This window comes from Carcharodon carcharias, chromosome 3 (genome assembly GCF_017639515.1).
Source record: "Carcharodon carcharias isolate sCarCar2 chromosome 3, sCarCar2.pri, whole genome shotgun sequence".
Classification (NCBI taxonomy): Eukaryota; Metazoa; Chordata; class Chondrichthyes; order Lamniformes; family Lamnidae; genus Carcharodon; species Carcharodon carcharias.
Genome location: NC_054469.1, coordinates 86,023,587 through 86,095,675, shown reverse-complemented (window position 1 = coordinate 86,095,675; position 72,089 = coordinate 86,023,587).

Here is a 72,089-nt window from a genome sequence, read left to right as displayed (position 1 = left end):
GGGCAGGCTTAGGGGAGTCAGGAGGTGATTTATTCACCACAGAATTCCCAGCCTCTGACCTGCTCTTGTGACCACTGTATTTATATGGCTGATCAATGGTAATGCCCAGGATGTTGGCAGTGGGGGATTCAGCAATGGTAATGCAATTGAATGTCATGGGACAATGATTATATTCTCTTTTGTTGGAGATGGTCAATGTTTGGCTCTTGTGTGACATGAATGTTACTTGCCACTTATCTGCCCAAGTTTGAATGTTATCCAGGTCTTGCTGCATGTGGGCATGGACTGCTTCAGTGTCCGAGGAATTGTGAATGTCACTGAACCTTGTGCAATCAAAAATATGTGTCTTTTTTCAGCAATAGTTAAGTAATGGCCGTGTTTGTGGTGTCATATTAATCACAGCTTATTAATGTAAGCAAACATTCTGACCCACAGAAGTTATATCTGCCAGTTTAGTATTTAATTTTTAAATTAAAAATGAAAGGATTATTAGATGGATTTTAAAATGCAATTGTTATGCTCACCCAAGCAGCTCTCATGGTAAAGAAATAGGCTCCTATTTACAATGTATGGGTTTGTTTAACATCTTTGATTCCTATTAGGCTGTGATGCTTTACTGGTTTTTAGCTGAACTCCTTGATGGAATGCCTTGTGGTAATAATTTTCTTCCATGTTGATGGATGAGCAATGCATATGAAGGAAGTGGAAAAACCCTCAAGAAGATCTTTGCCTGGTAAACTGAGCAAATTCTTGTTAAGTTCCATGGATCACAATCTCCAGCATCCACAGAGAAATGTGCCACAAAATAGTGTTTTTTTAAATGTATCCTTTCTTGTGGGTGCCATTGGCCAGTTCAGCATTTGTCATCCATCCCTAAATTGCCCTTGAACTGAGTGGCTTGCTCAGCCATTTCAAAGGGCACCTAAGAGTCAATCACATTGCTGCAGGTCTGGAGTGACATGTAGGCCAGACCAGGTAAGGGTGGTAGATTTCCTTCCCTGAAGGACATTAGTGAACTAGATGGGTTTTTACAACAATCAATGATAGTTTCATGGTCACCATTACAGAAGCCAGTTTTCAATTCCAGATTTATTTATGAAATTTAAATTCCACCAGGGGAGATGGTGGTGTAGTGGTAATGTCACTGGGTCAATAATCCAGAGGCCCAAGATAATGCTCTGGGGGCACAGCTGTTGGTGGAGTTTAAATTCAATTAATAAATCTGTAATATAAACTAACCTCAGTAATTGTAGCCATCAATTGTTGTAAAGATCCCATGTGGTTCACTAATGTCCTTTAGGGAAGGAAATCTGCTATCACCTGGTCTCGTCTACATGTCACTCCAGACCCACAGCAATGTGGTTGACTCTCAACTGCTCTTGAAATGGCCAAGGGCAATTTGGTATGAAAACAAATTCTGGCCTTCCCAGTGGCACCCCCATCCTGTGAAATAATTTTTAAAAAATTGCTGTGGTGGGATTTGAGCATTAAACTGGTCTTCTGCATCACCAGTCTGCTGACATTTGTGCTATTGTCTTCCCCTAATGGAAATTTGGCTGATGATGTGCAGCAGGAGCCTTGGCGAACTGAACTTCCTTGCTTTTGCTTGTGAGCAGTTTCCATTTTAAGAGTAAAGCAAGGAAATGAAAGCACTCAGTGTGAATCAAGCCCAGGTTTCAGAAAGTATTAGACTTCAAGGGGCTGAGAATGGATGTTGGCAATAAATTGCTTCTTGTCTGTGACTATTTCCACTACTTCCTGACATATTCAGCTGTGAGAAAAAGAGCACTTACAGAATAAAGAAGTGTTTGTGATGGGTTTTGTTGGACCTCCTGCATCTAGGCAGTATATTACTGATGTTATTTTTCTTTGTAAGGGCAGGGTGGCTGCAAATGGAACACTTACAACAGCATACTGCTGTAAGATATGACTGCCTCCTATTACCTCGGCTGGCCTGGACAGCCAAACCAGATTGCTAGAGTTATCATTTGCTTCCTCCTCTCACAAGTCTAGATTAGTATTTGTGGGCCTCCTTCCCTCAGGGCTGAAAGTTGGGTTCTCCTCAGCCAGGTTAGCAACAGTCATGCCAGCAGATGGGAGAACCAGCAGCAGGTGCAGCAGCAGGGGGCCCTCAGGAACAGTCTTGGCATTTGGGAGGCTAGAGAGGCCTACGATCAGAAGAGGAAAGCGAGAATATGTTAGATGGGGGAATGTTTCCAATGGGGGTAGGGTCATGGGTGTGGAAAGAGCATATGATCAGGATGCTGGGGGGAGAGGCTTAGAATTGGAGGGTTGCTGAAGGCACATTGGCCATTGGGCCTAGCCAAAGATCAAATGCTTACTTGAGAATCTGGGGTTTGTTGGGGAGGGGCGGGGGTGGGGGCTGGAGAGGGAGGGGGGTGCACGCTGGGAGGGTGGGCTGCACTCTTGCTCCTCCTGGCCCATAAGAAATGCTGAAGCAGGCACTGATCTTGTGGATCCGACAGCTTCCACCATCCTTTCATGATTTCCCAACTTCAGGGAAGCCTGCACAACAAGAGCAAATTTTAAATCAGACTCCCAATTGCACTGGGGGAGCACAATTTAAATATGTTAATTAAGTGCCCTTCCTCAACATGGCTGACACTTGATCGCCCTGATATTCACCACCGTTAAAAACGACAGGGTGCATATATATCATGTTAGTGTTGTGTCCCTCATATTTAACTGTTAAAACGTTCCCTATGACTCTGGTCAACTGTTTGTGTGGGGGAAGATACGGGTAGGGAGGCCAACATCTACTTTCGCCCTTTCAGTTTCTACCACTGTATGGGAGCTTCTCCCTTTAGCTGTCACCTGTGACTCAGGGGGTACCACTCTTGCCTCTGAGTCAGAGTGTTGCGGATCCCATTACAGAACTTGAGCACAAAATCCAGGTTGACACTCCAGTGGGGTACTGAGGGAGTGCTGCACTATCAGAGTGCAATCTTTCAAAGATAACACTTACCCAAGGCAGCATCTGCCCTCTCAGGTGAACGTAAAAGATCCCATGGCACTGTTTTGAAGAACAGCTTGGGAATTATCCCTCAGGTTTTAGTTAATATTTATCCCTCAATCAACATCACAAAAACAATTTATCTGGTTATTATTGCACTACTATTTGTGAGAATTTGCTATGTGCAAATTGACTGCAATAGTTCCTATCATACAGTAGTGTCAACACTTCAAAAAGTACTTTGTTGGCCATAAAGCACTTTGGGATGTCTGGTGGCTGTGAAAGATGTCATATAAATGGAAGTTTTTTTCTTATCCCTCCTTCCAGAGGCTGAGACCCTATAAAGGGAGGAAACTGTATTACGTATATATAGTGAAATTGTACTGAGGAAGTTTGGGCTGTATCATGGCACAGTTACTCTTACAGGTGCAGTTTTGGGATACTACTTTTCTGCAAAACCACAGAGGAACTTTAGCTCTCAATAGGTTAATGAAGTTTTTGCTTCTTTCATCTTAATTGTTAATTTTTCTTACAGAAGAATCACACCACAATCTGCTAATTTTCCCTAATGTTAAAAGGTACACAGTGCTCTAACTTGCACAGCCATAGTTTCCAGCCATTTGTGTTTTGATTGTGCATCCAATATTTCTATTCTCGGTTCTTACTACTTGCTTGGTGTGCCAAACATTTGTACATTTCTCATAACTTAAAGCTGCCCCACAATACGTATTATGTCTTCTGTGCATGCATGATATTTCTGCATATTTGTGGATGAGATAACATGAAGTGCATAGTGGAGCACAGTCATCATTCCCCAGGCCATTGGCAGGTATGCAATCCTAATTATTAGAGTATCACACAGTTTGGCCTTTCACTTAGTAGTTGTGAGCATTTATATGCATCTGAGGTGGTCATATGCACATGATTAGGTATTTTATGAATCAACTGTAAAATGGTAAAGCAGACAGCTGAAATATATCATAATTCGGAAGAATTGAACAATAAGGGTATATGTGACCTTTATCGTGGACTTTAGTGCAGAAAGTAATTAACTGCTGGCATTTAAATTAATTCTTGTCAGTTAATTGCATATTTGGCTTTAGTCTGATTGCAAAGAAGAAAAGACAGAAGGTGGTAAACTGGCTGTTTTGTAGATTCTGATAGTCTTGTTCACTGCAGAAGATTGGCCAGCAAATATCTGTACACCTGGGATAGAATGAGGTCTATTAGATTGTCACAAATTGAATATTCTCTATTCAACTAGGATTGTAGAAATGAGAGACATGCTTTGGATACGAGCCATTCAAGCACAGTATTTCTGCTGTGTTGCATTTTTCACATTAGACCAGTTTTGCTGAAATCTGCATCACAAGTATGGTCTGTACTTACTGGACATCTTTCTCATTGTTGCCTGAGTATTGGAGAAGGGGTATATGTGAGAACATTATTTTGGACTTCATTGATAAAAGTAATTAATTGGTGACATTTAAATTCATTGGAATGAATCTTCTGTTCAGTGAGCGGGGGTGGGGCTGACATGTAAAATGACACAGGGTGACACCGGGCGTGTGTCCCGACATCACCTCGTGTCATTTACATGACTCGGCTGTGCGCACGTTGGCCTGTCAATGGCCTGTTAAGGCCATTAAAAAACTAATTGAAATCATTAATGGACCTGCCCGTCCAACTTTATGTTGGCGGGCTTGCCGGGAGCCCTGGCGGGTTTCAGAAAAAGCATGAAACCTCATCCACAGGGGGGATGAGGTTTCATAAGTGATTTAAAAATCTCGGAGCATTTCAAAATAAAAGTTATGGACATGTCCCAACTCATGTGACAGAGTCACATGAGGGGACATGGCAGCAACATTTTTTTCTCATGTATATTTGAAGTTTCAAATCTGAGCCGATCTCCCTGAGGCAGCACTTTGGCCTTAATTGTGCCCCCCCCCCACCCATGTAAAATGACGCCGCAACTCCAATGGGGGCGCCGATCGGGAACCTGCCTGCCCGCACCCATTCCCGCACTCCCACCACCCCCCCCCCCACCCCTCCCCCCAAACGGGGGGAAAATGTTACCATTATTTCCAGTCAATTTTGGATCTTGTGATTTCAGGACCCTTGTATGTAAGGTAGACATTTTTACATCAATTTTCTCCACTCCATGGTGCCAGGCTTGGAGGTGGGTGGAGAGCCAGAAAAATAATGAGGATGTCTTCCTAATACATTACCATTGCCAGGGAAGTTCCTGGATGAGCAGGGATCCATATTGGCCCCCAACTCTGATTTAATAATTTAATTTTACCTCTATAATGGCACTTCCAATTTGAGGCATCCTCAAGGTGAACTATCTGCCTCAGCAGCACCCCAGCTATCTTGATGGGGATGCCAAGGCTCTTGACATGCTGGCCATCTAATTGAGCAGTATTGGCAGCCTGCCAATAGGGAAGATGAGGAACTAGAAAAACCATGTTCCAGCCTAATTCTGGCTTTTGCACTACACTGCCAATCAATTTACCATGGGAGACTTCCCTACCAATTTTCATGAGGCTTGTTTGAAAGAAGAATCTCCACCTTTCTGAATTTTTTTAAGAAGTGACTCATTGGATAAATGAAGGGACTGCAGTGCATTTCATGTATATTTCTTAGAAGGTGTACTTGAATGATTGTGAATTCAGCCCTAGCATGTTCATGATTTTTCCAGAAATACCAATCAAATAAAATCCTCTTAATTGGATTTATGATGCCATTAAACATAGTAACTAAAACAATTCATCTCCATTGATGTCAACAGCCTGCGGGAATCTTTAACATGACCTAGAAGTCCTTATTTTTTGTTTTGGGTACAAAATTTAGAAAGGTGTTTTATTTACCAGCATTGAAGGGCTGGGTTTTTATGGAGTCAGGATGATTCTGTGGATGTGCAAAAATGGCGGTCAGGACCCGAATCTAGGATCCCTGATCCCATTCCTGGTGCCCCCAATTTTCACTAATGCAGGTTAAGGATGTGGGCTCTTTCTGGTCAAGAGCCTCCACTCTGCACTCCTGACCATGCCGGCTCCAAAGTGGGGGCTAGGCAAGGGCTCGTCCTCCACAATTTTCACGGGATCAGGCTAGCCTTTAAAGGACTTCTGGTTCGTGGCACCTCAGAGGTGTAGTGAAACATAGTCTGGATCAAGGGACCTTTTGAAAGGTCGAAATTTTGAAATGTTTTTCTTGGGATGCAGCTGTTTCAACAGAGTAATGATTTCTGGGCTCTCAGCCAAGAATACATAATGAAGAGAACATAACTTGACTGACAGCTCTTGCTTTCTGATCAACTCTGTTAATTACAAAGTCCTACCTGTGCAAGATAAAGAGGTTTCAAGTGCTTGTATTTTCCACTATTGATGCTTCAAAGGGTCTGGATGATTGACAGTTTATTGGGCTGTATTAAAAGGTTTTTTTAAGTAAGTGGAAAGTTATGAATGAACGACTTTTTTAAAGCTACTTCAACATAATCTATTGTCACTATAGGGTTCATACATTTCCTACAGAGTGTATAGTGGATGAATGGGCATGGAGGTGCTATAGCTTGGCATGGAGGATATAAGGGCAATGAAGAGTGAATGGTGACATGAGGTTGCATGGATGGGGCATGGAGATTGTGTGAGGGGGTGTGGTTGTGAGGGGTTTTGAGGGGTGAGCGCTAGGGGGCCTTATGGTTTTTATTATAACTGGGACAAAGTCCCAGAGCACCAAGGTAGGCCTTTTAAACAGCAGCCCTTGTGGTTGCCTCTGAACTCTTTCCGGGGCCCGTCTCCTTGCCCATCTTTCTGGCACTTTCTGCCAAGGTGGGTGCGCTGAGCCAGGAAAATTCCTGACTCCCATCTCTAGGATGAAAATCCAGCCTAAGATCCCCAGCCCTGTCAAGCCAAAAGAAATCAGCAAAGAAACAAATAAATTAATTACATTTGAAAACAAAAAAAAGGGAATGCCGTAAAAAAAAAGTTTTCAGAAGTATAATTTTGTGCCCAATTTAAACAGATATGAAAAAAAAATAGCATCACAACTCTTTAACCAATTCTTTAACCCTAATCAATCCATCAGGGCATGAAATGTTTACTTATTGTAGCAGCCTTTAATCTGTGTACTGAACTTCATGCAGCTCAGTATTGTATTCATCATATTCAAGGTACGTACACGCTGGGAACAAATATTCTGTTTGAATAATTTGCCATAGAGTGGGCATTATGTGCTATGACTAACATTTTTATTGTATTTAGATGAATGTGATGATTTCAATCTTGTTTTAAAGGAGAAATTTGGTGCTAAACTATTCTAGGGATAGTGTAATATTAGGTTTTGTTTGCAGTCACATTTTTTCACAATCATTCTTCATTGCTTTGGTGTCTCACCAATTTTGGATCCTTATCAAAGTTCAAGATTGAAAACTATGCTTTCTGAATACTTGTGCTGGCACTCATTCAGCGCTAAAAGTGTCTCTTTCTGTTTAAGTGTAAAATTTGCATTTTATACTTAATGTTTTGCTCGCTAAAATATTTAAATACATTGCAACTTCTGACACAGTGTGGTACTAAAGCCAATATTTGAGGTGAGGAAGAATGATTTCTAACAATGCTATTTATTCTAAAGCCACGCTTGGTGATCCCTTACATTAATGGGTTGCCTTGTCTTTCTTCTTCACATGAACTAGGAAAACAGACCTGAGGAAAAATGTTTTGAAAAAATAGCTTGGTGCTGAAACACTACAATCACAACAGTACTTCTACTTCACATATTTCACTTCTGCCATCTGTGTGAATACTACTTTTCATGGTGGCAGAAAAATTTACTTTTTTTTGGCTCTGTTGCAGAATTATTTGGCTGAATTTTCCTGGCTCTATTATTGTGAGGTTGGGGTCGGGGGGTCGGGGGGTGGGGGTGGGGTGGGGCGGTGGTGCTGGGAATATGGTGGGGGACGGGTTCGAGAAGGGAGTCCAGCGTCTTACTGCTGCCATGGCATATTACCAGTGTCAGGAACATATCTGGTGCAGCGCCCTAGCTGGTCCCCTAGCTGGCACTCTATTGAACCACGTTATGCCCATTTAAGGGCCACTTCCCACCCCTATAACATTTTGCTCACAATGCTGCTGCAGGGGAAGAACACAAGGTAAACCCTGGTGGCCTCCCTGTGAGCTTCTGGTGTAATTGAGGCCCTCCTTTGTGGCCATTCCATACATATGGAGGTGAACATCAGCAGCAATAGATGTCCCTGCAGGTATGGTACTGCCTCTGCAATGCAACAACTAGTCTGGCCCTTTAATTGGGTTGGTAACACTGGCAGAGGGGTGGGTACCATTCTCAATTGGGCCTATTAATTGGCTGTTGTCAGCAAAATGACACCTAAGCAGCCCACCACCCACTGGTGTGGATTTCAGATCCCACTTTCAGTCCCAGCAGTGGGCCTTCTCATTCTTCAAAAAAATCAGCTTGTTCAACACATGGATCAGATGACACCATACATTGATTCCAACTGCAGGTTGGCTAATTTCACTTACAAAATGTAATTGGAGATTAATTTGAATAATTTGAAATCCATGGATAGTAATTAAAGAGGTTTTAAAAATACAGCAGTGAGAGCATAGCATAGTGAAGTGAATCAAACTGCACAAATAGCTCATATTAACAAGCGACAACTATGGCAATTGCAGGATGCCAGAGTTATTTAAATACAATAATAAAGCTTCAGCCATTGAACTACTTCAATTTTAATTTAAGTAGGCAAACAAGCAGTGCAAGACAAAAATTGTAAAATGTTAAATGGGCTTTATACACTGGGCTAATCTATCCGAGATAAAGAACATGGCTTATCACAACTCGGGCTGGTAGCTCTTGAGTATGAAGAGTTCAGCACTTAAGTAAAGCTTAATACTCAGCCAGTATTAGGTCTTTTAGGTTGGATAATTTGTAACTGGTATTTAAGGATAAGGAAGGATACAGAGTGGGGTGCCTTTGGATGTTTAGAGATGACTTTACAGCTGATGTGCCTGTCAACTAAATTGAGACCCAAAACTGTGCAGACAATTTTCCTCAGATACTATAGACACTAGACACTGGGGCGGCTAAAATGGATCTTGAGGTGCCTAGTTAGTCTACCTTGAGTGCAAGATGCCATCTTAATAAAAGAGTTGAACAACACACTAGGAATGGCTGTCCCAAGGATCAGTAAAGCTCTAATGACTAATTAAAGTGGCTTCTAACATTCATTAAAGACATTGTGGACCATTTTTCTGGTCAGTGCATAAATTTAACCTCCTCTTCTGGGCCTGGATTTTTGAAGAGTCATGGAGACTCAGTGGTGTCTCCAAAATGGCGGGCGAACACTGAGTCCAGAAGTCCCACCTTATATCCAGCAGAAACTATTTTTGCCAGGGGTTGGTGGGACTGGGGGCGGTGGAAGTAACTTCCACAGGTAGGAAGCCTGAACTCAGCAGGGTCATTTGAACCCCATATTGAGTTCAAACAGACCCCATTTTCACTACTGCAATGGTCTTATTCTGCAGTGTGGGAGGTATGAACTTTTTTGGTTGTAAATTAGCCTGAAGGGTGGGTGAGGTGTGTAGAACTGTTCAGCTATCAAAAATGCCCTTTAAAAATTTGAAAATAAAACTGCCTGCCTGTGTTTGTGACAGTGAAAAAATTCAAGCTGTCAAGTTATTTAAATGCCAGCCCTTTAAAAACTGGGGGAAAAAACAGCTACCTATGGTCTGTTACACATGAACATAAGAACATACATACAACATACAAACTAGAAGCAGAACTAGGCCATTTGGCCCCTGGAGCCTACTCCGCCATTCAATAAGTTCATGGCTGATCCATTTATGTTTCGAGTTCTACATTCCCATCTGCCCCCGATAACCTTTGATTCCCTCTCATAACAAGAATCTTTCTTTCTCTGCCTTAAAGCTATTCAGTAACCCTGCTTCCACTGCCTTCTGAGTCAGAGAGTTCCAAAGTCGAACAACCATCTGAGAGAAAAACTTTCTCCTCATCTCTGTCCTATAAGGATGAACCCTAATTTTAAAACAGTGCTCCCTAGTTCTGGACTCACCCACAAGAGGAAACATCCTTTCCAGATTCACCTTGTCAACACCATTCAGGATCTTAATATATTTCAATTAATAGTTCTAACAGTTTCAATAGCTGCTTGTTGAAATAACCCTAAGTACTATCTTATAACATTATTAATACTGCTTTCCAACAATCTATCATTATCACAGTGGCGGTGGGGGGGTGGGGGGGTTTGGGAAGCGAGTGGGTAATTGTAGATTCATAATTTGATTGGCAACTCAAAGAGATTATTAAAGGGTTAGGTGACTTTGATGCGGGGTTATGAATACAAGGCTGGTTGTTTTGAATGACCTTTCATGAATAGGAGTGTTTTTTACATAGTGAACTTTGTAATAGATATTTAAAACTTTATTTTATTTAATCTCAACATGGCTCCTGAGATCTGCCCATATGGATACCAGGGGAGTTGGCATGGTAGATGCAAGGGCAAAAGGTGATGGATGGGAAAGTCATGACTTGGCATAGAGTTGACATAGGTGCTATAAAGGGTCATGAAGTGGGTGGGGAGGTGGGATGAGCTGGAAGGAGGGTACGAAAGGCCATTGGTGTAGGTAGGGGACTTGTGTTGGCATGGAGCATTTGAGGGGTCATTGGGGGTGGGTGGGGGACATAGATTGGCATGGAGAGTGTGAGGGGTCATTTGGAATGTGCGGGGGCAATTGTTAGCATGAGTTGACACATATGGACATGGGGAATGGGTGGGTGTGAGGGCGTGTGAGGAGTGAGGGCTAGAGCACTTAACATTTAAGAAAACAATTGGGAAGAAGGGCAAAAGAACTGAGGCAGGCTTTTAATCAGCGCCCCTTGGCACTTGGCAGCCCCTTTGGCCATCTCTGATCTGCAACATTGGCTGTCAGCCCGACTTCACCTCACGCCCATTCTCGCCATATCCCCCACCACCCCACCCCCTGGAATGAACTTACCTCCATTCAGGGCACTTTTTCCCAATGATGGATGCATTGACCTAGGAAGCTTCCAAACTCTAGCTACCTGACTTGGGAATGAAAATCCAGGCCGACCAGCTGAATAGGAATTAAGAAGTTGTTGGTGAGAATTGCAAGAGTTACATAAAGCTAGGCTCAGCTTTCACTCCACTTACTGCTGGAGATTAACTAATCCCCTGTGCTTGAAGGGGATTTCTGATACACATCAGGAGGCTTTCTGGAGCACTTTGCCTTGACCCCACCAACAGCCTATCAACATTTATTCCAGAAATTCTCCATAGACTTCACCTAAAAGAGAATAAATATTGTGTGTCTCTACGTTATTGGAGACCTTAAGCCAGGTCATCAGGAGAAAGGGAGATCTTGCCAGCCTAGAGGTGGAATAAGAGGAGATAAAGCTAGGCAGGGCAACACCAACTACTGGTGGAGAGAGGAAGAGGAGAGCCCCAGATTCATGGTGACTTGCTATGTAAAATGTTAACATCAGGACACCTGATACTGATGTAACTATGATGCAATGTCTCATGACTAAGGAACAAAGTTGTTCCAGCACAGCTACAATACTGGCATCTACCTGGCAATGCGGAAAATTGCCCAGGCATGTCCTGTACACAAAATGCAGGACAAATCCAACCTCGCCAATTACCATCCCAACAGCCTACTCTCAATCATCAGTAAAGTAACGGAAGGGGTCATCAACTGTACTATCAAGAGGCACTTGCTTAGCAGTATCCTGCTTATTGACACTCAGTTTTGGTTCTGTCAGGACTGCTCAGTTCCTGACCTCATTAAAGTCTTGGTTCAAACATGAATAAAAGAGCTGAATTTCAGAGGTGAGGTGAGAGTGACTGCCCCTGACATCAAGGCAGAATTTGACAGAGTGTGGCATCAAGGAGCCCTAGCAAAACTGGAGTCAATGGAAATCAGGGGGAAAACTCTCCACTGGTTGCAGTCATACCCAGCACAAAGGAAGATGGTTGTGGTTGTTGGAGGTCAATCACCTCAATTCCAGGACATCATAGCAGGGGTTCCTCAGGCTTATGTCCTAGGCCCAACCATCTTCAGCTGCTTCATCAATGACCTTCCTTCCATCATAAAGTCAGAAGTGGGGATGTTCGCTGATGATTGCACAATGTTCAGCACCATTTGCAACTCCTCAGGTACTGAAGCAGTACATGTCCAGACTTATCAAGACCTGGACAATATCCAAGCTTGGCCTGACAAGTGGCAAACAACATAGGTGCCACACAAGTGTCAGGCAATGACCATCTTCAACAAGAGAGAATCTAACCCTCACCCTTTGATATTCAGTGGCATTACCAACTGAATCCCCCACTATCAACATCCTGCAGGATACCATTGACCAGAAACTGAGTTGGACTAGCCATATAAATACTGTAGCTACAAGAGCAGGTCAGAGGCAAGGAATCCTGCAGTGTGTAATTCACTTCCTGATTCCCCAAAACTTGTCCACAATCCACAAGGCACAAGTCAGGAGTGTAATGGAATACTTCTCCACTTGTCTGGATGGGTGCTGCTCCAACAACATTCAAGCAGCTTGACACTATTTAGGACAAAACAACCTGCTTGATTGGCACCCCATCCACAAATACTCACCCCCTTCACCTCTGGGAGCAGTGTGTATCATCTTCCTTAGGCATCATCTTCTAAACCCATGACCACTACCATTTAAAAGGACAAGGGAAGCAAATGCATGGGAACACCATCACTTGGAAATCCCCCTCCAAGCCACACACCATGCTGACTTGGAAATATTTTACTGTTCCTTTGCTGATGCTGGGTAAAAACGCTGGAACTCCTTCCCTAACATCACTGTGGGTGTAGCTACACCACATGGACTTCAGGGGATCAAGAAGGCAGCTCACCATCACCTCCTCGAGGGCAATAAATGCTGGCCTAGCTAGCAATGCCCACATCCCATGAGTGAATAAAACAAAATCTGGAGGGATGCAAAAATATAATCTTGTGTAGAGTACTGAAATGTACATAGACCTGTAAACAAATAAGATTTTTTTTTACAAATAATAGTCAATGTAGCATTCTTAGGGAAACAGGCAAACCCTAAAAAAAAAATTCTAGATCTTGAACTCAAGACTAAACATGGTGGCAGCAGACATAACATAAAACCCACAAAAGTTCCAAGTGAAGACTGCAGACGTGAAAGATCTACAAATCCTTGGAAAAAGGATAAGAAGAAAAAGAGATTGAAGACTCACCTGAGAACAGAGAATTGTGGGTTCAGCAGATGCAATCTGACACACAAATCCAGAATCTAGACATCAGAGAGTACAAATCACAATATACAATCTGTTGAAGCAGCAACAGATCCAGAGCTTAGAACAAGCAAAGAGTCTACATTCCCACTCTCAGAACCCTTCTGAAGCACTGAAGGCTTGCAACAGGGTCAACATTGGGACAACTTGGGGAAGAGATTCTCCAGTTACAGAACAGCTACAGGTTTGCATAAGAAGAAACAAAAGGATCAGGTCAGTATTTACTCTATGCAGTACGGGCTATTGCAGATGATGTAATAGCAAGATGGGGAATCAATAAGGCTTCAAGCTCAAATCCTCCAGGCATTTGATGAGTACTTCAGTGTTTGAAAAAAATTGATCATTGAAAAAGAGAAATTGAATAAGAGGTAACAAAAAACAACTGAATACATGGATTTATTCATAAATAACCTGGGCCAGCTCACAAAGAGTTGTGACTACAGGGTCCTCAGAGATGAATTAATATGCCATATAGTAGTTGGGGTTTTAGATGAAACCCAATCAGGTCTATAAATGAGAGAAGATTTAATTCTCACAAAGGCAAAAAAAATAGCATGACAGACCAAGCATGGGAAGCTGAACAAAGTGGTTGTTTGTGGGGTAACTGATGTCCCTTGGGAAAAAAAATGAGCAAAGCCATTCATTATGTCAGAAAGAAAGAACGCAATGAAGCAAAAGCCTGTGAAATTGGGAAAAAGCATGCCAGCCGCCATCTTCAGATGCTCCCAGTGTGGCAGAAAAACCCTGCACAAGAGGGAAGAATGCCCAGCATGGGGAACAGTGTGCCATAACTGCGCAAAGTTGAGACACTTTAAAAATGTCTGCTGAGCTAAAATACAAGTATCTCATAGGAAGAAAGAGGAAATAACAAGGCTAAATCAAATTCAAGAAGCAGAAGAACCACCTGGCTGCAAGGTCCAGGAAGAGCTACACTGAAAGTAATAGGCAAACACTTGGCAAGATTAAGATACAAGAATAAATAAATTATTGAACCCCTTATTGAATGTTAAACAGAACCAAGAGTCAGCATTATTGAACATAAAAGCATACTTGCAGTTGAGGCTGATTTACAAGGTTGATAAAATTGCCGATGAGAGGTAGAGTAATGTATTCAGAAAGGAATTTCCAACCCTATTTTCAGGCTTAGGAAAGCTGAAGACAGAATATCATGTAACCCTTAGGGTGGATGCTCAGCCTGTAAGTCCCCTCACAGCAAGGTAGGTCACCCAGCCACTCTTGGACAAGGTTAAGAGTGAGATTGAATACATTACAAAAAAGGGGCTATCTCTCCAGTAACTATACTGACAGTGGTGTTCTGGGATGGTCACAGTCCCAAAGTCTAATGGTTCAATTAGAATCTGTGTGGAGTTGACTCAATTAAACAAGTGAATAGAGACAAAATCCACCTGATGGCATCAACTGATGAAAGTCTCACAAAATTAGCAAAAAGCACCCTTTTCACAAAATTTGATGCTAACAGCAGCTTTTGGCAGTTGCCTCTGGGCAAAGAATTCAGGTTGATAACTACTTTTATCACCTATTTTAGTCATTTTTGTTTTAACAGGTTACCATTTGGAATTGTTTCTGCATCTGAGATTTTCCAAAGATTGATGTCTCAGACCCTGGAAGGCCTGGGAGGAGTAATAAGCCATATGGATGATATTCTCGCACATGGTTTATCAAGTGAAGAACATGACCGTTGAGTGAGAGCAATCCTCAAAGTCCTACAAGAAGAAGGTTTGACATTAAACAACAGATGTGTATTTGCAAAGCCTATGTTAAAATTCTTAGGCCCCATAGTGCAAACTTCAGGAATTTTGGCTGACTCACAGAAAACCAAGGTCACTAGAGAGTTCCAACAGCCTAAAACATCACAGAATTACAAAGTTTCCTTGCGAAGGTCAATCAAGGAGGTAAGTTCCTACTAAACCTGGTGGAAATCAACGAACCATTATGACAACTGTTGAGACAAGGTCAACCATGGTACTGGAATGTGAACCAATAAAATGCTTTTGACAAGATCAAGAATCTCCTAATTTCATCAGGAATTATAGCACACTACATTCCAGAGTTGCCAATGATTGTAGCAGTGGATGCATCATCTAGAGGCTTGGGCACAGTGTTGTTTCAAGTTCATAAAGATGGACAGTTTATTATGCCTCAAGACCCTTCACGGAAAGAGAGAAAAGGTATGCAACCATTGAGAAAGAAGCATTAGCAGCCACATGGGTATGCGAAAAGTTCTCTGATTATGTTAGGTGGTTAAGGTTCAAAATTGAAACTGATCACTAGCCTTTGGTTATTTTCCTTAACCTAATGTTGATTGCAAAAATGCCACTTGAAATTAAACATTTTAGACTGAGACTCATGAGATACAATTCAGTTACCGAATATGTTCACAGGAAGTACCAGATGGCAGCACATGCATTATCAACAATATCAGTCGAAGGAGTCAAACTGGAAGATTTAAATTTTATTGAGGAAGTGGAAGCATATACTGTGCTCATTATTAAACACTTAACAGCCATAGAAAAAAGATTATAAGAGACTAAGCAAGCACAACAGCAGGATGACGAATGCATCCAAATAAAACTGTAAAAGAGCTAGAACAGATGGCCAGATTAGACTCTTAACTTCCCAGTACTTTGCCAATATTTTGGACAGTGAAAACTTCTCACAATCATTGACAATAACAGAAAATGCTGGAAAAACTCAGCAGGTCTAGCAGCATCTGTGGAGAGAGAAACAGAGTTAACATTTCGAGTCCGATTGACCCTTCTTCAGGGCTACAGAACAGTAGAAATGTGATGAAATTTATTCTGTTTAAGTGGGGGGGGGGGGGGGGGGGGGGGGGGGGGGGGAGGTGGGGGGGGGGGTGGGGGGGGTGGGGGGGGGGTGGATGATGGTGGTGGTGGTGGTGGTGGTGGTGGTGGAGCAGGTGAAGCTCGATAGAAGGCCAGATGGGGACAAAAGAGAGATTGACAAAGATGTCATGAACTAAAGGACAAAGAGAGTGCTAATGGTAGTGGTAAGGGCTAAAAAGGTTGCTGATAATGGTGCAAAGGTAAGTAAGCAGAATGTCGTAATAGCAGAACAAGGGCAAGCATTGTACGAAAGAACAACATGAAACAAGTAACAGATGGCTCTTTTGGGGATCAGGTGGAGGGATGGTGCAGTGGTAGGGAAAAAAGGATAGAAAATGGGATAAAAGGAGGGATTAAAAAGGATATAAAACAATGAATAAATGAATAAAAATAAAAATGAATGTAGAGAAAGGGATTAAAAAAGGGGTGAGGATAAAGGAGAGACCTCATGGTCTGAAGTTGTTGAAATCAATGTTAAGTCCAGAAGGCTGCAAAGTGCCTCATCAGAAGATGAGGTGCTGTTCCTCCAGTTTGTGTTGAGCTTCCCTGGAGCGTTGCAAAAATCCAAGGATAGACATGTGGGCATGAGAGCAGGATGGTGTGTTGAAATGGCACAAGACATGACAGCTTTGCTTGCGGACAGACCAAAGTTGTTCCGCCGAATGGTCACCCAGTCTGCGTTTGGTCTCCCCAGTATAGAGGAGACCGCACTGGGAGCAGCGAATGCTGTAGACCAAATTGAAGGAGGTGCAAGTGAAATGTTGCTTCACCTAAAAGGAGTGTGTGGGCCCTTGGACGATAAGGAGGGTGTAGTTAAAGGGACAGGTGTTGCACCACCTGCGATCGCATGGGACGGTGCAGTGGAGAAGGGATGAGGTGTTGGGGGTGATGGAGGCGGGGACCAGAGTGCCCCAGAGCAAACAGTCCTTATGGAATGCTGACAGTGGGGTGAGGGGAAGATGGTGGCACCCCCAATACTTCATCCCCTTCCGATAGCACCTTCCCTTGCAATCTCATAAGATGCAACACCTGTCTCTTTACCTTCTCCCTCCCCACCATCCAAGGGCGACCAAACACACCTTTAAGGTGAAACAGCGCTTCACTTCCACCTCCTTCAATTTGGTCTACTGCATTCACTGCTCCCAATACGGTCTCCTCTAAACTGAATGCCCAAACACAGATGGGTGACCACTTTGAGGAACACCTTCGGTCTGTTCGCAAACATGACCTAGACCTCCCTGTCGCTTGCCATTTCAACACATCATCCTGCTCTCATGTCCACATGTCCATCCTTGGCCTGCTGCAATGTTCCAGTGAAGCTCAACGCAAACTGGAGGAACAGCACCTCATCTACCAATTAGGCACTTTACAGCCTTCCAGACTTAACATTGAGTTCAACAACTTCAGGCCATGAACTCTCTCCTCTATTCTCATTCTTTTTTAATCTCTTTGTTCTACAACCATTTTTACTTTTTATCCACTTATTTTTATTTTTTTTAATTTATTCATTGTTTTGTCCCATTTTTTATCCCCCCTTTTGTCCCATTTTCTATCCTATTTTTCCCCACCAACGCACCCTCCCCCCACCCCATCCCCAGCAGAGTTTCCATGTTGTTCTTTCACACAATGCTTACTCTGTTCCGCTATTATCACCTTCCTTGCCTTTATGCCACTATCAGCACCTTTTGATTTAGCCCTTACCAGTACCATTAATACTCCGGGTGTGGGCACAGATCTGCCTCAGGGAGATGAAAATTTAAAAAATAAAAAAAAAGTTACCACTGTAAAAAACATGTCCCCACACGTGACTCTGTCACATAAGCAGGGACAAGTTATGAATGAAATTTAAAAAGTTTTATTTAATTTTTAATTGCTCTTGGAAACCTTATCCCGCCCATGGATGCGGTTTCCTAAAAAACCGAAAGGCCACTTAGTCTTATCGCCTGCCTGTCAACCATAAGGTTGGATGGGCAGTGAAAAATTTCATTCAATTGTTGCTTTAATGGCCTTAATTGGCTTGTTAATTGTCAGGAGGCGCACTGCCAACTCCTGCATGCGCCCACCAACCAAAATATTGCATGCATGTGCAATGCCATCAGAAAGCTCATGTGTCATTTTATGCTCAAGTGGGTTTGGTGCGTGCCCACCCGCTCAGTGCAAATTTCAGCCCGTAGTCTGCACTCACCCACCAGAGGAAACATCCTTTCCATATCCGCCTTGTCAAGACCATTCAGGATCTAATATACTTCAATCAAGTCATCCCTCACTCTTCTAAAACTCCAGTGGAAACAAGTCCAGACTGCCCAACCTATCCTCATAAGATAACCCACTCATTCCAGGTATCAATCTATTAAACCTCCTCTGAACTACGTCCAACACATTTACATCCTTTCTTAAATAAGGAGACCAAAACTACACACAGTATTTGAGATGCAGTCTCACCAATGCCCTATATAACTTAAACATAACTTCCTTACTTTTATGTTCAATTCCTCTCATAATAAAGGATAGCTTTCCATTAGCCTTCTTGACTACATGCTGCACCTGCATACTAACTTTTTGTGATTCATGCACCAGAACATCTAGGTCCCTCAGCACCTTGAAATTATGTGGTTGTTCTCCATTTAAATAATACTCTGCTTTTTAATTCTTCCTGCCAAAGTGAATAACTTTACATTTTCCCAAATTATACTCTATAGGCCAGGTTTTTGCCAAGTCACTCAATTTATATATATCTGTCTGCAAACTCCTTATGTCCTCTTCACAACATACCTTCCTACCTATCTTTATGTCATCTGCAAATTTAGTTACCATGCCTTCACTCCCCTCATCTCAGTCACATCCACTCATCACATCCTGCCAATCAGGCAAAGAGCCACTCAAGCATACTCTCTGTTTTCTGCCAGCCAGCTGATCCTCTATTCAGGTTAATATGTTACCCCCACACCATGAGCTGTTATTTTCCACAATAACCTTTGATGTGGTACCTTATCAAAGGTTATTGTGGAAAATAAAAGCTCATGGTGTAGGGGGCAACATATTAACCTGAATAGAGGATCAGCTGGCTGGCAGAAAACAGAGAGTATGCTTATCAAATGCCTTCTGAAAATCCAAGGACAATAGGTCTACAGGCTCCCCTTTATCCACAGTACACGTTACTCCTTCAAAGAACACAAATAAATTGATTAAACATGATTTCCCTTTCAAAAAACATGCTGACCCTTGCTGATTATCTTGTGCTTTTCTAAGTGCCCAGTTATAACCTCTTTAATGAACAGACAAGCTAACTGCCCTATAGTTTTTTGTTTTATGTCTCCCTCCCTTATTGAATAGAGGGGTTAAATTTGCTACTTTCCAGTCTGATGGAACTTTTCCAGAATATAGGAAAATTTGGAAAATTAACACCAATGCATCTACTGCCTCTTTTAAGACCCTAGGATGAAGTCCATCAGGACCCAGAGACTTGTCAGCCCACAGTTCCATCAGTTTGCTCAGTACTGTTTCCTTAATGATTGTAACTTCACCAAGTTCCTCTCTCTTTTCCGCCTCCTGATTTACAGTTATTACTGGAATGCTTTTTGCACTCTATAGTGAACACAGAATCAAAATATGTGTTCATTTCATCTGCCATTTCCTTATTATCTACTATTAATTCCTCACTGCCACTCTCTAGATGACCAACGCTCACTTTACCTACTCTTTTCCTGTTTAAATACCTGTAGAAACTCATGCTATCTGTTTTCACATTTCTAGTTAGCTCCCTCTTATACTCTAATTTCTTTCCTCGATTATTTTTTTAGCCATTCTCTGCTGTTCTTATATTCTGAGCAATCATCTGATCTGCCACTCATTTTTACAGTTAAATGCTTTTTCCTTAAGTTTGATTCTTTCTTTAATTTCTTTAGTTAGCTATGGATGGTGAGTTCTCCCTTTGGAATTTTTCTTTATTGTAGGAATATCCTTATTCTGAGTTTTCTGAAATATCCCCTTAAATGTCTGTCACTGCTTCTCTGTTGATCTATCCCCTAGCCTAGGATCGCAGTTCACTTCAGCTAGCTCAGCTTTCATGCCTCCATAGATGCTTTTATTTAAATTGAAAATACTAGTCTTAGACCCACTCTTCTTCCTTTCAAACTGGATGCAAAATTCAATCATATTGTGGTTGCTGCTCCCTAGGGGTACCTTTACTCTGAGGTCAATAATTAATCCTGTCACATTACACAATAACAAGTCTAATATAACGTGCTCTCTGGTTTGTTCCAGAACATCTGATCTAAGACACTATCTCGAAAAAATTCTATGAACTCCTCACCTGGGCTACTACTGCCAATCTGATTTTTCCAGTTTATACGTAGATTAAAGTCACTCATGATTATTGCCTTTCCTTTATCACAAGCACACAATATTTCCTCTTGTACACCTTGTCCTAAATTGTGGTCATTGTCAAGGGGCCTGTAGACCATTTCCACTAGTGACTTCTTTCCCCTACTTTTTCTCATCTCCAACCAAACCAATTCTACATCCTGATCTCCTGAACCAATGTCATTTCTAAGTATTGCACAAATGCCATCCTTGATCAACAGTGCTACCCTTCCATCTTTACCTAGTTTCTTAATCTTCTTGAATGTCATATACTCCTCAATATTCAGGATCAAATCCTTTTTATCCTGCAGCCAAGTCTCTGTTATGGCAATCAGATCATATTTATTTACTTCAATGTGCGCTATGAATTCATTTACTTTGTTATGAATGCTATGCGCATTCAGATAGAGACATTAGTTTCATCTTTTTGTTATCTTTATAACATCTAGTATTGACTATTGGTGTATTCTTAGGTTTTATCTCTCTGCCCCTTCCTGCTATTCTATGACCCTCATTTCCCATATTACTATTGTGAAGAAGCTGGTGGTGAGCTGCCTTCTTGAAACACTACAGTCCATGTGGTGTAGATACATCCACAGATCTGCTAAAAGTGAGTGCCAGGATTTTCATCCAGCAACAGTGAAGGAACGGCAATATATTTCCAAGTCAGGGTGGTAACTGTCTTGGGGGGGGATCTTCCGAGTGGTGGTGTTCCCAAGCATCTGCTGCCCTTGTCCTTCTAGAGGGTAGTGGTCATGGGTTTGGAAAGTATGGTCCAAGGACCTTGGTGAGTTCCTGCTGTGCATCTTGCAGATGGTACACACTGCTGCCACTTTGTGTCGGTAGTGGAGGGAGTGAATATATGTGGATGGGGGCTACTTAGCCCTGGATGATGTCAAGCTTCTTGAGTGCTGTTGGAGCTGCGCTCATCCAGGCAAATGTACAGTGTTCCATCACACTGCTTACATGTGCCTTGTAGATGGTGGACAGGTTTTGCAGAGTCAGGGGGTAAGCTTGAGACATTGAGGATTATCTTCATCATGTTTTGTGGCACTACCATTATGCTAAATGGGATAGATTTAGAACTAATCTAGCAACTTAAGATTGGGCATCCATGAGGTATGAGCAGCAGGTATGTGTCCTCAAACACAACTTGTAACCTCATGGCCCATCTACCATTACCATAAAGCCAGGTGATCAACCCTGGTTCAATGAAGAGTGCAGGAGGGCATGCCAGGAGCAGCACCAGGCATACCAAAAAATAAGGTGTTAACCTGATGAAGCTATAACACAGGACTACTTGCGTGCCAAACTGCATAAGCTGCAAGTGATAGACAGAGCTAAGTGATCCCAAAACCAATGGATCAGATCTAAGTTCTGCATTCCTGCCCCATCCAGTCGTGAATGATGATGGGCAACTAAACAACTCATTGGAGGAGGAGGCTGCAGAAATATCCCCATCCTCAATGATGGAGGAGCCCAGCACATTAGTGCAAAAGACAAGGCTGAAGCATTTGCTACAATCTTCAGCTTGGAAGTGCCAAGTGGATGATCCACCTTGGCCTCCTCTGTAGGTTCCCAGCATCACAGTTGCCAGTCTTCAGCAAATTTGATTCATTCCATGTAATATCCAGAAACGGCTGAAGGCACTGGATTCTGCAAAGGCTATGGACCCTGACAATATTCCGGTATTAGTACTGAAGGCTTGTGCTCCAGAATTTGTCACACCCCTAGCCAAGCTGTTCCAGTATAGCTTTGTAGCATCTACTCGGCTTTGTGGAAAATTGCCCAGGTATGTCCTGTACACAAAAAGCAGGACAAAACCAACCTGGCCAATTGCTGCCCCATCAGCCTACTCTCAATCATAAGTAAAATAATGGAAGGAACCATCACAGTGCCATCAAGCGGCACTTGCTTAGCAATAACCTGCTCACAGACACCAGCTTGGGTTTCACCAGGTGAGGTGAGATTGACTGCCCTTGACACCAAGGCCGCATTTGACCGAGTGTGGCATCAAGGAGCCCTAGCAAAATTGGAGTCAATGGGGATCAGGGGGAAAGCTCCCCGCTGGTTGGAGTTATACCGAGCACAAAGGAAGATGGTTGTGGTTGTGGTTTTTGGAGATCAGTCATCTCAGCTCCAGGACATCACTGCAGGAGTTCTTCATCTTCAGCTGCTTCATCGATGACCTTCCTTACCTCCTAATGTCAGAAGTGGGGCTGTTTCCTGATGATTGCACAATGTTCAGCACCATTCACGGCTCCTCCTATACGGAAGCAATATCACAAGTGCCAGGCAATGACCATCTCCAACAAGAGATAATCTAACCATCGCCCATTGACGTTTAATGGCATTACCTTCACTGAATCCCCCCAATATCAACATCCTGGGGCTTACCATTGACTAGAAACTGAGCTGGACTAGTCATATAAAAACTGTGGCTACATGAGCAGGTCAGAGGCTAGGAATCGTGTGATGTGTAACTCACCTCCCGACTCTCCAAAGCCTACCCACCATCTACAAGGCACAAGTCAGGAGTGTGATGGAATACTCCCCACTTGCCTGGATGAGCCCAGTTCCCACAGTACTCAAGAAGCTTTACACCGTCCAGGACAAAGCAGCCCACTTGATTGGCAACACATCCAAAAACATTTACTCCCTCCACCACCGACGCACAGTAGCAGCAGTGTGTACCACTTACATGATGCACTGCAGAAATTTATCAAGGCTCCTTAGACAGTACCTTCCAAACTCATGACCAATACTATCTAGAAGGACAAGGGCAGCAGATAGATGAGAACACCAGCATCTGGCAGTTTCCCTCCAAGTCATTCACTATCCTGACTTGGAAATATTTCGCCTTTCCTTCACTGTTGCTGGGTTAAAATCATAGAAATCCCTTCCTAACAGCACTGTGGGTGTACCTACACCACATGGACTGCTGTGGTTCAAGAAGGCAGCTCTCCACCACCTTCTCAAGGGCAGCTAGGGATTGGTAATAAATGCTGGCCCAGCCAGCGAAGCCCACATCCTGTGAAGGAAAAAATAAAAAAGACTTATTCAATGCAGAATTCCTAGCCGCCAAGTCTAAATATTGTCCAGGTCTTGCTGCATTTGGACATGGACTGATTCAGTATCTGAGGAGTCACAAATAGTGCTGAACATTGTGCAATCATCAGGGAACATCCCCATTTCTGATGTTATGATGGAAGGAAGGTCATTGATAAAGCAGCTGAAGATGGTTGGGCCTAGGACATTACTCTGAGGAACTCCTGCAGTGATGTCCTGGATAGTCACATAGATGACTATGTTGGGGGGTCGAATTAGTAAGTTTGCGGATGACACAAAGATTGGCCGGGTGTTTAACAGTGAGGTTGAGTGTCTTGGGCTACAGGAAGATATAGACGGGATAGTCAAATGGGCAGATAAGTGGCAGATGGAATTTAACTCTGAAAAGAGTGAGGTGATAAACTTTGGAAGCAGTAATTTGACAAAGAAGTATTTAATGAATGGCATGACACTAGGAAGTTCTGAGGAACAAAGGGACATTTACGTGTGTGTCCATAGATATCTGAAGGCGGAGGGGCATGTTAGTGGGGTGGTGAAAAAGGCATATGGGCCACTTGTCTTTATCAATCGAGGCATAGATTATAAAAGTAGGGAGGTCATGTTGGAGTTGGACAGAACCTTGGTGAGGCCACAGCTGGAGTACTCTGTGCAGTTCTGGTCGCCACATTATAGGAAGGATGTGATTGCACTGGAGGGGGTGCAGAGGAGATTCACCTGGATGTTGCCTGGGATGAAACATTTAAGTTATGAAGAGAAGTTGGATAGACTTGGGTTGTTTTAATTGGCGCAGAGAAGACTGAGGGGGTGACCTGATCGAGGTGTACAAGATTATGAGTGGCATGGACAGAGTGGATAGGGAGCAGCTATTCCCCTTAGTTGAAGGGTCAGTCACAAGGGGACATAAGTTCAAGGTGAGGGGCAGGAGATTTAGGGGGGATGTGAGGAAAAACTTTTTACCCAGAGGGTGGTGATGGTCTGGAATGCCTTGCCTGGGAGGTTGGTGGAGGCAGGTTGCCTCACATCCTTTAAAAAGTACCTGGATGAGCACTTGGCACATCATAACATTCAAGGCAATGGGCCAATTGCTGGTAATTGGGATTAGGTAGGTAGGTCAGGTGTTTCTCACATGTCAGTGCAGACCCGATAGGCTGAATGGCCTCTTCTGCAATGTGTGATTCTGTGATTCTGTGAACTGAGATGGCTGACCTCCAACAACCACAACCATCTTCCTTTGTGTTAGTTATGACTGCAACCGGTGGACGGTTTTGCCCCTGATTCCCATTGGTTCCAGTTTTGCTCAGGCTCCTGAATACCATACTCAGTCAAATGCTGCCTTGATGTCAAAGACAGTCACTCTCAACTCACCTTTGGAAGTCAGCTCTTTAGTCCATTTTTGAATCAAGGCTGTAACGAGGTCAGGAGTTGAGTGGCCCTGGTGGAACCCAAACTGAGCGTCAGTGAGCAGGTTATTGCTTAGCAAGTGCCACTGGATGGCACTGTTGATGACCCCTTCCATTACTTTACTGATGATCAATAATAGACTTAAGGGGCTGTAATTGGCCAGTTTGGATTATCCTGGTTTTTGTGCACTGGACATAGCTGGGCAATTTTCCATGTTGCCAAGTAGATGCCAGCATTGTAGCTCTACTGGAACAACTTGGCTAGGGGCGCGGCATGTTCTGCAGCGTAAGTCTTTAGTACTATTGCTGGAATATATTCAGGCCCTATAGCCTTTGTAGTATCCAGAGCCTTCAGCTGTTTCTTGTTATCACCTGGAGTGAATCAAATTGGCTGAATACTGGCAGGACCTCTGGATCGGGCTGAGATGGATCTTCCACTTGGCACTTCTGGCTGAAGATTGTTGCAAATGCTTCAGTGTTATCTTTTGCACTGAAGTGCTGGGCTCTCCATCATTGAGGCTGGGGATATTTGTGGAGCCTCCTCCACCAGTGAATTGTTTAATTGTCCACCACCATTCATGACTGGATGTGGCAGCATTGCAGAGCTTAGATCTGATCCTTTGCTTGTTGAATCACCTCGCTCTGTCTATCACTTGCTGTTTATGCTGTTTGGCATGCAAGTAGTCTTTTGTTGTAGCCTCACTAGGTCGACACCTTTTTAGATATGCATGGTGCTGCTCCTGGCACCATTCCCTCCTGCACTCTTCATTCAACCAGGGTTGATCCCCTGGCTTGGTGCTCATGGTAGAGTGGGAGATATGCCGGGCCATGAGGTTACAGATTGTGTTCAAGTACAATTCTGTTGCTGATGGCCCAAGAGCCTCATGGATGCCAAGTCTTGAGTTGCTAGGTTTGTTTGAAATCTATCCCATTTAACACTGTGGTAGTGCCACACAACATAATGTAGGATATTCCCAATGTGAAAATGGGACTGTGTCTCCACAACGATTACGCGGTGGTCACTCCTACCGATACTGTCATGAAGAGATGCATCTGCGGCAGGCAGGTTGGTGAAGATAAGGTTAAGTATGGTTTTCCCTTTTGTTGGTCCACTCACCATCTGCCGCAGACCCAGTCTTGCAGCTATGTCATTTAGGACACAACCAATTTGGTCCAGAGCAGTGCTGCCAAGGTACTCTTGGTGATGGACACTGAAGTTCACCCACCCAGAGTATATTTTGTACCCATGCCATCCCCAAAGCTTCCTCCAAGTGGTGTTCAACAAGGAGGAGTACTGATTCATCAGCTGAGGGGGGTGGTACATTGTAATCAACAAGTTTCCTTGCCCATGTTTGACTTGATGCCATGAGGCTTCAAGAGGTCCAGAGTCGATGTTGCGGACTCCCAGGGCTACTCCCTCCCGAATGTATACCACTGTGCCACCACCTCTGCTAGGTCCGGGTTCTGTCCTGCTGGTGGGATAGGACATACCCAGCGATGGTGTGGTGGTGCCTGGGATATTATCTGTAAGGTACGATTCCAGCTGTTGCTTGACTGGCCTGTGGGACAGCTCTCGCAAGTGTTAATAAGGAGGACCCTGCAGGGTCAACTTGGTTGTTTTTGCTGTTGTCGTGTCCAGTGCCTAGAGCAATGCTGGACAGTCCATCCGATTTCATTCCTTATTGACTTTGATACAACTGTTAAGCACATGTTGTGGATCCAGAATCACATGTAGGTCAGACCAGATTTGGATGGCAAGTTTCCTTCCTTAGAGGGCATTAGTGAATCAGATGGGTTTTTATGATAATTGGCAATGGTTTAATAGTCATCATTATACTTTTTATTCCAGTTTTTATTGAATTCAAATTCCACCATCTGCCATGGTGGGATTCAAACCCAGGTCCCCGGATCATTACCCTGGATATCTGAATTACTAGCCCAGTGACAATACCACTATGCCACTGCCTCCCCTACATTCACCCAGTATACACTCTGTATAGAACCAATGAACCCTGTAGTAACAATGGAATGTGTGGAACAACTTAAAAAACATTCATAACTTTCTTCAAAAAATGCTGCTGCAACAATCAGCAAGACCTTTAAAGCATCAATGGCAGAAACTCTAAGCACTTGACACCTCCTTATCTTGTATAGATAAATACTGAGCCATTGACAAAAGAGATCAAGAAAAAAAGCTTGAGCCGTCAATCAAGAAATGTTTTCCTTTCTCTGCACTTATTTCAACAAAGTAATGTAAGTTTGGACTTTCAGCCATCTCATTGTGCAAGGTGGTAGGGGAGAGTGGGTTGACATGAAGAGTATGAGGGGCCATTGGGGGTGGTTGGTGAGGCATGAGTTGGCATTGGGGGCATGGGTAAGACCTTTTGAAGTTATCCTTCAAAATGTTCCCACATCCAGACTATGGTTCCCAACTCCTCTGAGGGACTGAAGCTGGACCAACTCAACGAAAATTGCAGGTGGCCATGAGATGCCAACCTCCTTAATGGAGCCAATCAGGTTAGCTGCCTGCACCTTCCTCTGGTGCCAGTGACATTTGGGGGCTCTGGAAATGGGGGTAGAAATCCCGGAGCTGGGTCCTGTCTACCATTTTTAAAGGTCAGCAAAATTTCCCTGACCCTGCGAAAATCCAGAATTGGCTAAAATGTGCGTTGTTGGATTAAAACTAAAGAAACTACAGATGAGAAAAACCAATCTAAGTATTTCACAAGTCATTTGTTTCATGGCTCTATCCAACCCATGTAAAAGAACGAGAGAAATCTTTAACAACTTTTGGGATTTGGTGTCATATTTATATAAATTCTCAGAATTATGCTTGTAATGTAATATTTATTCAAGTATTTTTCTTAAATTTCATACTTAATACCATATAAATGCATTGGTTGGAAAACTATTCCACATAGCCAATCTTGTCTGGAGGGTCCCTTCTAACCCCAAATTTTGGTCAAGGCTGGTTAACCTTATGCTAATATCTTTTATTTCAGCATAGTTTGTAGAACTTATTAGTACATTGGTTTTACTAATGTGGAAGAAAGTCTTCACATTTCACACAATTCATCAAACTCACTTAGATCGCTACAATGCTCTCAAAGTCAATTTTGTGAACCACAAGACAACCAAAGAGAAGTGCCTAAGTGTGAAATTTCATGCAATGGCAGGTCTTGTTCAATCATATTCCATTCACATTGTACATAATACAGAAATAATTTGTTACCCTTTATCCATTCAAAGCATGCAGTCAACATTTTGCAGTGTTTACAATAACATTTATATGGCAAGCCATGGATGCGTTAAAATGAACTCAGATGAACATTGAATGTAGAAGGACCACAGTAGATGAAGACAAGGTCACTCAGCAGGAATGATTGTTGCTGTCATTAACATCAAATGGTATTAAAGCTTTCCAAATGACTGCAGCTTTCTTTTTCCCCATTTTTTTTTACTATGACACCAGAATGCATAAAATGCCTCAAGCTGGACGTAGGCTAACACAACCTCTACACTGCACTTTTTTTAATTAACCATGCTTTACTGCTTTCTTGTTTATATGTTGCAGACCCAGGCTATCATATGAACTCATTGTTCTTCCATAATTAAATGGATAATAGCTGAAGCAGATTTTCTTCTATTCAATACCCTCAACTAATAATTTTGTTGTATTGATTATACTCCAGGTCTAAAACAGGCAGAATTAGCATCATGATCAATAAAGTTATTACAAATTCAATTGTCAGCAAAACTAAACTATAATATTAAATACTTTTTAGTGAAACCAAAGCGGTACATCCTGAATTATTCTTCTTCACTGCGGTTCAGAATCAAGTTTTCAGCACATTCAGCTACTCATTCTATTTTAACAAGGAAAATAAAAATATTGGATGCTGTTTGGCATGAAAGCAAAGATAGAAATTATGCCCCTCTCCTGTGACATTGGGGTAATAATTTTCTTGTAACATGTTTATTATAAATATCTTTTAAGTGCGTACAATTCAATTTCATTGCATTAAGACAGTAATTGTGACCAGTAATAATCAAGATATTATTTTTAACATTTATAAAGTGAAATCAAGTAGGAAAGTTGTAATTTTGAAGTGAAATGTGCACTTACTTCAATACTCATGTCATAGTTCTTACACCAAAATGCAATCAGTTTGTAATCCTTCAATCAGTAAGTTAAAAAGAAAGAGATTTTTGATATAGCATAGTCTCTCCATTTCATGAATAGCGAATCAAATAATAATGAGAAAAAGGTTACTTGCACAATTAATGCCCTTGTGCATAGGCATTTATTTATACCAATAGTCACACTGCCCACCTAAACTTTATATTGCACAATGGATATGACTTTTGTAATATAAGTATGGAAAGTATTGTAGTGGAATGGTAGTGTCCCTACCTCCAGAGCTCTGGGTTCAAGTTTTACTTTAGGACTTGATGGCCACAAAAAGCATGCTCGTAATGTGGCCAAATAGTTTGATTATCAGCTTCTAAATCCTTCCAATACACTTGAGGGTAGGTGATAAGGGTGGGAGATTTCCTGGTCAGCCATACTGCAGAAGGAAATGGCAAACCACTGCAGTACTTTGCCAGGCATAATCATGGACTAATCCAATGGAAGTCTGTGGTGCCAATGCCCACTGAGGGTATGGTACCTGATGGAAGAGGAGGAATAAAATCACCCATGCAAATTAAGAGCAGTATTTAGTGTTAATAATTTAAGTCTGTCCATGTTTGCCTCCATAATATTAAATTTCTGCAAAAATGGTGTGTTTTTCATAGTCAGATTATTCACATAAATCTGTTAGTTACAATCATCATATAGTGTATGTTGCTCTTTTGGAGAATTGGTTTCAAGAAGGGTGAAGAGCAGGTATTTCACTTTCTCCTACTTCAAGCTAATCTATAAATTAACCAGTTACTATTTAACTCTTTCAAGCTAATGTACATTAAAGCATTTAGGTTCAGCGTAGTTGCAAAACAATTTGGAACGAGTCAATCTTATTGCTGTGAAATTGACCATAACATTTATTTAGTAGTTCCATCCATGATTTCAATGGAATTGGTGACATAGGCAGTGAATTGCAGAGACATTGGTGAAAAGAGCACAGAGATATCTGCTCCCATTTAAACTGGTAACAGAGAGAGAATGAAAACACATTAATTTCTTGACTGCTTTATAGAGTATATTTTTGTAAAGCTTGATTATAACAGTTTCATCTTGAGTCGTGTATCTAGATGAGGGGTTTCTGTAGGGTTTGTCTGTTACCCTAAGAACGCTACCATAGACTGTTATTCATAAAAAACCTGTTTATTTACAGATCTACATCTCAGTACTCCACACAAGGTTATACTTCTACTAGATCATGGTCTCTTGGCCATGTGACATTGCATCGTAGTTGCATCATAATTACATCAGTATCTGGTATTCCTGATGTTAACCCTATAAAACATGTGAAGCTTCTAAAAATGATTAAGCCTAATGAAATTACTAGACAATTAACTGGCCGAATCAAAAACTAGATTGTCAGTAGGAACAGAAAGGTGCAAATAAATGAATAAGAGGCAAAAAGTAGTGGGGTCCATTGGGGTCTATTGTAGGTTTCTTTCCTGTTCATGCTATTCATCTATGATATAGAGAAGGGTATTTTAAGCAAGGGTCTAAGATTTGCAGGTGACAGAGTCATGAAACCAGATAACTAGTGCAGCAAATCATTTAGCATTTTTAAAATACTAGGCAAATGAAACTTTTGGGCACAAAAAAGAGTGATAAATTTAATGTTAGTAAAAGTTAAGATTACCTCCATCAGAATAGAAAGCATAAAACTAATTATTTTGCCCATTCATAGACAATGTCTAGAAAAATTAACCGAATGCAACAATGACAAAGAATTTCTTTGAAAAGGTGCAAAAGGAAAGGATCTGTTTGCAATTCTTCTTAATTAATTCAAATTGCTCAATAAATGTTGTGACAGGCAAGACTGATCAATTACTCAGATGCATTTCCATTGATTAATTGAATGAGATTATTTTATCCTTGCATAACTTATTAATAATGCTGTATTAAGAATATTAAGCTGAATTTTACAGGGAGCGGGGGATTTCTACTCGCCATCCCTCGCCCCCGAAAGTAATGTTGGTTCTAAGCCAACCGACTTTAAACAAAACCACCCCACAGCTATAATGTGCTCCCAGGGGCCTTAAGTAGGTGACCGCATGACTTCACCCTTCAATGGAAGGAAGTTCTTCCCTTGAGAGCTACCAGTCACTCTGATTGGCCAGCAGCTACAGCAGTCCCAGAACAAAGTGGTGGATGTGTTTGAACTGCAATTCGGCTCCGGGATGAAGACAACATGGATCCCAGAAAGAAGCAAGTCGGGGATGTTGGGCAGGGAATAATTGGGGAGTCTAACAAGCAGGTGGGGTAGGTGGTGAGAGGAGGGGGCACAGGTTTGGTGGCCAGGTGGGAAGTGAAAAAGGTTGGGGGGTTAGGGAAGTAGCATCTTGGGGGTAGTGGTGCCCTTGAAGTACCCAGGGCACCCACTGAAGGATGTACTCCTCTGTTCCTTCTCACCTTTTAACAAGTTTGGTTAACTGCTGGCCGACCTAATTTGTCCGCTTGCCCACACCAACCGTACTATGGCGTAGGCAGCATATTATTTGGGTCAATTGACTTGTTAATTATTGTTTTAAAAATGGCAGGCGGGCTGCTGATTTTGGGCCTGCCTACCTACTGTTTTATGGGGAACAGGTCAGGGGTGGGTGGGAAGGTGATGGGCAAGCCACCCTTCATATTTTACAAGCTCCAGCCAGAAACAGACCCAATGCGGTGTCATAAAATCTGCCCATTGAGTGCAGCTTAAGGCACTGACCTTTGAAAAGGATATTGACAGAGTCAACAAAGTTCCAAACAGATTTAAGGGTAGTTCCTGGATTTAGACCTCAAAATTACATGGGGCAGAACTTTCCCCCCATCGGGAGGGGAAGTGCAGGAGACGGCGCTTGCAGGTGCACCTCCAGTCAGCACCCCTGATTGGGGGCGTGTTGCCATTTTACATGGGCAGGCCATTTAAGATCTGCCCAGCATGACATTTGCAAGGAAGCACTATGCATTCCTTGTGAGGTTGGGGGGGTATTTCCTCAGCCAGGAGTATGCTCTTTCGTGCATGCACATGAAAGAACACATTCATCACCCTGAGGCTTAGTGCTGCCTCAGGGAGATCGGCACCAAATTCAAAAATGGTCAATGCACAAAATTAAAATTTCCCTGACATGTCCCCTCATGTGACACCGTCACATGAGTTGGGACAAGTCCACCACTTCCATTCAAACTTTTACTAAATTTTTAAAAACCTACATGAAACCTCATCCCGCCCGTGGATGAGGTTTCATGCTTTTTCTGAAGCCCGCCAGGGCTCCCGGCCTGTCTGCCAACCTTAAAGTTGGACGGGCAGGTCCATTAACTAGCTCAATTACTTTTTAAATGGCTTCAATTGGCCATTGACATGTCAGCGGGCGGCCAGCTGATTCGGCTGCACCCCCACTGACCTGAAAAGTGAAATGATGCAGGGTGACGTCGGGAGATCCACCCGATGTCATCCCACATCAAATTTTACATGTTGGCAAGCGGGCCCCGCCCCCCCACACGCCGATCTCAATATCCTAGCCCTGGAAATTTAGAATTAAGTTTTAATTGAAGCCAAGACAATAAGTTGGGACATAATTTACATCTTTTTCATTATGAGGAGTGTGAATATTTTCTGTGCAAGCAGTTTATTTGGTTTGGAGAGTCATCACAGTATTTACAACATTTATGGTTAATCTGGTGTCATTGAATTTAAAACCTGGGCTCATACACTGGGTCCCACCTGTGCACTGAAGCACTGAAGACATGGACTCCAAACACTGGAGTTCCTGTGCCCAGGATTTCAGTAGAGCCTGGTCTGTGGTTTACCAGTTGTACAGCCCTGGCACCTATAAGTCCAGGCCAAGATCATGGCCAGCAACCTTGAAAATTTTAAAGGAAAGGCTAATATTTTTTAAGGTTTTTAGATCAGCCATTACAATGCCAGGCGGAGAGGGGAACTAGCCTTCTTTCCCCAGTGAATTTATATTATGTTATGTTATATTTATATTATTTCCTCCGTATGCCCCATCCTCTGGTTACCAGATAATGGTGAGCTAATTATGGAACCTTTCTCTAAACCTGCAAGATTTGTCGGACTCAAAGACGATTATTCTCAGTGGGTGTAATCCCAAAGCAGTTGCTAGACTTAGAGCTCAAATTATAAAGAAATTTAGAAGTAAATAAATTTTAATGGAAGCAAGGATAATTAAGTTGGGACATAATTTACATATTTTCCATTACGACTGTGAATATTGTCTATGCAAGCGGTTTATTCAGCTTGGAGAGTGATCAGAGAAATTACAAAATTTATGGCTATTCTGATGTACTTCTGCCATAACTTTGGGCCCAAGGAATTTAGAGCCTTGTTTTCCAACCTATTTTATCTTAGTGTGTCCAAATCTATGGGCTACAAGACCATTGGCACTTCACTAAGGTTTCTCAATTCAAAAATAAAGATTTAAATTGCATTTTGAATGCATTCCAAAACATTAATGATTTTTATGTAGAAGATTTTGAAGAATTGTTTTCTACTTAACGCTGTCCTTAAAGAGTAAATTAAATTTCTCCATGATTAAATAAACAATATAACACTCTGTAATGGATTATATTGATAGAGCAGTTACATTTGACATTGACAATAAACACTGTCAATATTGACAATGAGAGCAATTTCAGCAATGTCAGTAAATCCTATCCCAATATAAACTCAATCTGATAAATATTCACACTTCCCTGAGATAACTTTGAAACTGGTTTTTGGAACCTTATTTTTCATTTATTCATTCATGGGATGTGAGTGTTGCTGACTGAGCCAACATTTATTGCCCATCCCTAATTACCTTGGAAAAGCTGGTGGTGAGCTGCCTTCTTGAACCATTGCAGTCCAAGTGGTGTAGGTACAGTGCTGTTAGGAAGGGAGTTCCAGGACTTTGACCCAGTGACAGTAAAGGTATGGCAATATATTTCCAAGTCAGGATGGTGAGTGGCTTGGAGGCAAACTTCCAGGTGGTGTTCCCATGTGACTGCTGCCCTTGTCCTTCTAATGGTCATGGGTTTGGAAGCTGCTGCCAAAGGAGGATTGGTGAATTATTGAACACTATATCATATTAAGTTAGTCAAAATACTTTTAAAATCATTTTCAGAATGTGAGCAGCTTTGCTAAGTGCAATATTTATTGCTGCTGCTTGTAACTCTCCTACCAGGTGATCTGCTGTCATGGTGTACCATGCTCATTTGAATAGTGCCATCATCACACATCCATTGTAGCTTATCTGCAACCATTCTGTGACTTATGTCATCCAACTACACCTTTCCACTGCCCACCACTTTACCCTCTGGAAGAGATCTCTGTAGCTCTTCAGCTCTGGTCAAATGGCTGAAATGCTGACATTTTCTTTTCTGGATGTCACATTTTAGAGTTCCTTATCTTCTTGCAATTTCAAGCATCTCAGCATTGGTCTTATGGTCTGTATAAGGAATTTTTAGCATATGTCTTGGCTTCCACAGTTCAAAGGCCTCTATTTTCTTCCACAGATCTTTACTTACCATCCAGGCTTCTGAGGCCTACAGGAAAGAAGATAAAATGTAGCATCTTATGATCTTATGAGTGGTTTCCTTGTTTCAAGCTTGAGTACTCTTTTTATTAACACATCCTTCATCTGCACAGAATTGCTTTTGGCTATCTCTATCCTTCCTCTAACTTCAGCATCACTTCTAGCACCTTCTGTTATCATTTGTCCTAAAGAGACAAACTTATCTACTTGTTCCAGTGAAACACCATCCACTTCAATCTCCACTCTAGTTTCTGTTAATCTATTCCTTCTAACCACCATTGTTCTTGTCTTTTTGTTGTTCATACTCAACCCATATTGAAGACTTGTAGATGTTACTTGATCTATGATATTGTGTAGGGCCTCTTCTGATTCTGTAAGTAATGCTTTGTTGTCAGCATACCACAAGTTTGTGATGTACTAACCTCCATTTCTTTTACCCCTGTAAGTACATCGAATTCTCTGAATATTTGTCCTGTGTACAGTTGAATACTTTCGGTGACAGTACACAGCCTTGTCGTACTCCTCTCTTCATTTGAAACATGTTGGATTGTCCCTCTTCTAGCATGATGCTCACTCTCTGGTCCCTATGTAGGCTCTGGAAAAAATTCATATCTTTGCTGTCAATGTCACATTCCAGCAACGCGTCTCTTAACTTTTGGTGAAGAACATGATTAAATGCTTTTTCATAGTTTATGAAGCATACATAATGTTCTTGTTTACTTTTAGGCACTTAGGGCAGAATTTTGCCCTTGACGGGCGGGCGGGCCCGACTGACTCGGTGGTGGGTGGGCAGCTGATTGCCGCCGCCGAAATGGGCCACGCCACTATTTTATGCAGACAAGCCAATTGAGGACTGCCCAGCAGTTTAGCAACTCCCATGGAGAACGGGAAAATAGTCACGGAAGCGGGCGTGCTCGACTGTCGGTTTCAATGGGGAACCAGTGTCGGAGATTAATCACACCAAGGCATCATTAATATGTAGAAACCCCATTTATTACTTGTGCACAAGGGAGAACAATACAATGAGAGCTATTGTACCGTCTCATAGCAGAATACACACAGACCTGTTAAAAGCAATTTTACAGCCAATCAGTAAATTTTGCACAAACCTATCTGCTTATTTGCATAAGTTAACTGACCAATCCATATAGTAGTAAATTTTTGTTCCCAGCACAACAGATGTTGCGCTTACGTAAATGCTTATCACAATCCTGATTACATTTAGCCTGAGAAAGAACAAAATGGAATGTCTCAGGGCTCATCCTACAACTGTGGTCAGACAAGATGGTATTGTTCTCAAGGTTGCAGTATTTTTCTCTTAGGCCTAGGCATATAATTCAATTTTCCATGAATCCTTTTAGCACTAAATGGGTTCCCTATAGTTGTCTAGGCCACCACACCTGCAGCCTGTATAAAGGGTGGTCAGGCAGCCTGCTTGAGGCAGTGCACCATGGCCACTTGGGGAGACAGAGGCAGCTGTCACAGGACAGGAGCATGAGCAGGAGGAGAGGGGCAGGCTGCAGGAGAGGCCAGCGGCGGGGCCAGTGTGCCCCTCGCTTCTCCGATGCATGTCTTGCTGTCCTCCTCCAAGAGGTGTCCAGCCGTTGGGATATATTTATCCGGATGATGGGAGGAGGAGGGTCGCCCACGTCACCAGGTGGCGTGGGAGGAGGTTGGTGATGCTGTAAGCGCCCATGATGATGTGTGGCACACAGGCACGCAGCGCCGCAAGAGATTCAATGATTTGCTGCGCTCTGGAAGGGTGAGTACCATGTTGGCCTTGGCCATTTGACCCAGAAAGTAGCCTTAGCCTTTGAGCCTCGCTGCCCATGTCTTGCTGTTGTTACTGCATTGGGTATTAAGCACACGCTGGATGGGCAAATGGATACTTACATCAGCCTTAGTGGTTTAGGAGAAGATGGGTTCTCCCTGCAGCATATGTTGGTGTTTGTCGCATTTAGTCTTGGGGCAACCTGCAGGAGAGGCAGCTAGACACATACTCAGAACTCCAACACATGTCATATTGATGGTGATGAGATGGTGGAAGGGGAGCCTCAAGGTGTTGTGGCCAAGTGCCATCTGCTGGCATCGGCACCGCACCTAGTTGTGCCTCCTTGTCATAGGCACTAAGACCCATGTGCTATTCAAAGTGATGGATGCCAAATGTGTCCAAGGTGTCCGTTGAAGGAGGGTGTTGGGAGCAGCCGTACTATCTTCTGGGGACTGATCACCAGTAGTGTGCACAGGAGCCGCTGGAGCCCTCAGATGGGCCACTGTGGTTGGGGTGCAGCGTGCGCATGCAGGGTACATGAGTGATCGACCCCAATAAATCCTCTTCTCTGTTCTGCAGGCAAGAACTGAGCACAATCAGCAGGAGCACCAGAGGAGTGGTGGTGGGCACGCCCTGTTCCAGCACCTCACCACATTTGAAGAGCAGGCCATGGAGCTGGGGAGGAGGCTGGCAGCCAGGGCAGCAGGTGGCAGCGAGGTTGAGGTCCAGTGGACAGGTATTCAAGGTCCACAGTCCCGTCCACTCTGTGTGCCCACCATCCAAACCACTGATGGCTGCTGCAATCGTTAATGCTGCAACACTGCTCATTCAAGCAGGTCATACACAAAGCTCCCTCGTCCCCTTAAGGAATCACATCTCCACCACCTTCCAAAGTCACCTAATCCCATTTGTGACCACTATCCCCATGGTCTAACATGCCATGGCATCGCTGCTGCACAGCCAAAGACTTTTTGCATCTGAGGGGGTTTGGGATCTCCAGCTCCCTTTCAGCCAGTGAGCCCCACATTACTCTGTCCGAAAGGTCCTCAGCACCTCAGCTGTGAACATCATGGCACTCAACTTAAACAAATGCCACCACGCTACTCATCCCTGCGCCAAGGGGAAATGTTGCCTTCTGCCCACCCGGTCTATGCCCCTCATAACGGTATGAAGGTCAATAATGTGACCTCTCAATCTCCTGTGACCCACGGCAAATGTTGCAAGTGTTTGCGATGTTTCCTCAGCCCCGCAACTATCCAGGCCACAATGCATCCAGGTCAGGTACCTCTGCACTCTCCCCACTCCTATGGTTCATAACATGTCATGTGGCATTCCTGAGGCCATCTGACCAGCCTGTCTGCATGTGCGTTTAATGATTGGGTCTCCTCTTGACTCTTTTCCACCCCACCAATGTTCGCCTCCTTAGGGATTTGAAGGGTGAGCGACTTATGAGGCTGGGGGGAAAGTGATGAAAGGTTGAACTGACTGTACGCTAACTGATGCACTGTCCTTGTTGTTAATTTCAGCATCACCACCACATGGCCACGCCCAAAGACACCGCAGCCCCCCCCTCCACACTTAAGGCCCAAGACATGCAACTTGCAGCACATCATTTCAGCCAGCCAGGCACCAGCGTAGACACAAACACCTCGGTGGGGACTTTACCGTCGGCTAGTGTCCCAGGTCACAGTGGAGAGGGCACTTCACAATTGCTGGAGGAGATGGTAGGGGCAGAAAGTGCCGATGGTGCCAGCAGCCAGAGGGCAGCAGGGGGCCAGGCACATGCTGAATCCGGCACTGATGACGTGCCTCTGGAGTTGTCACCAATGCAGCAGCTGCAGGACAAGCGGTAGGAATTGCGTTTGCATCTGGCAGAGTTGCATGAGGGTATGCTACAGTTGGTCTCTGCAATGGAGGAGTCCAGGCAGAGTGCATGTGAATTCATGAACCTCAGGGCAGAGCTTCACACTTCCTCCATTGAGAGATTGGTGACTCTCATGGAGAGGGGGTTCAATCGGATGGAGAATCTACTGATTGGGTTATGTTCTGACCCACAAGCCCTCACAGCGGTACTGGCCACGCGTGGTCATTCCCAATGTGGGAGATGTTGTGAGCACCAAGCATCAGCACTCGGTGTCCATGCATCTGCGGTGAGCAGGGAGGTCTAATGGGACCTCACGTCGATGCAGGAGCTGGCAGTCGCCGCTGCGAGCTCCTCTCAGGGCGCTCCGGATGAGGGCAGCAGCTCCTCTGCCCCTCTGCCAGTCAATGTTGCTTCCATTGAGGCTACAACAACTGGGGAGATGGCAGCTGTGGAACTGGTAGCTCCCTCCTAGGTGGGGCCATCACAGGCTCCACGGGCCAGAGGACGGCCACCAAGGTCATCGAGGCCAACAGGACAGCAGAGTCAGCAGGCTGTCTCACAAGCCACTCCGAGTGATGGGGTGGCACCTAGACATAGCACCCACAAATGAAAGCACAAGGCACATTAGGCACTCAACGGGTATGTCACTGGTGATTTTGTGTTGGCCTTAGAATGGAGAAAAATATACTTATGTTTGCAATAGAGATGTTTCTGTTATATGTTGGACATAAGAAAGTCCACTTTTCTGACCATGGCTGAAGGTGTTTCCTTTGTGCTGCATTTGTCTTTTTCACAGACATATCATGAGTGTTTGAGTGGACATTGATGTTTCTGTACTAAACCCTTAGTTGCAGCTGATGAGGTGGAAGATGTAGCACCTAAGTGCCACATGTGGAAGTGCCAGACAATGCTGGTCCTGCTGATCCATGTGTGTGGAGCTAGCTGAAGGTTCATGGATTAAATTCTCCCAGGTGTCTCAGCCACCTTGGTGTAGTAGCGGGTCGGCGTGCTGCCCCTCATCATCGCCCTGTGCTTCCTCATCCTCTGAGCCACTGCTGGATTCATCGTGTGCAGCCTCATCCACTGCATCAAAGTCTTCATCATCAACTGCATCCCACCTTTCCGGCGCAAGATTGTGTACAACGCAGCATACTACCACCATCAGAGAGACACGATCTGGGGGTACTAGAGCGGTCCAGGAAACGGAAGCGCATCCTGAGATGACTGATGGCTCTTTCCACCACAGCCCTTATGATGCCCTGGCTCCTATTGTACCACTGCTCAGCTTCTGTTCTTGGACGGCGGAGAGGCTTCATGAGCCACTTTTGGAGGGGATAGCCCTTGTCACCCAGCAGCCATCCATCCAGCCGAGCCAGAGCACTGAAGAGCCCCGGCACCTGGGAGTGTCTGAGGATGTGGGCATTGTGGGAGTTGCCTGGGTATCTTGAACAGACTTGTAGAATCCGCATCCTGTGATCACATACTATCTGCACGTTTATCGAGTGGAAGCCCTTCCTGTTGATGAAAGCACCGGGCTCATCTGCTGGCGCCTTGATGGCCACATGTGTGCAGTCTACAGCACCCTGGATGCGGAGGAAGCCAGAAATTGCCTCTGGCTCGCTGTGCCTGACTTGCCTGGTCGCAGCGGAAGTAGATGAAGGTCAATACCTGTCTGAACAGAGCGTCTGTAACCTCCTTGACACAAGTGTGGACAGCTGATTGGGAGACACCGCAAAGATCACCCATCGAGCCCTGGAAGGAGCCAGAGGCATAGAAGAGGAGGGCAACTGTCAGCTTCAGAGCCGCTGGCATGGGGTGTCCACCCACACAGTTAGGGGAGATCTCAGGCCCAATCATCTGACAGATATAGTTGACTGTCTCCCTTGAGTCGGAGCCTCCTTCGGCACTGCACCTCAGTCATATTGAGGTAGCTGCTTCACCGCCTGTATACCCTGGTAGCAGGATAGTGGCGTCTTCTGCGGCCCCTTGCACTTTGGACAACTTCTTGGCCCTGTGCCCCTTGTGCATGCGCCTGGCCTCCCAAAGGTGGCTCCCCTGGAGGCTGATTGTCCAGTCCTGGCCTCTTCCTCATTCTAGCCCTCCCTTCCTCCTCAGAGGAGCCACCTCCAGTGGAGATGTCAGAACCCATACCCACAGGCTAAATGGAGGCCTCCGGAAAGCTGCAGGCCCGAGAAATAATTCTGCCTACAGACTGGTTTCAAATTACACAAAAAGCTCTTGGAAATCGATGTGAACTGCTACCAATCAAACAGGCAACTTTAAAACACTTTCTGCAATTAAAACTTCATGGAAAACATGAACAATCCCTCTGAGTCCACATATCCCGCCAGTGCGTGAGTTTATTAAAACATCTCCTACCCGCCTGCCCGTTGAGCCCGTGCGCCGACACAAAGTTCGCACGGGCCCCTCAAAATCCTGGACAATTGGCAAGTTAAGGGCCTTAACGAGGCCTTTAATTAATGGTGGGCGCGCGTCCTACTGCTGTGTGTGCCTGCCGATCGAAATATCGCGATGCCGCGCGCTGACGTCGGGACGCTTGTGCGACATTGTAAGCACTGACGTGCGAGCTCCGCCACCCGCATGTCAGCCAGAAAATTCTGCCCCTAGTGAAGATTGTTCTCAGGTTAAACATTCCTTCCTTTGTTCTTATTCCAGGGCCAGAATTTTACACCTCATGGGCAGGTGAGCGCCCGACCCGCCTGGCCGCGAAATAGCGCGAGATGACATTGGGTGAGCGTCCTAACGTCATTGCGCACTCGCGCAATATCTTGCTCAGTGGGTGCGCTTCCAAATGCTGCACACGCCCACTGACAATTAACTGAGCAATTAAGCCTATTAAGGAAGCAATTGAAAGTGATTTTTTGTGGTCTGTCCAGTTTTATGGTTGGCGAACGGTCCAATCGGCCAGGCAGCCTTTACATTTTTGCTCAAACCTCGATCCAGGATGGGATGAAATCTCTGTAGGGAAATAAAATAAAAAGAGATATCTGGGGACTGTTTTTTATGAGGGATGCTTTCAGGTGCTTGATTGTGCTGCATGGATACATTTTGCAGAATTTTTGTGGTTTTGTTTAACCTGGGGCAGCTGTCTGTCTTCAGGAACTCAGTGGAGGTGCTCAGCAGCACCCGCGGTGATGTCGGCCCCCACACTCTTCCTGCTGCCACTGGCAGTGCCCAGCCTTTCTCAAGGCACATTTCACAGTGAATGGCAGTTAAGTGGCCAGCCAGTGTGAAATCAGGGCTGGGGGCTGATTGCGGTTGGGGCCCGTTTTCTCCCGGGCCCGCCGACTGCGAGCACCCGACAAGTGAAAAATTCATGCCTGTGTCTAAATCCAGATTGTACGTCAGCAATTTCTGCTTCAAATGAGTTATTATTTCTACAATTATTTTCAAGATCACTTTAATGAGATGACTCGTTAAGTTTATAGTTCTAAAATGATTGCGCTCTATTGCTTTAAGTTTCGGAGGTATCTCAACAAATAATTAATGCCTCAAGTCACTCGGAATGTATGCTTTGGTATATATTTGATCACAAATTTCTGTTATCACTTCTAATTCTGTTTCTCCAAGGACTTTTAGATGTTCTGTTGCTGCTTCATCCATGCCTGGAGCTTTCCCTGTACTCAGCAATTTCAAATCATTCTTTAGCTCTGATATCATAATGTTTGCTTCATTGTTTGTCTAATATCTTGAGGACTTCCTCAATATGGATCATTGTATAATTCGCTTATATACTCTGTCCGTCCTTTTGCGACTGCATAACTTTCTAACAATGTTTTACCATATTTGTCTTTTATGCACCCAATGTCTGTTGTTATCCCTTTCTTTTTATCTGTCAAAGGTTTGACCTTCTGGCGTATAGATCTCATTTTGTGATTTATTTCCAGCTCCAATACTTAATCCCATATCTCATTATACCATTTCTCGTTAGTCTGCCAACATGCATTCTTCATTTTCTTTTCAATGTCATCATACTCAGGTGTGTTTCTTTTTTCCCTCTTTCTATCATCATTGCTGGCATCATCACTCATCCACCCTTCGTCTCTTTTTCTTTTCTGATTTGGTAATATTTCCTTTGCAGCATTTTGTACACTCTCTTTCATGTTTTTTTCCATTTGCTTTCTATTTCTTGTTCTGAGGCCTCTGTTTGTTCTGATTCTTCAGTCCTTTTTGAGAATTCATTCATGGGATGTGGGCATTGCTGGCTAGGCCAGCATTTATTGCTCACCCCTAATTGCCCTTGAGAAGATGGTGATGAGCTATCTTCTTGAACTGCTGCAGTCCATGTGGTGTAGGCATGCCCGCAGTGCTCTTAGGGAAGGAGATCCAGGATTTTGACACAGCGAGAGTGAAAGAATGATGATATATTCCCAAGTCAGGATGGTGACTGGCTTGAAGGGGAACTTCCAGGTGATGGCGCTCCCAAGTATCTGTTGCTCAGGTAGGGTTGCCCTTGTCCTTCTAGATGGTAGTGGCTTGGTGAGTTCCTGCAGTGCATCTTGTAGATGGTACAAACTGTTGCCACCATGTGTCAGTGGTGGAGGGAGTGAATGTTTCTGGGTGGGGTGCCAAGTAAATGAGCTGATTTGTCCTAGATGAGTGGTGTTGGAGCTGCACTCATCCAGGCAAATGGAGAGCAGTCCATCACTCTCCTGACCTGTATCATGTAGATGGTGGACAGGCTTTGGGGAGTCAGGGTGAGTTACTAAATGCAGGATTCCTAGTCTCTGACCTGCTCTTATAGCCACAGTATTTATGTGGTGAGTCCAGTTCAGTTTCTGGTCGATGGTAACCCCCAGAATGTTGATGTTGGGATTTCAGCAATTGTAATGCCATTTAATGTCATGGGGCAACAGTTAGATTCTCTCTTGTTGGAGATGGTCATTGCCTGGCACTTGTGGCATGAATGTTATTTGCCACTTGTCAGCCCAAGCCTGGATATTGCCCAAGACTTGCTGCATTTGGTCAAAAACTGCTTCAGTATCTGAGGAGTCATGAATGATGCTGAACATTGTGCAATCATCTCGAACATCCCCACTTCATTGATGAAGCAGCTGAAGATGTTTGGGCCGAGGACCCTGAGGAACTTATGCAGAGATGTCCTGGAGCTGAGGTGACTGACCTCCAACAACCACAACCATCTTCCTTTGTGCTTAATATGACTCCAACCAGTGGAGAATTTTCTCCCTGATTGCCACTGATTCTAGTTTTGCTAGGGCTCCTTGATGCCACACTCAGTCAAATGCCGCCTTGATGTCAAGGGCAAGTCACTCTCACCTCACATTCAACATGTCAAGATCCAAATGGTCACATTTTTTTGGTGTTTTCAGCTTCTTCTTAATTTTTCCCACAAGGAGACGATGATGTGAATGTCTCTATATATGAATGTCCTTTATACTGTTTCTAAAATGTTGTTTCACCATCACACAATCTATTTGATTTCTATACACATTGCCTGGGCTTTTTCAATCCAAGGCCATAATGACCGACGTGAGTTCCTCGTGTTCCTTTACCCACTTGAACATTTAGGTCATCATTGCAATTACCATGCCAATTGATTTAACTTGATTTTAAATGTCAGGATGTCACTATAAAATGTCTCTACTTCCTGCACACTGTGATCTTGTGTTGGAGAATAAACTTGTCTGACAACCAAGTCAAAAAGCTTTTGTTTGACCTTAATCATGATCACAGTTCTGGAGATTGACCAATAACCTTGAGCTGATCTCTTGTATCTTTGGTTTACTAGGATTCCTAAGGCAGGATTTGACATCCTGCGGGCGGGCTTGCGTTCGACCCGATCGGGCGTAAAGTAGCGCGAAGACATCGGACAAGCGTCCTGACATCATTACGCACTCACACAATATTTCGGTCGGCAGGCGCATGCAAGAGTCAGCAGTGCACCCGGCAACAATTAAGAGGCCTATTAAGGCCATTAATCAATTAACTAAAAGCTCTTTTTTGCTGCCTGCCCAACCTTACAGTTGGCAGTTGGGCAAATCGGCCAGGCATGCCCGATGACCCAAAAATCCTGCCCCTACTCTATTCCAATGCTTCTCACCTCATGTGAAGTAAAGCACATAATTCTTCTTTTCCATCTGACCAGATTCTAACCATCTTTCTTCTGCAAGTCCTAGTAAGTCAATACAGCATATATCCATTATCTGTATGCAGAGTTCAAGTTCTGCAGCTTGATATGAAAGCCTTATATTCCATGTTCCTGTTCTCAAGAAGCTAACTATTCCATTGAGTGTAACACAGTCAGAAGCTGACCTCTCTTCAAGATTAGGTCAACTTTGTCATAAATTTCTTGATTATTCCATTGGTCAAGGGCTTTTCCAAGCCTTTCACTACTTGCAACAGAATCGACTGCAGGGCGCCCAACCTTTTCTGTATCTCCTATTCTTCACTATGACTTTCCATGAATAACTCTGGAGTTTATACTGTTTGAGGTCCCAGTCTCTCACAGGTGTCTGGCCACATCGCCTTACCATCAACATGACTGTGCCCAAATGGTCCATTCCAGTGTTTATACTCCACACGAGCCTCCTCCTCCCCTCCTCATCTAACAGTATCCATATAACTTTATGCAGGTGATGCTCCCACAATGATGTTAGGTCAGGAATTCCAGCAATTTGATTGAGGTAATGGGCAGCAGGTTGGAGTGGGAAGGATGTGGGGCAAAATTTTGCTTGGTTGTGCGTGGTGGTGGGAGGGGCGAGGGCATCGGTGGAGGTTGGCAGCTATACTTCTGCTCATTGTGGTGAAGTTACGGTGAAGGTCCTTGGCCAAAATGGTGCTGGGGGCTGTATCACCTTCCTTCACCAGCCATCCCCGTTCTTTACTTTCTCAGTTGAAGGCTGGAACCCACCTTCGAGGTTGCAGGGTTATGACATTGAGATGCTCCTCAGAGTAGGGGTAGGGATGGGGCTAACTTATGCTAACTGGAATGTGTGGGAGTGGTTTCAGCCTGAATTTTATCTTTCTGAAGGTTGTTTATTCCTGGTACTTTGGTTATAGGGTGCCATATAACGTTAGCTTTACAGTGCCATCTATGGGTGCAGTTGTAATACCATGTTTAATATCACATTGGTTCAGTGTTTGCTACAAAAGTATCATTAGCTGTGAATAAAACTATGATATCACCAAGTTGCATAATTTACATATATTTTCTATTCATGTTCTTTCAGGGCCATTCTTAATGTGAAATGATAAATTTTTGCAAGACTAACGAATGAAACATCTTACTTTGGATCAATTTTCATTAGAATAATGTAGTTTGAAAGTGGCCTACTTAAAAAATATTGCATCCTATGTGGCAGTATGAATCTGTTCCCACTTCAAAGGTATAGTCTAAACTCTAAGGGCAGGATTTTATTTGTCGGTGAGCGGGGGGCAGGGCCTGCTCACCGATGCGTAAACTGATGCACGGTGATGTTGGGCGGAATTCCCGAAGTCAAGGCGCCCCATTTAAATTTTCAGGAGGTGGGGGTGCAGTGAAGTCAGCTGCATGCCCGCCGACCTGTCAACGGCCAATTGAGGCCATTAGCAGAGTCAATTAAGTAATTAAAGGACCTGCCCGGCCAACCTTAAGGTTGGCGGGCAGGCCAGGAGCCCCGGCATGAACTAGAAAAAGCATGAAATCTCACCAACAGGCGGGATGAGTTTTCGTGTAGGTTTTAAAAAATTTTAATAAAGTTTTTGTAAAAATTATGGACATGTCCCAACTCATGTGACAGTGTCATATGAGGGGACATGTTAGGAAAATTTTATTTTTCTTTTTTGAGCTTTTTTACATTAGAGCCAATCTGCCTGAGGCTGCACTTAGCCTCAGGGAAATTAATGCGCTCTTTCATGCGCATGAGCGAAACAGCGCACTCTCTATTTTGGGATTCCCACCCCCCTGACCGCACAGGAAGAGCACATCATTTCCGTGCGGACATCACGCTGGGCGGGCCTTAATTGGCCCGCCCACATAAAATGGCGCCAATCGGAAGCGCAGCTGAGCGCGCCCGCCCTTCAAGTTCGCCCCTGACAGGGGGATAATCCTGCCCTAAAGGTTAGGAATTTGAGGGATTAAATTGCATGTTCTTGTTGATGCATCAATAATACATATCTAAATAAGAAACAAAGTGGCAAAATTTGGCATATTTAATTTTTTCCCAATCATAATTGACACCCAGAACCTGTCATTCTGCAATAGATGGCATATTTTTTCATTTATTGGGTTGAAGGTTACAAATTTCCAAAGCCTACAACTGACATCAGAAATTGATTGCACAAGCTGCTTGAAAAGAAACAAACTCATTCGGAACAGAGTTTTAGACAGTTAACTAGGGTATGTTGTTGGATTCTGCAATACTTAAAGGGACTATATACCAGTCATCCTGAAGACAGTTCAAAGTTGTGAGTGAGGAGAGCAACATCACATTAACACTGAATCTTACCCATCAGCTTGTCATTTAATAAGTGAGACCAATGGGAAAATATATTTCTCATCGACTTCACTCACGGGAATCTACCATGCCAAAGCAATTAACATTGTATACTGTTCAGGATGATATCAAGCCACACATTTTCATCCATCAAAATAATCTGACATATAGGAAACATTTAATGTACAGAGTACAATAAATTATCAACCATAGCTAAGCAAGCCTTTTTCATTTTGCCATAGCAACTATTCCCATCACATAAACAAATCCTAATCAGGTGATATAAATAAATTTATTACAGATTTTGTATTAGTAGAATCTGTGCTTACTTACAATCTCTTTGCTTACAAACTAACCACGTTTTAGCCAAGAGCCTGAGTGCAGGAATATTATTTTCCAGTTGAATGGAATCTGGGAACCTCATGAGCTAATACTTGTATAGGGATGTATTTCAATTCTTGATGTTCATTATGTTTTTAAAATTAGCATTGTTAAGTATCTGTCATATGTTCCATCATCTACAAGTATCCCACATCAATAAAATAGTATGGGGGTGATTTTAACCCTACCTGGAACAGAAATTTGCCCTGTGTTCAGTTAAAATCATCCAATTTACCGCCCTGCTGTAAAGCTGCCAGAAACTCACCCTTAACTTGCTCTACAAAGCTAATGGACTTCCTCTTTGCATATGCACATTGGATTCCAAAGACATTATTTAGGACCCAAGGCAGCAATCTTATCTGCTAACAGAAGCTGCTACGGAGAAGACAGTGGCTGGAGGGTTTGGGGCAGGAGAGGAACAAACAGAGTGCTCCTCCAAGTCCTATTAGGCAAGCTTAGGCTTCCCCAGCAATAAGACTCTCCCTCCCCTTCCTAAATGAGACACCCCATAAGACAATCTTTGAACCTGATCCCACCAGTTACTTTGTGTAGGCGGATGTCCTTTGGGCTGTAGGACTTGCTACCATTTCCCAATGACTTCCACACTTTCCTGGCAGATAGCTGTTTGGTAGGATTCAAATGAGATCCTTGAGCTAAAAAAGCCCACCCCTAGTTTATGGAGGAGCTAATCAGATTCTAACTCACTTTGCTAACTGCCAGCCCAGAGTTAAAATTGGAGCCAGTGTATTTATTTTTGCCAGGAGAGAAAATAATTGAAATCTGCCAAGTGGATGGCTCTGATACCCTTGCAGATTAAAAGATGGATGCAAATTTTTTTCTTGAATTATGTAAGGAATATGGTCAAATATAAAGCTTTAATATGAGATTTATATCCATCATGTCTCATGTCAATTGTCAACAATACATCAAAACTAAAATTGCTGTAAGACCTTGAAATAAAATAATTTTTGAAATAATAACAGTTTATGAATAAGAATAAAATCTATATGAATTACAAAGTCCAACTATTCCAATATTTACAGTTCATAAATTGCTGCTAACTGATAAACCTGTTGTTACATAGCTTTCACACAATAAAGGGTTCATTTCAGAAACACCTGGTATTGATTTAATTACTGATTTTTTTCCCTATTTTTAATATTTTTGACAGTAGAGCCAATCTCCCTGAGGCAGTACCTAGCCTCAGGGAGATGAGTGCAATCTTTCACATTTAGTGATATCCCACCCCCCAACACCCGCACAGGGAGTGCATAGTGCTTCTGTGTGGACGTCACGATGGGCAGGCCTTAATTGGTACACCCACATAAAATGGCGGCGCGCCCCGATCAGGGATGCTGATCAGAGGCGCGCCTCTTGCAAGCCCATATTTCAACTTCACCCCCTGACAGGTTGAAAATCCTGCCCATAGTCTTTTCAACTCAATCAATTTGACCCTTGAGTTCCATTCACCAGCAGGCATATTCCATCTGAGGTCCCTGGATATGGTCATCGCATAATTGAATTCCACATTCCCATCTACCCCTGATAACATTTGATTCCCTTGCCTAACAAGAATCTGTCTACCTCTACCTTAAAAATATTCAATGACCCCACCTCCACCATCTCCTGAGGCAGGGAGTTCCAACGCCGCACAACCCTCTGAGAGAAAAAATTCTCCTCATCTCTGTCCTAAAAGGGCGAGTCCTAATTTTAAAGCAGTGCCTCCTAGTCCTAGATTCACTCACAAGAGGAACCTCCTTTACCGAGGGTTTCCACTCACAGTGGTTGACAGGGCCCTCAACCATGTCCGGCCCATCTCCCGCGCATCCGCCCTCACACCTTCTTCTCCCTCCCAGAAACATGATAGGGTCCCCCTTGTCCTCACTTATCACCCCACCAGCCTTCGCATTCAAAGGATCATCCTCCACCATTTCCGCCAACTCCAGGATGATGCCACCACAAAACACATCTTCCCTTCACCCCCCCTGGCGGCATTCTGTAGGGATCGTTCCCTCCGTGACACCCTGGTCCATTCCTCCATCACCCCCTACACCTCAAACCCCTCCCACGGCACTTTCCCATGCAACTGCAGAAGATGCAACACCTGCCCCTTCACTTCCCCTCTCTTCACCGTCCAAGGGTCCAAACACTCGTTTCAAGTGAAGCAGCCTTCCCTTGCACTTCCCTCAACTTAGTCTACTGTATTCGTTGCTCCCAATGCGGTTTCCTCTACATTGGAGAGACCAAACGCAGACTGGGTAACCGCTTTGCAGAACACCTTCGGTCTGTCCGCAAGCATTACCCAGACCTCCCTGTTGCCTGCCATTTCAACACTCCACCCTGCTCTCATACCCACATGTCCGTCCTTGGCTTGCTGCATTGTTCCAGTGAAGCTCAACGCAAACTGGAGGAACAACAACTCATCTTCCGAGTAGGCACTTTACAACTGTCCACACTGAATATTGAGTTCAACAATTTTAGATCATGAACTCTCTTCTCCATCCCCACCCCCTTTCCGATTTTCCCCCTCCTTTTAGTTTTTTCCAATAATTTACATAGATTTTTCTTTTCCCACCTAGTTCCATAATTTTAAATGTATTTCCATCCATTGTTTTATCTCTACCTTTTAGCCTTTTTTGATTCCTTCACCCCACCCCACCCCACTAGGGCTATCTGTATCTTTTCTGTCCTGCTTTCTACCCTTAAGTAGCACATTCCTTTAGATAATATCACCACCTTCAGCACCTCTTTGTCCTTTTGTCTGTGACATCTTTTGGTTATCTCCACCTATCACTGGCCCTCTATCCAGCTTTTCTTGTCCCATCCCCACCCCCCCCCCCCACCCTTAAACGAGCTTATATTTCACCCCCTTTCTATTTTTCCTTAGTTCTATTGAAGAGTCATGCGGACTCGAAACGTTAACTGTGCTCCTCTCAACAGATGCTGCCAGACCTGCTGAGTTTTTCCAGGTATTTTTGTTTTTGTTTTGCTACCTTTATGTCTCCTTGTTCTGGATTCCTCTACCAGAGGAAATAGATTCTCTATATCAAACCGATTGAATCCCCTTCTCAGTTTAAATACTTTGACTCAATCACTCCTCTACCTTCTAAATATATGGGAATGCAAGGCAAATTTTGTAACCTAGCTTCAATATTTAACCCTTTAAGATCTGATATAAAGTGAGTGATAGATGAGGGGTCACCATGGCAGCCTCAGTTAGCTCATTAGACCCATTAATGGGTAAATGGGGGAAAGATGATGTTGCTACCAGAATCTTCCTGACAGCAGAAAGACCCTCCATAAGGAGGGAGCCTGGGATGAAATGGATGAATAGTCCCTGTGGAAAGCCCAGAGGCAGTCACCTCAGCATAGATACACTGGGATGCGATAGCCTCAGCTGCAGCTCCAGGGATTCCTATGAAATTGTTGCTTCTTAACAATGAAGGCTTGACAGCTGCGGTCATGAGGGATTTTTAATTTTTCACAATGCTTTAAAGATGTCTCCATTTGGAGGTGCCGTTGTGGCATCCTGCCTGCCTATGCGGCACCCAACTATCCTGGTGCAGCTGCCAGCAGGACATTGCAGGGGCCCCTCCAATTGGGCCTCCGACTTCCCTAGTCTGCCCGTTGCCCTTAATTGGATGTGGCTCACAGGGTCAGCTTCTTAAGTTGCCACCTCAAGGACGATAGATGAGCGGTGTCCCACCATGGCCACTTCCAGATTCCTGATCTGGAATTGAGGCTAACATCAAGATTGCGACCCAATGGGAAAAATGCTGCCCAATATCTTTAAAAGGTGCATTCTCAATTTAAATATTTCACAGCGTGGTTGGAAATCCCACTTTACCTTGGAGCGGGAGAGATGCCAATGCTGAAGCATCCTCAGACATTATGCAAACAAGGCTTGACCATCAAAATCAGCCCACTTGATTGGGCTGGAGAATTAAAAACAGCAACTTGATTGAAGGTTTGATCAGTGGTTTCATCCTCCACTGTACAAATCTTTGTCACTGTGGGCGGTGGACTGCGCCAACCGACCACCCAAATCTGCTTACAGGGAAAGTTGATCCTTACATGTATACTTACCATGACATTTTCACAAACCTTCTGTTAAAATTTAATGTTAACACTACAGGATCAATTATAGTTATTGAATATTAAATGTAAAGTATAATGTCAATCAGAGGAACCAACCAAACACAATCTCTATCAAAAAACGCTTCCACAAAAAATTAAAGAGGCTGATTAGATTCAAACTAGCTCTGCCAAGCCATGCTATGTTTTAATTTCCTAAACTATGGAATTGGCATGACATAAAATACATGCAGATTGCAGGAGCTTGGATTTGTATTTACACTTCCAATTGCAGAATTGTATGGGTGAAAGAAAACTTCCCACACACAAAAAGTTAGCATATCATTATTTGCACCATGCACTTCCATTTTATCTTTAACAAATGCTTCTCAAAAAGGAGTTTGAAGAGGAAATATCACCCAAGTCCCTGTCCTTTATATCGACAAAGTTTTTTGTAATTCCCTACACGCCTTCACAAGCTTTGCTGTGTACCCTTTCCTCTCAGATGAACTAACAATGGAACAAAGACAAGAGAAGACTAACAAAGATGACTATAGGACCTTCTGACTTTGCAAATTGCTGGTAGCATAAAAAGTTATGTTTAGCTGGTTTTGGGCAAGTGACATATTTCCTATAGACCAATATATGCTCCTGATGTTTGAACCATATGCACAATATTTTTGACATTGTATTTAATCTTTAACCAATATTGAGTAAAATCATTTTCTATGAAGTTCAGTTACATCCGAATTTAATTGCTTAACAACTAGAAGTGAACTCTTTGACGATTCTTCATGAGTTTTAGCATGGCAGTAAAACATCAGAATGGCTTTTCTAAAATTATGGGTGGAATCATCCCAGATTTGCACTACATGCGGTAGAAGGTGGGTCATCTTACCTGTCGGCTGCAATGGCAGCTTTTCATGCCATTCCAAACCCACTGCATTAACTATGCATTCCTGAGAAACCATTTCCATGGCAGGCAGGGTCTCATTTGTCTACCATGCCTTCACCTCATTGCTCCATCATGCCAGGCACCATATTTAAAGTGCGGCCGTGTGCACACGTCTCAGTGCTTCCAGCACATGACTGCTGCAAAGAAGACGTGGCCCTGAAAGGCAAAAGGACTGCAGATTCAATGGTGTGTCCCTTGAGTGCCTTTTGGACGCAGGGAAGGCTCACTGTGATGTCCTCTATCCCCGCTCTGGCCACAGGATGGGCAGCAACATTACTAACCTGGCTTGGGAGGAGGTGTCAGCGGTGGTCAGCATCAACACCCTGCAAAGGAGGACAGCCACCCAGTGCCACAAAAGGATGAATTATCACCTCCATTCCACTAGGGTAAGTCACTCTTCTCATCACTCCCAACTCACATACTCACAAACCCATCACACATCCACAGGGCCCTCACTCACTGCCACTTCAAGGGACATCAACATTCACTCTCTCATACACACCTTCATCCTCCTCATCCCACCTGTGCCAGGCATACTTAACATCTGGCCTGGCAGGCATCCTTCTTACACTTTCTCCATTTCTATTCATGCAGGACAAGCTGGCACACAACAAGAGGGAGAGGTCATAGACCGGTAGTGGAATGCCTGAAATCAAGGTCCTCATGGTCTTTGAAAACAGAGCCATCCAGTTGGCCGGTGAGGATCTGGTCCATTCCTGTGCTGAAGGTGAGGTTGGTGGTGCTCTACCAAGTGTGGATCCGGCAGTGCAACATCCACCAGACAACCAAGCTGTGAGTGGTGTGTCCTGTTTCACAGGCCACTGCCATGCACTTATTATCTCTCCTTGCTTTCGTAGGCACATCTGGGAAACAGCCAGAAGAGCCCATGAGCCAGGAGATACCTCGGTAGCAGAATCTGGAGGCACCTTCCTTGAAGTCCTGTCACAGCGCTCACCTACACCCTCCACCAATGCAGAGACACACACTTCGGTGGGACCTAGCTTTAGAATAGCCTCAGGATCACAATCTGGTGAGCACATCGCACTGTCTGATCCACAGCAGGTGGCAGCAGGGACTTCCCAGCTTTCCGGCACTCAGAGGACTGCTGGAGACCAGAAATTTGCTGAGTCCAAGTCAGATGATGAGCCCCTGGACTCGGTCATGTCACAGTAGCTGAAGCTGCAAAGTCAAGCTCGGGAACATCAGGAAGGGATGTCCACTGCACTCCTCAGATTGCGAGGCATGATGGAGGAGTCCGTCCATCTTCAGGTGGAGGTGATAGCTCTGGCATGCCAACGCACTGAGGGCAACACTGGTAGGATGGCAGCCACCATGGAGACCGTGGTCCAGGACGTCACTCCTGCACTGCTGCATGGGCTGAACTCCATCACTGATGTCATAGTTGACCTCCAACAGCGTGTATGCGAGAGGGGTGCTGGGCAGCTCTATCTCACTCCAGCTACCCCTTCTCCTCAAGGAGTCAGCCAGAGAACCTTGGACACCCATAGGGAGGGGAATCAGCAGGTCCACATTCTGGGCCATCCACCCAGGTGACTCCGGGAGTGTGCAGCCCATCCAAATCCACTCTTCCTGTGACCCCAGTAGCTACAGCTCCACAGCTCATGGAGGGTGCCACTGCCACACAGCAGGTCCCTGAAAGCAGGCCGGGGTCCTCCAGATTTCAGCACTTAGGAGGACATCCATCAAAGTCATCACAGACAGGGCATTGCAGTCAGCAGGCTGCCTCCACCTCCGCTGTGGATGTCCGAGGGGCACCAAGACATAGTGACAGGTTTAGGAAGATTAAGAAGATAAAGATGCACAGCCTGGGCACAGGCATTAATCACTTGTGCATATTGTTCACTATTGTCCATAAACTCCCAAGAACGTGTCCCTGCCTATGGCTCCTTGTTCTGATGAGCAGTGTCCGTGTCACTCAGATGTAAAACCTTTCTGCACAAGACAAAGCTAGGTGGCTCAGTCCAGGGCCTCTTCCCTGTGCTTTGTGCAGTCTTCAGGCCAATGTGATGGTCTGGCCTCACACTCTCTGGACACATTAATGATTGCTGCATCTCGATGGTGCTTGTCATTGCTGCCAGATGTTGTGCTCAGGTGCCACAGAATTCTCTCATTCTCTCAGTTTGCTCGCAGAACATTTAAAGATGGGGCTGACCCCCATCTCTTCAGCATCTGTGACCAGTGACACTGTGCTCCTGAAGTGTTCAGGTGCTGAAGGTGGACAAAGGATCAGATGCTTTTAAAATTTCATGGCTGTGTCTCCATGCTATGACCCTGATCATAGAGTGCAAGTGAGCTACCCTTAGCCAAACAGGAGTCAGACATTCTCAGAGCTTATGTGAAGATCTATGGGGTGTCCTCACTGCATGTTGTCATCATCCTCCTGCAATCGAGTTACTATTAGGGCCTCCTCTGCATCTCCATTACAGAGGGTATAACCAGACTGGATTCAAATGTTCACAGATACAATCTGAGGATCTTATGGTGTCTCCTCACTGCATGTTCTCATCATCCTCCACAAATCTAGCAGCTACAAGGGTGTCCCAAGCGCGCCTGCCCCGTCTGACCAGTGTGACGGCCCAGTCCCCTGTCATCGTCACCTCCGAGCACATCCTCATCTCATCCCCATCGACGTCCTCCTCATCGGAGGAGACCTCCAGCTCCTCCATCTCCTCCTCAGCCAGCTCCTCTCTCCGTTGCAGTTCCAGGTTGTAAACAGCGCAGCAGGTGACAATGATGCATGACACCCTCTGTGCACTACATTGCAGGGCTCCACCAGACTGGTCCACGCTGCGGAACCTCATTTTCGGCATCCCAACAGTTTTCTCCACCGATTTGCGAGTTGCAGCATGATCCTCGTTATACCCTCGCTCTGTTGCAGACTGAGGCCGCCGCACGGGTGTCATCAGCCACGTCCTCTGTGGGTAGCCCTTGTCTCCGAGAAGCCAACTCTATGGACCCTGGTAGACATCAGGGATCTGTGACCAACTGAGAATGTAGGAGTTGTGGACAGTCCCTGGAAACCATGCGCAGACTTGCAGGATGCATTTGTGGTTGTTGCACAGCAGCTGAACATTCAGCGAATGGAATCCCTTGCAGTTGACATAGTTCACTGCATGTTGCAGTGGAGAACTGAGTGCCACATGAGTGCAGTCAATGGCACCCTGAAACTGAGATCTGAGCAAATCCACTTGTTTTTGCATCCTGGCTTTCCTGGTCCCAGGTGGAAATGCACCAAGTTGTGTGCCCTCACAAAGATGGCCTCCGTGACCCTATGGATGAATATGTGGGTGGAGGCTTGTGATATCACAGATGTCAACTCTATAGCACTGAAAGGAGCCACTGGAATAGAAATTGAGCGCTGCTGTCACTTTCACAGTCATTGGCAGTGGATGCCCTCCATGTTTCCGTGGTGCCAAATCCTGCAGTAGCTGGCAGACATGTCTGGTCAGTTCCCTAGACATGCGCAGTCTTTGGCGACACTGGTTCTTGGTCAGCTGTGGGAATGAAAGCGGCTTCTATAGACCCTGGGTCTAGCCAGATGCTGACTAGCGCCAGCTTGTTGAGACTCTTCGGTGACGTGTGCGGGAGCCCCAGCCGCCCCCAGGTGTTTCATGTATTATTTCCCAGGCCCAGAAAGATGAGCTTGTTCTTGAGGGAAATGACATTGAACTGGTGTTGAACTCTGCTGCCCTGATCCAACAGGCAACAACAGTCAAAAACAAGGATATCCGAAAGTTCTTGGCATTTCCCCATTAATGTGGTTGTTCAGGAAACAGGATCTCTGGTAGAAATCCGTAACTTCCTGGGAGAAAAGTATATTCGTAGAGTCTGTATGAAGCCAGGTGTTTCATGTATTGTTTCCCAGGCCCAGAAAGATGAGCCCCAGCCGTCCCTTCTTCCAGAGGGTGCTGCTCCTCTCTCTGCGTAGCCACGAGCCTCCATTGCTCTCTCCTCTGTTGTCTTCACTTTCTGTATGCACAAGGCTTCTCTAGCCTATCCTCCCACTGCCCGCGCACTACCCCCCCCCAACCCCCACGAAGCCAGCATATGCTTGTGCACTACCTTCAATCGCAAGAAAGCCTTTGCCCACCAGCCCCCCCCAAATTCGCCTCAACCACAAGGCAGCCTTTACTCCCTTCCTGCCCCAAAGTTGCCTCAATTGCAGAGCAGCCTTTGTCCTGCCGCCCCAGCACACCTCAAGCTTGAAGTCCAACAGGCGTCCCTCACGAGCGCTCCACAATGTTACTGTACACTCACCTCTGAGTTGCCCTCAAAGTGCAGCCCACCAAGTGCATGCCTTTTATATAGTGTTGTGAAACAAATCGGTGTGTGTGGATGATCCAGCTGGGGAGGATGAGTCCGGCGGGCTAGCCTTATAATGATATGCAGATGTGTTACAATGAGTTTCCCGACGTCCGAGGGCGGGAAACGTGGCTCGCCATCGACGGGCTGAGCGGACGATTGCAAACTGGTTTCATGACATTGTGAAACCGATTTTTAGCCTTCTCGCCATATTGTCTGCTGCTTACTGCCTACGTCATGCAAAAGCCTTGAAGAATACTTTCTATCCTGTATTGTCATATTCACTGTTTTTAGAGGGCATCTCCTCTTTAAGTAATGCAGGCTAGTTTTAACAGCTGTTAGCCTCACATGAACTCTGTCCTTTTGCTGAGAAACATCTTTATTCTTTCAGAAACCCAAGAGCTAAAACCTGGCCAGGTAGCGGTTTAGGACCAAGAAGTGATAGAAGAAAACGATGGTAAAGAAATTCTTGTCATTCGTTCCGCCACTTGCAAACACCAGCCCTGATTTTGACATTTCTCATACTTTAGAGGGTAGCTCACAGGCAGGATCTGCATACAGTGGGACACCGGGTACAAGTGACCTGCAGCCAGGGAAAGGGGAAAGAGGAGCGTGGGTGCCAGCTCAATAGAGGATGAGGTTGCACACAAGATCTGCTGCAGAGTACTCAGATGAGAGCTTTGACGAAGCAACATACAGAAAAAGGCAGGTGGGCATGCACGCAGCAATGCATTGGAGTGCATTGGCAGACCTGCCAGAAAGCCTACTGTCATTGTCAAGAAGCATAGTGGAGCCTGGTTCAAATCATTCATATGGCTTAGCGGAGAACTTGATTTCCAGTGTGGAAATGATGGAGAAGCTACACAACATGTGGATGCTGCATTGGAAGCTCAGTCTGAAGTCATGCAAGCCCAGCTTGCTTAGGTGCAGGCTCAAAATGCTGTCGTCATTGCTGCAGATACCAGTTCTCAAAGGAATTTGCAATGTTTCACAGCAGGTTGTCAATCTGTGTTCCAGTAAATTAACAGGATTGCTCAGGCACCTCCATAACCTCTGTCCTCTCTGGATTGTGGCATTCATCCTCCCATCACTGTCACTCCTCTAGTTCCTTTGCTGTCACCTGTCAGCCAGCCAGCACAGACTGCTCTTGCCAGTGCCAAGCTGGGGCAGTCCAAAGCCAGGCCTTCTAGGGCCAAAGCTACTTGATGTCATATACAGTATATAACTTCAGTCTCTCTGACTTAAATCTCAGTTACCTTTTGCCAGTTATGCTGCAGCCACTGAGGTAGCCCTCCATCAGAGCATATACCAGGCAAAGAAACATGGAAGACAGGCACTAAAGGAATACCCAAGGGTGAGTAGCATAGAATGTTGGATGGTTTGTTTGATAAAGTCGGCTTGGAATATTTGTTTTGTTTTATTTAATCTCTTCAGGCTCTGTGGTCAGTATGATGGTGAGGGAGAAGCTCAGAGATCCTTGTTGAATCGGGAATTAGAATTATAGAATCATAGAATGATTACAGCACATAAGGGGGTCATTTGTCCTGTCGTGTCTGTGCAGGGACTCAGCAAGAACAATTCATTTAGTGCCATTTCACCACCTTTTCCCAGTAGCCCTGCAAAGTTTTCCTTTTCAAATGATGATCCACTTCTCTTTTGAAAACCAGGCTTGAATCTGCCACCGCCACATTCTCTCTGCATTCCAGGTCCTAACCACTCAGTGCAAAAAAATTTCTCCTCATATCACCATTGTTTCTCTTGCTAATCACCTTAAATCGGGGTCCTCTGCTTCTCAATCTTTCCACCAATGGGAAGTTTCTCCTTATCTACTTTGTCCCGATCCCTTGTGATTTTGAATTCCGCTATCAAATCTCCTCTCAACCTTCTCTTTTTCAAGAAAAACAGCCCTAGCTTCTCTAATCTATCTCTATAATTGAAGTTCCTCATTCCTGGAACATTTCTCATTAATCATTTCTGCACCCTCTCTAATACCTTCAAATCCTTTTAAAGCATAGTGCCCATAACTGGACACAATGCTGCGGTTGAAGCTGAACCAGTATTTTATATAGGCTTATCTTAACTTGCTTCCTTTTGTAATCTATGCCCATATTGATAGAGCTCAGGATTCCATAAGCTTTATTGACTGTGCCCTCAACTTGCCCTGCCACTTTCAATGTTATCTGTGCATATTCCCATAAAGTCCCTCTGTTCCTGTACCCCATTTGGAGTTGTGCTCTTAATTTTATGCTGTCTCTCTGCATTCTTCCTACCAAAATGAACTGCTTCGCACTTATCTGCAATCAATTTCATCTGCCACTTGTCTGCCCATTCTACCAACCTGTCTATGTCCTTTTGAAGATTATCCTCCTCACAGTTCACATTATGTCGAAGTTTTGTGTCATATGCAAACTTTGAAATTATGCCCTGTTCCCCAAGGTCTAACTCACTAATATATTAACCTCTGGGGAACCCCACTATAAACATTCCTCCAGTCTGAAAAGTAACCTTTCATTACTACTCTCTGTTTGCTGTCACTGAGCCAATTTTGAATCCATGTTTCTCGTGTCCCTTTTATTCCATGGGTTGGATTTTACCATCGCCGGGGGTTGCGGGGGGGGTGGGGGGGGGGGTGGGGGGGGGGGGGGGAGGTGGTGGGGAGGGAGGGGGGTGGGGGGGGGTGGGGGGGGTGGGGGGGGGGGTGGGGGAGGGCCCACTAGCCGATGCATAAAATGATGCGCGGTGGTGTCGGGTGGAACTCCCGATATCACCACACCCTGTTTAAATTTTCAGGAAGGTGGGGGCGCAGCAAAATTAGCTGTGCGCCCACCAACCTGTCAATGGCCAATTGAGGCCATTGGCAGAGCAATTAAAGTAATTAGTGGACCTGCCTGTCCAGCCTTAAGGTTGGTGGGCAGGCCAGGAGCCCCATTGGGAAGTAGAAAAAACATGAAACCTCATCCACAGGCGGGATGATGTTTCATGTAGGTTTTAAAAATTTTAATGAAGCTTCTTTGGAAATTATGAACATGTCCCAACTCATGTGACGTTGTCACATGAGGGGACATGCAAGGGAATTTTTTTTTTTTCTATTTTTAATGTTTTTAAAAGTAAAGGTGATCTCCCTGATGCAGCACTTAGCCTCAGGGAGATGAGTGCGCTTTTTCGGGCACATGCCCAAAAGAGCGCACTTTCAATTTTAGGCAGTTCCCCCACCCCCACAGGGAGCGCAGAGCGCTTCCCTGCGGATGTCATGCTGGGCGGGCCTTAATTGGCCCGCCCACATAAAATGGTGCCACGCCTCTGATCGGCTCTGAAGCGCACCCGCACGCACCCGCCCATCAACCTCCCCCCAACGAGGGGAAATTTCAGCCCCATGACTTCTAAATTTGCTCCCAAGTCTGTCGTGTGGCACTTTATCAAATACTTTTCAAAAGTCTATGTATACACATCAACCATTACCCTCAGAACCCTCTTTGTTACCTCACTAAAAAACTCAAGCAAGTTCGTTAAACATGATTTGTCCTTAACAAAGTCATGCTGGCTTTCTTTAGTTGACCTGCATTTAACCAAGTAAATATACATTTTGTCCCAAATTATCCTTTCTAAAAACTTCCCCACCTACAAGCTTAAACTGATTGGCCTGTGGTTGCTGGGCTTATCCTTACACCCTTTTTTAAACAAAAGTGCAATATCTGCAATTCTCCAGTGCTCTGGCACCATCCCTCTATTTGAGGATTGGGAGAAACTTCCACCCTTACTTCCCTCAGTATCCTTGGATTTGGTCCTGGTGACTTATTAACTTTTAAGTAGGGCAAGCCTATCTAATGCCTCCTCTTTGTCAATTGTAAACCCATCAAGTATCTCAACTACAATCTCATGTATTCACTGATACATCAGTCAGATGAGCTGATTACAGGCAGACTAGCCAGAAAGGGAATGTGTTGATTATGTCCTCCTTTCTGCCTCTTTCTCATAAATCTCAAGTAAAAGAATCGTAAACCTGTATGCTTTAGGAGTGAGGGCTGGGACTTTACAGGGTGTTGATGGACCTATTAACAGGCTGGAAAGATGGGGGTAACACTCACTCGGCCAGTTTTGGCATCCCCTAACCGATTTTACATACCACAGGCATTTAATTGCTTATAATCGGGGCTCCCATCCCTTTAAGGAATGAGGTGCTGTCCCTAAGTGCTACCACCCACTCAGATGGCTGGCAGGTTTTCAGTCCCAGCAGCACCACTGGGAGCACTGACCATTGCTGGGACAACAACTAGGCAATGGAACACAGGTAAGTGGGATCAGGCTCACTAGAGCCATTTAGACAGACCCCAACAAGGCATGGGTTTTGTTTGTGATGGTAGGGGTTTTGCAATGATGGGAGTGGCTCTTACAGCTGGAGTGGGAAGGCTCCCAATGGGCCACAGGATGTCTGATCAAGTGGCACCCCCTGAGCCTACAAGGTAGTTGTCCGGGTATCTCTGTGGGCAAAGTGCCCACCCGCTGCTGGTAAAATAATAGTGGCAGCAGGAAGAGGCCTTTAAGTGGCCAAGGCCTCAATTAGTCTAAGAGGCACGAGGGTCAACCAGCATCTTCCCCACCACTGGTAAAATGTCAACAGTGTTGGGAAGAGGACAGGCATGCCAAACACTGCCACTCTCTCCAATTTTTTCTCCCCCACCTCCCAGCACACTCCCTGGGGCCCTGTAAAATCCCAACTGAGGTCTTCCAGCTCTCACTATGTGCATGCTGAACAAATGTGCACAGGTTGCACTCTAGAGTCTAGAGTCATGAGCCATTTCATCAGTGGATAGTCCATTTGGCCCAATAGTCACTCTTTGGCTTATTACATGGTATGATGTGTGTTTTTCTATCTTCGACTCTATGCATAGGACTTGGTTAGTACACAGACTGCAGACATACTCTGGTACATGCTTAACACTTGTTTATTAGTGCTACATCTAAACGGTTTACAGAGTAGGCATGTAGCTCCTAGGAATGATTCCAACCTCTCTCTTAAGAGTCTAACCCATGAATGACTGGTTTCAGTAGCATATCATCATCTACATCATACATTAGTATATGTCATCTGTTAACCTTTCATTCTACACCTTCCTCCAAGTATACTATTCTACTTTTTAACAACAACAACATGAAACTATGGGTTGAATAATATCCTGGGGTGCCAAGGGCAGGTTCCACACTTGGAAGACAGCAGCATTTCATCTAGTGGGCCCAACTACAAAACATGCCTGATAATACGTCATTTGGAGCTTGTTAATTTCCAGGGCAGGTTTGAGGCCTTTATCCTGCCCAATCGGTGTTGGAGGGTGGGATGTCCGGTGTCCGAGCTCATTGGCCGTGACCCGGAAGAACGTCACAGCCCATACTTTAAAGGGCCCAAGGCATGGCACAATGTCAGGGGACCCAGTAAATGAAGGGGCAGGGATTTTTAGGTCGGTGTGCAGATGCCCGGCGGGCCCTGGAGCGGCCGGGGATTGGACCGCCACCCGCAATTGGCCTCCTACCGCAATTTCACGCTGGCTGGCCAATTAACGGCCAGCCAGCATAAAGTGCATGCTGAAATATTCAGTGCTGCTGGGGCAGGGGCAGGAGGAGGGCAGGCACTGAATGAATGCTCCTTGAAGGCAGAGAGCTGCCTCAGGGAGCTGGAGACATTAAAACCAATAAATAAAGTTTTTAAAATCGGGAAAAAGATGTCTACACATCACAATCAGTCACCTGAACATATACATGATGAAAATTCTGTCCATACATTTTAATTATTTTTTATTTAATCACAGAAACCTCATCCCGCCACTTGGATGAGGTTTCACGAAAAATGCAAAGTCCGTCTGGCCGATTCGCCCGTCTGCCAACCGTAAGGTTGGACGGACCATGAAAAATCGGAGACAATTACAACTTTAATTGCAATGATTGACATTATAATTGTCAGTGAGCGCGCTTCCAACTTTTGTGCATGCCTGCCAACCGAAATATCACGCAAGCGCAGGGTGACATCGGGACACTCGAGCTTCTATTTATTTTGAACTCTGCTGTCTCCAAACCTTGGCATTGAACTGGGCTGGCTTTCTTTTTTAACCTGAACAAGTTAACCACTTATTTGCATGGAGGAGTTGCATGGTTCGCTCCAGAGATATCTGCACCATTGGATTGAAGGGAGAGGTAGGGGAGAAGGGCAAAACCATCCTCTAGATTCAAAGAGGACTCCCTTGGAGCCCTTCTATGTGTAGTCTTCGACTAACGTGAGCACCTGATGGGGAGTAAAGGAAGCTGAGCCAGAATGTTTGCAGCCTGGGATAAAGTGGTCGAGATGGTCAGCAGTGAGGTCCCATTGCCAGAAAAGGCTCAATGACCTCATGAAGGTGGACAGCATGAGTAAGGCCTCAGCATGTGCAATCTTGTACCAGTGTGCTGCAGGGTGCGCTGGCAAATGCAGGAGGGAAGTCAGTTTGGCTGGAGATCAATGGCAGCATGATGTCATTGTGCTTTTAGAGCATTGGTCCAGTCATAGGGTGGGTAGAATGTGCAGATGATGGATGAGCACGGCCTCCAGGATGGCATGCACTTTGCTATTAAAAGGGTAGGTGGCATCCATTAAATAATCTGAAATTGTTAATGAGTGTGCTCTTACACATCTTTTCAGGAGAAGCAAGCCCACAATGCCTGCACGTGAGCCCATACAGGCGGACGAGTTCCAAACCTGGTCGTACTAAATCCTTTCAAAGAGGAGGTGCTGACGCTCATGGACCCTGAATCGTCCAGGACTATAGGCAGAGGCGAGGTTGGAGGAAGGCTTAAGGGCAGAATTTTTAGATCAGTGGGTGGGGGCAATTAGCGTATCCAGGATCAGCCAGGGAATGTGAAGCATGTGCTGAAATGCTCAGTGCTGCCGGGGTAGGGTGTGGGAGGAGGGCAGGTGCTGATGTAAGCATGAGCGTGGTGAGCGCTGAATGAAAGCACACTGAAGGCAGAGAGCTGCCTCAGGGAGCTGAAGACTTGAAAACAATTAAATAAAGTTTTTAAATTCAGGAGAAAAATGTCCAATCGTCACAATCAGTCACCTGGACATATACATGATAAAAATGCTGTCCTTTGATTTTTATTTTTTAAAATTTAGTAACGGAAACCTCATCCCACCTTTGGATGAGGTTTCATGAGAAATGCAAAGTCCACCTGGCCGATTCGCCCGTCCGCCAACCATAAGGTTGAACAGACCATGAAAAATCAGAGACAATTGCAACTTTAATTACACTAATTGGCCTCTTAATCGCGGTGGGCGCGCTTCCAACTTTTGCATGCGCCCGCTGACCAAAAGACCGTGCGAGCACCCACGTCACCTTGTGCAAATTCGTGTCTGACCAGGTTGGGCGTGCGCCTGCACGTCAACCTAAAAATTCTGGGTCTGGTAAGATGGCAAAGGCTCAACCAGATAGAAAAGAGGCCAGGGCAAGTGGAAGTTTAATGGAGGGTGGGCATGATTCAATTAAGTTCATTAATATAGTTCAGACATTGAAACAATGACAAGCTTCATCATCTAAGGTTTCAGACGATTGTTCAAATGTGCATTGTGTCTGCAGAAACTCATTTTTCATTTTGGACCTAGTAAGGTTTCTGAGCATATTGTCATAGCTTTTATGGAAAGGTCTTTGATGCCCACTAACCCCCTTACTTACATCTTTTTGTCACAGAAGAAGCTTCTTCCACTCACCCTCCTCCAGATGCTGTGCAGCCACTCACCTCCAAGGAGGAGGAAGAGCCCTCGGAGGATGCAACGTTGCAGCTACTGGCACTTTGGCAGAGTTTTGCGCATTGGACATGGAACATGCACACACTGGTAAGGGCGCTTCACGTTCACACATACAGTTGTCAGAGTGTGCTGGAGCAGGCCCCAGGTGGTCAGAGGAGTGTTCGAGGTGATTCAGAGACTGATTCTGAGTTGGATAATGGGCTTCTGGAGTCGTTTGTAAGGCAACAAATGCTGGATGTCTAGTGCGAGGTCCGCGAAGATTTGATGGGTATACCAGAAGCATTGCGTGTTCTCCCAGACTGTGGAGGTGTCCATCCAGACCATGTGCACTGCAATCACCCACTCTTCAGAGCGCCAAGCTTCCTCCATGGACTGATTGACGACATTCCAGGAGGGTCAAATTTTTTCTTATTTGATCACAGGATGTGGGTGTCGCTGGCTAGGCCAGCACTTTATTGCCCATTCCTAATTGCATTATTGCAGATTCAATCGTGGATATGTGTTCCAACCTGCACACCAGGGGCCCAGAGCCAGGGGAACAGGGGAACTGGGAGTTTCGGTGCAGACCCAACTCCTGGAACTGGATGATCCTTGTGGCAGAGGATGAGCATCCGCTGCTGCCATCTGGAAGCAGCTCTCAGGTCACTTCTGATGTGGCAGCATCTCCTCCCTCTACCTGCCATTGACACAGTCCTCAGCCTGTGCTGTGGTGACTGAAGATTCTCCTGCCTTTCAGCAGGAGTCTTCTGAAGTGACAGGCCGCTCAAGGCCACAGCCTCACAGAGAACTCCTGCCGAGGGCATCCAGGGCAAGGGAAGTGGTGGATCAGCTACCTCTCTCCAGTGCAGCAGCAAGTGAGGGTGAGCACTGCCCCAATGCACCTCTAAATGTATTTTTTTAAAAATCCACTTTAGTCACCAAGAGGGACACATGGGTGTGTTGCTTGTTAATATTCCTTTCGCGTTTGTAAATAAACTCACATTTCACAAATTCTCATGCTGATATTTTAATTCTCTGCTATGGCTACGGTACTTGTATCTGGAGGTAGAGGAAAGCTTGATAATATTGATGCAGGCCAGGAGGACTCGTGTGTTCATGTTGGGAAATGGATAGTGTGCTGACATGACGGTGACAGAATTCAATCTGTGCACACGGGAAAAGGATTGCACGGATGGTGACCACACATCTCTGATGCAGGGACATTTGAGACCAATGAAACCCCTGTCATTTTAAGGCATCCCCAGTGCCATAGCCATCCATGTGATCATGGCCAGAAATTGGACTTGAATGTCACCATGTCCCCTCACCTCATCCTCTGAGGAATGGCCCCTACCTGCTGTTCCCTCATCCTCTAGAGTATCCTTCTCTGGATAGCGAAGTTATGGAGGACGCAGCACACCACAACCATCAGGGACACATCTAAGGGAGCATACTGTAATGCCCTCCCAGATCTGTCCAGGCATCTGAACCTCATCTTCAACAGACTGATGGTCTGCTCAGCAATGGCCCTGGTGCTTCCATAACTCTCATTATACCTCCTTTCCGTCTCAGTTCTGGGCACCCTCACAGGTGTCATTAGCCATCTCTTTAATGGATAGTCCTTGTCACCTATGAGTCATCCATCCAAGGAATCAGGGCCGCTGGATAGGTCTGGCACCTGTGAGTTGCGCAGGACAAAGGAGTTGTGCTGCTGCCCGGGTACTTGGCGTGCAACTGGATGATCTGTTGTTGATGATCACAGACCAGCTGTACGTTCAGCGAGTGGAAGCCCTTCCTGTTGATGAAGGTGCAGTGCTGTCCAATAGGAGTCTTTTTGGCGATGCAAGTACAATTAATGGTTCCCTGCACCCTGGGGAAACCTGCATTTGCTGCGAAACCTTAGGCCTTATCCAGTTGACTCTGGACATTCAATGTGAAGGAGATGTAATTCCCCGCCCTTCGGAACATTGCATCAGTGAACACCTTGATGCAGTGGCATGCAACAGGCTATGTTATGCCACAGAGGTCTCCACAGGCTGCCTGAAAGGAGCCTGTCATAAGGAAATTGAGTGCAATCTTCAGAGCTACTGGTGATGGGTGCCCCCCAATGCAGATTTCCCCTGCTAGCATGTCACAGAGCGATGTGGCTGTGGCTCTTGATAGCTTGAGCCTTCTCTTGCATTGAGTCTCTGACATTTTCAGATAGCTCAATCTCTCTGTAGGCTCAAAGGGCTGCATAAGACCTTCTGTGTCTTGCTGAAGATGTCTGATTCTTTCATAACCCTCAGGGTCTGGTGCAGCTCTAGCCCCTTCATGCACCACCAGTGCATCCTGGACCTACTGCTCTACCCTGCTCCTCATCCTCCTCTCCTCCTCATGGAGGCTGTGTATCTGACCAAGACCCCAATGCCCATCTCGCTCAGATAATTTAAAGCCATGGGAGATGGCCACAAACAAAATATAGCACTCAGCAGCTGAGAAAAGGCCTCTGACTCATATGGTTTTAAAGTGGATACTCTGCTCAGTCAAATAAGCACTGCCAGCAGTTACAGATCTACTAACTGCTAAGCTGAAACTCAGGGTTCGGTTGTAGCTTTAAAACACACCCTAAAAAGCTTCCCCTTAAAAAATTGAAACCACACATGGTGTGAATCTGACTCTAAATGCATATTAATGCATTCACACTGTATTGCAGCAATCAATTGGGTTGTTAATATCCTTAAATATCCTCTTAATTTATATTTGCATAAAGCAGGTGGGGTTCCAAATTTTAAGCCAGTCTGCCTGCCGTATTCTGCAAAACTCGCGTGATGATGTCCACAACGTCATCATGTTCAATAATATGTCTCCAGAAGGCAGGGGGGTAGGGAGAGTTGAGTGGAGCATATTATTCTACCCTATGTCTTTAACTATTTACATTACACTTCTTTAACTCCCATTTTACAGCTACTCAACTCTGGCTCTTCCTTTCCCCAAGTCACAGCTCTGGGGGATTCGGTCTCCTTCAGTATTCTCAGACCTTAGGGAAGATGGCTTGGAGGCATGAGAGTTTTTTTCTGCATCTGGTAAGACATCATCATCTGAAGAATAGGACTACACTCCATCAGCATAGTTGGGAAGCTGAGTGTATGTTTTTAGGATGTCTGAATTGTAAGGTCAACAAAGACCTTTCAACAAGAGACTGATCCAAAAGAGAAGACAGAAGAGAATTGATCTTTGAACCCTCTGAAATTAGAAGAGAAGAACTCAGGACACTCTGAGGAACTTGTTGCTCCCTCAAAGAACTCCGGGAGGAAGCTTCTGAATAGGAATGATCCTCAACTCCAGGGAAGACTACCACAGCTCTATCATCTACTGCTGTATCAATAACACAGAAGGTCTGAGATTTCAATTAACTTAGACAGAAAAGGAATGAAAACCACCAATTCCTTGTAAAACTATCAGGAAAAGAAGAAGAGATAAGTTCCCATGATGTTCTGCCTACTTTTCTGGAGACAGTCAACTCTGAGATTGCTCTTAAAGATTCTGCAGCTTCAGAAGTGCTAAATATTCTGGTGCAGCTTCTGTGCTGACCTTCAACTCCGAAGGGAAGAAAACTTTCAGCTGGGACTGAAGTATGGTGCCAATTGACATTGACCTTGGGAAAGTACTAGCTCTTCAGCAGTGTGATCCTCTATCGACTCTAACCTGAACTCAGGCAAGGCATTCTCTGTGGAAGATCCTTTCTGGGCAGCAGGAGATAAAGTAAGCAATGCATTGGTAGATTCAGCTGAACTAATATCTGAATGCTGCTCAGCCACTAAAAGCGGAGCAGATTCTTCTAAAAAGCCAACAGGAACTTAGCCTGGTGCATCCATCAACAGGAAAGATGGATCATTCTCTAGGACCTCAGCATCCAAGAGATTACTCAGTACTGTAAGGGATTCTTCCTCATTATTCTCTAGGAAGAGCCAATTCCGGTCCACCATGGGGATGCTCACTATCTGCTGCAGCACCTTCAGTATCTATCACCTTTGGCCTGACTTCATGATTAACTTCTTTTTAATTTGTTCATGGGATGTGGGACTGGCTAGACCAGCATTTATTGTACATCCCTAATTGCCCTAGTTCAGATGTAGACCTGGTAAGGACAGAAGATTTCCTTCCCTAAAGGTCATTAGTGAGCCAGATTGGTTTTTATGACAATCAGTTATGGTTTCATGGTCATCATTAGACTTTTAGTTCCAGACGTATATAGAATTTAAATTTCATCATCTGCAGCATCCCCAGAGCATTACCCTGAGTCTCTGGGATATTAATCAGTGACAATACTACTATGCCACTGCCTCCCCAATGACTGAGAGATTCATAAATTCCATGTTTGCTCGGGTTCTACTGAATGGTGTCACTGTGAAAGAATCAAATTTACTGTCTATTGCATAAACTTCCTCAACTTATGACATCTGAATTTCCATTGCTTCTAAATAAAAGGATGAAAATTGTTGCATGAAAGACAATGAGTTGTCCGACTGGTCAAAATCAGCTGCTTTGTCTATGATTCATAGAAGTATGCCAACCTCACCACTCAACAGGGGTGTAACTCTTTTGAGTACAAACATGTTTCCATCTGTTCCTATTCAGATGAAGTTACATTGTTTCATAGTTTGCCATTGTGAGATTTGAACTCTTGATTTTGGGGTTGCAAGCCCAGTAATTCTTTTGAGTACAAACCCATTTCCATCTGTTTCAGCTGAAGTTACATTGTTTCCCATTGTGAGATTTGAACTCTTGATATCTTTGCAGTACAGTAAAGAGACATTGTAACTCTTTCAAGTACAAACCAGTTTCCATCTGCTCCTATTCAGATGAAGTTTTATAGTTTGCCATTGTGAGATTTGAACTCTTGATACTCTTTCGAGTACAAACCTGTTTCCATCTGTTTCAGATGAAGTCACATTGTTCCATAGTTTGCCATTGTGAGATTTGAACTCTTGATACTCTTTTGAGTAAACCTGTTTCCATCTGTTTCAGATGAAGTTACATTGTTTCATAGTTTGCCATTGTGAGATTTGAACTCTTGATACTCTTTTGAGTAAACCTGTTTCCATCTGTTTCAGATGAAGTTACATTGTTTACCATTGTGAGATTTGAACTCTTGATCATGGGGTTACAAACCCAGTACCATAACCAGTTGGCTATTTAGGCCAAGCCATAGGCCCACTTGTAACTCTTTCGAGTACAAACCTGTTTCCATCTGTTTCAGATGAAGTTACATTGTTTCATAGTTTGCCATTGTGAGATTTGAACTCTTGATCTTGGGGTTACAAACCCAGTACCATAACCACTTGGCTATTTAAGCCAAGCTTTGAACTCTTGATACTCTTTTGAGTAAACCTGTTTCCATCTGTTTCAGATGAAGTTACATTGTTTCATAGTTTGCCATTGTGAGATTTGAACTCTTGATACTCTTTTGAGTAAACCTGTTTCCATCTGTTTCAGATGAAGTTACATTGTTTCATAGTTTGCCATTGTGAGATTTGAACTCTTGATACTCTTTTGAGTAAACCTGTTTCCATCTGTTTCAGATGAAGTTACATTGTTTCATAGTTTGCCATTGTGAGATTTGAACTCTTGATACTCTTTCGAGTACAAACCTGTTTCCATCTGTTTCAGATGAAGTCACATTGTTCCATAGTTTACCATTGTGAGATTTGAACTCTTGATCTTGGGGTTACAAACCCAGTACCATAACCACTTGGCTATTTAGGCCAAGCCCATTGTGAGAATTGAACTCTTGATACTCTTTTGAGTAAACCTGTTTCCATCTGTTTCAGATGAAGTTACATTGTTTCATAGTTTGCCATTGTGAGATTTGAACTCTTGATACTCTTTTGAGTAAACCTGTTTCCATCTGTTTCAGATGAAGTTACATTGTTTCATAGTTTGCCATTGTGAGATTTGAACTCTTGATCTTGGGGTTATAAACCCAGTACCATAACCACTTGGCTATTTAGGCCAAGCCCGAAATTATGGCCAGTGACCCTGCAATTTCCATCTGTTTCAGATGAAGTTACATTGTTTCATAGTTTGCCATTGTGAGATTTGAACTCTTGATACTCTTTTGAGTAAACCTGTTTCCATCTGTTTCAGATGAAGTTACATTGTTTCATAGTTTGTCATTGTGAGATTTGAACTCTTGATACTCTTTTGAGTAAACCTGTTTCCATCTGTTTCAGATGAAGTTACATTGTTTCATAGTTTGCCATTGTGAGATTTGAACTCTTGATGTAACTCTTTCGAGTACAAGCCCGTTTCCATCTGTTTCAGATGAAGTTACATTGTTTCATAGTTTGCCATTGTGAGATTTGAACTCTTGATCTTGGGGTTACAAACCCAGTACCATAACCACTTGGTTATTTAGGCCAAGCCCATTGTGAGAATTGAACTCTTGATACTCTTTTGAGTAAACCTGTTTCCATCTGTTTCAGATGAAGTTACATTGTTTCATAGTTTGCCATTGTGAGATTTGAACTCTTGATCTTGGGGTTATAAACCCAGTACCATAACCACTTGGCTATTTAGGCCAAGCCCAAAATTATGGCCAGTGACCCTGCAATTTCCATCTGTTTCAGATGAAGTTACATTGTTTCATAGTTTGCCATTGTGAGATTTGAACTCTTGATACTCTTTTGAGTAAACCTGTTTCCATCTGTTTCAGATGAAGTTACATTGTTTCATAGTTTGCCATTGTGAGATTTGAACTCTTGATACTCTTTTGAGTAAACCTGTTTCCATCTGTTTCAGATGAAGTTACATTGTTTCATAGTTTGCCATTGTGAGATTTGAACTCTTGATGTAACTCTTTCGAGTACAAGCCCATTTCCATCTGTTTCAGATGAAGTTACATTGTTTCATAGTTTGCCATTGTGAGATTTGAACTCTTGATGTAACTCTTTCGAGTACAAGCCCGTTTCCATCTGTTTCAGATGAAGTTACATTGTTTCATAGTTTGCCATTGTGAGATTTGAACTCTTGATCTTGGGGTTACAAACCCAGTACCATAACCACTTGGTTATTTAGGCCAAGCCCATTGTGAGAATTGAACTCTTGATACTCTTTTGAGTAAACCTGTTTCCATCTGTTTCAGATGAAGTTACATTGTTTCATAGTTTGCCATTGTGAGATTTGAACTCTTGATCTTGGGGTTATAAACCCAGTACCATAACCACTTGGCTATTTAGGCCAAGCCCGAAATTATGGCCAGTGACCCTGCAATTTCCATCTGTTTCAGATGAAGTTACATTGTTTCATAGTTTGCCATTGTGAGATTTGAACTCTTGATACTCTTTTGAGTAAACCTGTTTCCATCTGTTTCAGATGAAGTTACATTGTTTCATAGTTTGCCATTGTGAGATTTGAACTCTTGATACTCTTTTGAGTAAACCTGTTTCCATCTGTTTCAGATGAAGTTACATTGTTTCATAGTTTGCCATTGTGAGATTTGAACTCTTGATGTAACTCTTTCGAGTACAAGCCCGTTTCCATCTGTTTCAGATGAAGTTACATTGTTTCATAGTTTGCCATTGTGAGATTTGAACTCTTGATACTCTTTTGATACTCTTTTGAGTAAACCTGTTTCCATCTGTTTCAGATGAAGTTACATTGTTTCATAGTTTGCCATTGTGAGATTTGAACTCTTGATCTTAGGGTTACAAACCCAGTACCATAACCACTTGGCTATTTAGGCCAAGCCAAAATAGGTGTAAATCTTTTGAGTACAAACATGTTTCCATCTGTTCCTATTCAGATGAAGTTACATTGTTTCA